The sequence below is a fragment of the Amblyomma maculatum genome, chromosome 2, assembly GCF_055883805.1.
Source record: "Amblyomma maculatum isolate TAMU_Amacu chromosome 2, ASM5588380v1, whole genome shotgun sequence".
NCBI classification, from domain to species: domain Eukaryota; kingdom Metazoa; phylum Arthropoda; class Arachnida; order Ixodida; family Ixodidae; genus Amblyomma; species Amblyomma maculatum.
In genome coordinates, this window is record NC_139345.1 from 99,007,288 (window position 1) to 99,078,373 (window position 71,086).

The following is a 71,086-nucleotide window of genomic DNA, read 5'->3' on the forward strand; positions in this document are numbered from 1 at the left end:
CTGACTTCTTCATGGAGCAGTACCCGCCCCAAAGAAAGGAGGGATCGTGCGATGGCCAGAGGGTCTCAAATTATTATAAATGAACACGTTGACACGGAAGTTTCACTGAAGTGAACTAGAATATTCTGCCGCTTCGGGCAACAGTATGCATGGTAAGTTGTCTCGGGTAGCGTCTCCAGTACTGTAGTAATTTCAAATTCCAGAGTTCGTAAATAAACGAAAGATAGAGCATTACATGCATGTTGTGATATGCTGACCGAGATATGCGTAACAAAAAAACCAACTGTGCGTGGGAAAAACAAATATCCACTCAAACCAAGAGTACCAATAACGGTAGTCAGTATGCAAGAATTCGCTGCATGGAACATATGTCTTCACACTTGCTAAAAAATTAATCCACGTCATCCCCGCAGTCAAACTTATTTGCTCTACTACGTTCAAAGGAGCAGGCAAACAGTGCCGCTTCCGCTGGCGCTATGAGAAGGCGCTCAACATCTGTCAGGCTCCTGACAGTCTTTTGCTCTTGCAAAGGAATCCCATCACCTGTGCATGAACTGCTTACATCTGACTGGTTGTGTGGTAGCTTCAATTGTTTTTGTTTTTTTCATGCAGCCTGTGCTCGTCATCATAGCAGTAAAGCTCGCCAACTTCAATAACTCTGATTCGGTGAAGTACTTTTTTGCCGAATGACTGGGTCTCATACCTCAAGATAAGCTTCTACAGGCCCCAGACCAAGGTGTATATTAAATAAATAAATGAACGTAATGCTAACACGCAATTGAACTGCCTAGGAAAGCATCCTACAGCAGCCATTCAACGTGTGTAATCTCACTTCGTCATGTGTGCGCTTCCGAGAGGGGGCGCCACGGTATGTCCTCGTGCCCAATACAGCGCTCAAAGCAAGCCACAATAAAACGCAGCCTCAAGTTTTCAAACTAGAAGCTCCTTCCATTTTCGGTAAGCGTAGCTTTGTTACTGGCAGGAACCTAAATCATGAGAGTTCATTTGGGCCGAGGCCTTCGAGTGATGTGGCTGAGCGACAATGGCAGGGAGGAGACCAGGCGACGAGGGATATGCGGCTGAGTGTCAACCAGTGCTTAATGTCTGGCTCCACAGGAGGGGGGGTCTATAGTGATTCGAACAATGGTGGAAAGGAAAATAAAGAGGGAAAGCGGCTGGTTGCTTGTTTTGCAAATCGTTTTATACACAGGGCAGAAATCTTTATTTTTCTCCATTTTTGGTTTTCGAAAACCTGTTACTGGTTCTTACTAAGACTCACTGCGAAACTGTTGAAACTGTAGCACACGTTGCAGCATACAAAATTGTACATAATGGAATGCTCTTTCCAAAAACATAAGTTAAAAGGCAAAAACTTTATTAGGGAACTCGCAAAAAAATCGGAAAATTGACATTTTTTTAGCGAGTTGATAAAAATAAGATAGAAAAAGGCACAATATCTACAGATGCATTATTAACAAAGATTTAGAACATACATTTTGAAGATCAATAACTATAAACTGGTTCTACAAGTACAGTACCTAGACTAACCACTGGGTGGCGCTAGGTGCACGAGAAACAATTCAAATGTGTCGAAATCGGTGATTTAAAGCATCGGTCACCGGTGACTGATTTGAACAGGTGTGGTAATGAAAGAGTTAATATGAGTGTCTTGCCTACACCACCACAAGACGTCGCATGTTTGACAGGCTTGGAATAGGCTTCGAAGCAATTTTTGCAGACAAGGCGCAGTTTCCATCCCATAGCCACAGTAACTTCACCCCGAGTACCTTAACAGCGGCGCTTTGTCACAGTAGTTAACAGCTGCGAACGGCTGTTAGTAGCGTATTCCCTTCCTATCAAGTCATCTTAAGAGGCTGAGGAGGTGGCTACTGCCTTAGCGATGGCCTCCACCTTGGCATAAAACATGTACAGCTACTCTAAATCCAAGGTTCATAATTTCAACAACAGATCAGTTTGACCCACACTCTCTCCCTAGTCCACTCTACCAATCTCCTATTCTGCCTGGTACACTTGATCTGGGTCTCTGTAAGCTCATCCTAACCCGGAAACGAGGTCACCCTTAAGTATCACGAGAATTAATTGACTGAGCTTTACCATTCCCCATTCTGTGGATGTTGGAAGAGCATATGGTTAAATTTCATGACACTACCATGAACTACCACTTAAAGGGACATTGACGACAATTTTTATGTTAGCAGAACCCAATAGTATGCTATTTCGTGACATTGCTGTCACCTGTCGGCAGCAAAAGATCATTTATTGATGAGATATCGTGATAAAAAGTTGAGCAGTTTTTTTTTCCCCCGCCAGTTGAATTCAAACAGTTCCACCCAACTATGTAGCTGAATTAAATGACACCGTTCATGATGTAATACAAACTCCATGATTGCTAGCCCACAACAAGCAGTATGGTCTAGCAGCAGCCGAAATGAAAGCATGAAAGCTATCGCCGGCCTTTGCGTAGTGCCGTCATCAAAATAGTTTCGCTTGCACCAGCCATGGATCCACAGCAACCGCTGGCCTGCACTTCAGCAGCCTCAACCCCAGGATCGTAGAATGGCTTTTGCGGGCTGAAGCGGCACAGGTGCGCGGCGAAACATGGACTTCCGAAGAGCTCTTAGCCGTTTTAGCTGCACATCGAAAACAAAACTATGCGAGCACGCCAGTGCAGGAACCTCACCAAAACTAAAAACAAGGGCACCTGTGGCACTGCCAAGCATGTTTCTCCTTGCCTTGTCCCATTTAGGTTGCCTTTTCGCCGTCGTCTCCAAGTGATAAAAGCATGTTATGTTGGAGACAAAACCTACTAGTACTCGATTCAAACACGCAGCATAATTAAAATTTGTCAGCCTCCGAGATTTATTTCGTGTCTTGTGACTTGCAGTTGCGAGCTTCGGCCGTTTCGGTCGTGGTGACGATACCTGTATCTCTATTCTTGCTCTTTTCTGCCTTACAAGAACTTTGTTTTCAGCAAGAGTGGTCTCTTTGTGATGAGGAACTGGTATTCTATCGATGCAAGCCTACTTCACTTTTCTGTTCAGTGTCCCTTTAAGTAGACTTCTCTATCCTCCAGCTCATATCTCCCTCACCAAACCCAAAAAAGCTACATGGAGGCAACTTGCAAACGAACTCCTCACCAACCCAATGATGTACGATCATATGTACTCTACCCTTTCTGCAAGTTAAGTGGCCAGTGTGCCACTCTATTGCCTATAAAGTACCCCCCTCTTGTATCTCAACCAATGGAAGGCCACATTGCTTAGCTCCGACTTGGACAAACAGATCAAGCCATGACAAGAGTGTCAGATGTCACCGGGCATGACTTATGGGCACTTTGTGGGGTCGTCAAGTGCGCTTCGTGATCCCCACGACAGTGGACTGCTTTTTGTTGGCAACAATGAGGTTTCTCCTCTTCCCACATGTTACTATTTCCAGCAAGACTGAACACACTACCACTCCTTTGATGACTACCCTTGCAGAGATACTACACCATCATTGAGTCCAACTGGAGTGCCACCTGAGGCTCTGCATTTATTGAAGGACATGCATCAAGTAACATTCATGGTGCATTGAAAGATGTAATTTAGATAACTTCAGGTCCTTTTTGCACAGCACTCACACTCCTATATGCAATTCTCAATGAAAACGAGTTCATTAACAGCTGGCGAGTCATTTATATCAACATTGTATTTATTTGTCCAAAACTAGGCACTAACAGTTAGAATTATGCAGACAGCCAGCAACAGCCCCGAAAAAAATAATCACAAGGTGAGTGCAGAAACTATCATAGTACGTAGAATCCATGGTGTTTCACAAAATTGATCTGTCACACTTCACAGCACAATTTGCCTTGTGGACATGTTTTGTGTACATCACAATTAAAAGCTGTTTGTGAAAAGATATCACGTTTTGAGGTGCTAGAACAAAACTTCCACTTCCCTCAGCCACTCCATTTGCTTATCGGTAATAGACTGGTGCTTCTGAGCATAATGTTTCATAATAAACACCTGACTGGAAAGAATACATGCTAACCATAGGCAGCAGGCGCAAAAAAGCTCTGCCATTTTTACTGAAGCTCCAGCCTGCATGCAGAGACCCTACTGGCCAAGAGCCCACCGTGGACAACCCATAACTTGACCTCTTATCATTCACAAGTATCCCTTTTAAAAGTGAATGCATTAACTACAGCTCTACCTCTTGGAACAAGTGCGCCCAAAAACTAGATGGCCTCACCTGATGTGCCCTTTTCTTCACTTCGGGATCCAAAGCCATAGGCTCACCATCTCTGTTTGAAGAGAAGAATTCCTCACTTTGTGATGACCGCATCGAAAAAGCAACTGAGAGGTAATGACTACTGCTTGCAACTGACAGTGAGTATCTGTGCTATGAAAACTTCTCTAGAAGAAAACATGCTTAGAAGCACAACAAAAACTGGCAAGATGGCCACATCTCTTCGACAGCATGGTACAAGTATTTGCAATCACTGAAGCAGCTTTCTTTTTTGTATGTGTGTGATAATATAGACACTTTTCCTCCACCTCTTGAAATGCGTAAAAAGTGAATACCAGTCAGATTATATTTCACATTTAAATAAGTGCAACTGCTGCAGCAAGCAGTGCATTATTGGCGACTTGCGCAAACTTGATGAAGTCCGAGAAATCTTTTATTCCAGTTTCTCTAAGCTCATCAAAGCCAAGTCTCCTATTTAGGACATTATCACATTTATGTATAAGATGAAAGCTGCCCAATAGCTCGGTACACTTTGGCCATTGCGAGCGCTATTACAGCTTTCTTTTCTACACAAAATGAATAGCCAATACTTTAATTTACCAAATCATACATAGTTTTCTCTCAAGAATGCAAATGCCACAATCATGAGCCCTTTTGCACCATGCATAGACTAGGTATAAATGGCAGGGGACTGTAAAAAGTACCTCATCAAAACTGAATCGAATATGACTAGTGCAGCTTTTCCGCTGAATCAACTATGAATAGAATAGAATGCTCTTTTTTTTTAATATTTGCTATTTCTGTGAATATTCATACAGCCCCGGCTGTGGCAGCTGCATTTCAATGGAGGCAAAATGCAAAAGGCTTCAGTACGCAGTGCACGTTAAAGATGCCTAGGTGGCCAATATTATTTCACAGCCCTCCACTATGGGCCCCTTCATAGTCTGAGTAGCTTTGGGACGTTGAACCTCACAAATCACATGAAAATGAATAATTGCATGAAAGGTGTTGGTGGCGCTGCAATATGCCATATTATATTGTCACGTGGTGGTGACAAGGCCGATGACAACAAATGAAGAGCCTGGGAGTTCACTGAAGAAACTCTTTAATGGGCTGACTTGCGCCTGTAAAAGAACTATTTGAATTGGCGGCGGCGATAGCAACAAACGTGCTCGTCGGTCATCGAACCAAGAATGCCCGTCGCATGCGCCAACGCTCCAATTTAAAGGTGGCAAGGATACATCGAGATAAAACCGCAGACAGTGACTAGCATAATCTAGAACATTGCAGAAACACGTGCGAATGGCAGGAATCTTCTAGATTTCTCTTGACACATCTTGCACGACAAAGAAAATGATATAGTAGCATCTCACGACAATGAGCATGAACAAAAGCAAAGGACAGAATCAATCGTAGTGCTAGAATCACTGTGATAAGGCCGCATGTCGGCGGCTGTCAAAAAAGAACAAATAAAGATTTGAATAGATTGCGGCAATATTTAGGCGTAACACTGGCCTCTGATCTCAGATGGGATTCTCATGTTAACAATGTCACATCAGCCACAATAAAGCAGTTATTAACAGATAGCTCGAACTAGCACCATCTGAAACAAAATTACTTGTGTATAAAAAATTTGTCAGGCCAGTTCTAAAATATTCAAATGTTGTTTGGTTTACTTTCACTAACAAGCTGATTTGGTTTACTTTCACTAACAAGCTGACTGGAATGCAGAGGAAGGCGGTCAGAACACAAGTTGACAGACTCACCAACAGAACTACTCAAGCACGCAAGACTGCTAACCCTTCAAAAGAGAGCAGAACTAGCGTGTCTTAATACCATGTACCAACTTATACACACTCAATTAAAAGTCGACACTTCAAGATACTTATCAATATCACAAACATGTCATAACCACATGCACACACTAAGCAAGTTTTCATTCCGTACTGATTCTTTCAAATATTCGTACTTTCTTTGTGCTATACATGAATGGAACACATAGTCCATCATTAAATTCTTTTAGCACACTTGTTGAAAATGAACTACTTACGTCTCAGTAATTATTGTGTTCTTGTTTGTTCCTCCCTTTCATGTTTCTCTTGTGGCATAACCATTTGTCTGTCTAGCTGTCACACATTTCTCATTCTGGTTTAACTGCTACCTATACATATTCTCTGATGTATAATTTGGTGTCATATTTTGTTATGTACTTTCATTATCATTGCTATAATTTTAGTCTCTGTACTTTTGAATGCCCTCCCTGTTATGATCCCTGAAGGGATTGACAGTATAAAATAATTAAGTAATTAATAAATAAATAAATAATTTTTATTACTGAGAGCGAATAAACTACAGCCGAACCTTGCTACATTGAAACTGATGGGAAGCACAAAAATTTTTGTTGAAGCGGAAATTGCGTTGTGAGGAAGCCTGCCCAAATACACTTTCGGGTTTGACTGCACACTACACAAGCATCACTTATTTCCCAAAAGAGTCAGCCATCTTTGTTTGCTTCCGTTCTTTAGGTAACAGTGCTATGATGCGATGCTCACATTCGATCAGCAGCTACGTCATGACGTCGTCGTCGTAGGCGCCAATAAAATTGAAAACGATGTCAAATGTGTCCATTACGTCCAGTGCAGGAGGTGGGGCCAATGCATCATGTGCATTATGCTCATCATCCGACAATGCATCGTTGTGGCGAATCTCAAGCTTCAAAATGGCAAAGTTCAAAATTGTTGACAGGGTGCTGTTGGAGATGCCAAATTCCGTTGCAATGCCCCCTTTTTTTCTGCCACTTTTATCCTCACTGATGATTCGAGCCTTCACCTTTCTCACCATGCTGCTGTCGAGCACACAAGGTACACAAGCAAAATGAAGGGCCGGGTGAATCAGGCCAATGCTGAGTCGTCGTGTGCCGCATTGTGCCTGTAATTGCATGATCTAGATTGAATACGGATTGGCTGTGGCTCCAGCTTCGCAAAGCAGACCTGTGCCTTGTTGCAAAGTGGTCAACCAAATCATCACCACCTAATAGTGGCCGCTGTTTGTTTACAGCTGCTGCTGTGGGGACACGTTTTTCGTGAAACTAAGTGGTGTAAATGTACAAAAAATTATAGACAGTCGGCATTATGCTTAATTAATCATAATATTGTCACGGGTTCTATCGCTTCCAAGCCCAGGTCACTCAACTAAAATTTCATTAAGGCGAGAACAAAACCCCAAAAATGGTTCGTTGTGGCGAGAAATTTATCGTATTGACTTTTATGGCTAGCTGACAGGGAATTGTGTTGAAGAGGCGTTCATTCTGGTGAGGTTCAGCTGTAGCGCCACATCCCAGGACATGAGAGCGGTGAGAGCTATGTTTTAGGCAAGGCGTCCTAGATTGGGCCTTAAGCAGAGTCATACAATCCTGAAGGCCATGTATGAGCATTGTCAAAGTCACGACGCAAAATGGACCATGTCACAGTGCTCGTAGTGAGCATCGCAGTGAGCCCCCTTTATGAAGGTTGCCAAAGAAACCTACAGCAGGCTTTATTCGATCTCTGTGCCAATTATTCTAAGAGTATTTAAATACCTGATATTGTTTCAAATAATTTTGAACATCCACTACAGTGCAGTCCACTTATAACGATATTGATAAAACCTGAAAATCCGATCGTTATAACGGATTATCGTTATATCTGGACCGGCAAAAAAAAAAAAAAAAAAAAAATGAGAAGAAAAAAAAGCACACCCACGTATTTTCCCATGCATGTATGCTTGCCTACTACTAACAATGAGTAAATTGGGTTGAACAATGCTAATCATTGTACAGAGCACTAAACACTTTATTACAGTATACATCAATAGCCATTAAATAACTTAAGTATACTTAAAGAAGTTGGAAATTCACGCTCGCTTGAGCAGCAGCTGAAGCTTGACAATCACTGTGAGCATAGTAGCGTGTACACTGGCGGCAGTCCTTTTTGCGTGCACGAAACCGATTAGCGGCTGAATGAACTGAAGGACATCCCCAGCCTTGATGATCGTTAAAATCGTACAGTGCGAATGTCTGTATTTTTTCACGAGGCTTCCAACCTTTAAATCCTGCCAAAAATCTCAATGAATCTGCCGTTTCATCTCGTGAGCTATCGCGTCGTCCATAAATATAGTACTCTATACCATCAATATAGTGCCTAGAATATTCTAGGCACTATACCATCAATGTGGTCACCGCCAAGTAACGTTGGTCGTCGCCATATTCCACGGACGCAGAATCGGTCATGGCGATGACGATACGGCAGCAGCAGCACAACTAGAGTGAACTAGAATATTCTAGTTCACTGTAGCACAACTACAGTAGCACAACCCTTTGCGTGGCTGCAATTGCGATGATGATAGTGCTCATTTTTTTCTGTTTTCGCCGCATATGTCAAGTTTTCACGTCATTGTCTTCTTAATATTTTATCTTTTATTGAATATGCAGTCAAATTTTCGCGGTAAACACCTATCGGGTGGCGATAAAGCTCCCATGCATGTATTGTTGTATCCGAGCTATTGTTGTATCCGATGTAGCGCCGATGATCGTTATATCTGGTTTATTTTTACATGGAGGCAATGGGAAAAATGATAGATCTCAAGAATTTGATCGTTATAAGCGATATATCGCTATATCTGTTATCGTTATAAGTGGACTGCACTGTATTTCATTCATTCAATGAATCAAACAGGGGAATATTCAATTCACTATTTGAAAATTTTCTAATAAACAGAGGTGACCAACTTGCACATGTTGTTAAACTACAAGCGATGCTGTAAAAAAAGACATCATTTTTGAGGTGCACATGCTTTTGTGTATCCAAAAGTTATTCTCCTACATAAGCTATTTAGAAAATTTCTGTATTTAGAGCACCTGAGACCTGTCTCAGAGCGTATGATATCATCTCAAAGACCCTCTTGACGTTTCAGCTTCAATATCTGCAACGGTAGTTTATTTTAAAACACCGAAATAACATGTAAAAATGGACTCTTCAACACTTAGTATAGTAAATTCACAACAGAAACTGCTTATTTGTTTACACAAACCACTTGGACACTAACATTGAAGTCACGGAGGTAGCATTCTGTTCAGACAACACATTCTCATGGAAATGTATGGCACTACTGCAAGCAAGCTATGTGAAGCAAGAAGATGTGCATGTCCAAGTGCTATGCAGCATTTAATGGCTTGTTGTGCTCCATTTTGTGTGTTTTGCTAGGAGGAAAGGGCAAGATTTTCATACAATTATTGCACCCTTGAACATTGCCCACTTCACTAAAGGATGCTTGAAATCCTTGTTTTTTGAGAGTAAATGGTTCATATCCAGTTTGTGAAGAGTTTACAATAATAGCCACCTTTATCACTTCGCAGCGTTTCAAGAAAACAAAACTCCTTGTACAGGAGAATTTTTGCATTTCATTTTTGACCTGCCCCTGACAATGGCAACAGTACCACTCCACTCAAATGTATAAACCTGGCTCTGCTGGCAACGTGAGCTTAGAGGACAGCTGACTCCAATGTTCTAGATAAAAATTTTCCTACAGACTACTTTTCTGTTTTGCAACCTTTATTCGCTGTATAATTCTATTTTCCAGATACAACTAACCAACAAGCCACAATAATAAACTGATGTTACTTTTGCTGTTAATGGCTTCACTGAGGTGACGCTAACTTATATAGAAAGTCGGCTGCATTTTCATGCAGCATGCCCTACTAATAGCAGAACAGAAGTTTTAAAACTGCATATTATAGCTGCAATTTGTGCACTTTATGCAGCGTAATATGTTCACATGGTTCTCTTCAGAGCACTACATGCACCTTCAATGCAAAAGGACGCAATATTAGCCCTTTACCCTTGTTTTATCGGTGACCAGCCGTCAACGATTAGGGTAGCATGCACTATGAGAAAACCAACGTAACAAATTATGAAAGAGGTGCATTACATATTCTTGAAAAAGAAAAGAAAAATCTCACTGCAGATTTTTCATTGCTCTCATTCAGCCATATTATGGAGTTATGAACTTTGCGAAGTTTTAGCACCCCTCCAACAGCATCATGCTATTCCAACAAGACAAGGTCGAACAGGTTGAGAAAATGAAACCACAATGTAAAAATTATGGGGGGACACTTAAGCTCCGCCTTTAACACTATGATGCAACAGCATTAAACAATCCCATATGCAGCTCCCTAGCAATCTCTGCTAGCTTACATGTAGTCTGTACTTGCTTAATTACCAAGCCTTTAATTTGTGCCTCTAATATCTCACACATTCCTATTAGCATAGACTCCTATGCTACCACGTTATCCAGCGATTGGTCACAGGTGACCACCCGACTCAGATGTAAATACCCGCCTTAACCAAGCCATACAAACATGCCTGTATGGCCTATGAGTAGCATGCCTTACTCAGCATCCAAGAGCCATGGAACGTTGATTCCTATCTCCCAACTTCATCATGTGGTCTCATTAAGTCACACAACCCATCAAAGAATCAGTGCTTGGCAATGTAACCTCCAATATACCACCTTCCAGAGGCATGCCAGTGATTTTTTGCCGACGACACCCCATTTTTCTGTAGAACAGTGCCTTTAATGCTTTCACTTTAATATACCATCATAAACTGTGATTGCATGTAAGTATATTTTGTTGCGATTCCAAATAAGGGTACATGGTACATTAAGGATGAAGAAAATACAATTAAAGTTTTGGCATTTTTATCCGTTTTGAACGTCTAGTAATGGAAGAGGAATAAAGAGGTTTTCAATGTAATTAGTCATAGCCTAATGCAAACTAAACTCTTGAAGAAGAATAATGAAGAGAACTGAATACCATGGGCCTAAGTTATATAACTCATGCATGTGATGAATGCTTCGGAGAGGTTTAAGGCCCATCCACGTAAGCGAGTTGGGAAGGGGATGTGAGTGGGTGTCACTTGGGACCCTTCATCTATGCTGATGCTGAAACTTGTAAGCACGATCCGCGGGTTGCTTTCCCAAATGGCCTCGTTTGGTACGAGATCTTGACTTTACCGGCAACGAGAAGCCCGATCTAGAACTATATGCTTTTGAACAACTTTCTGTGGCCAAGGCTACACAGAAAAGGGAATAAGATGGGTCTCTGTCCCTATGTTGTGGGAATGGCCTACTTCAATATTAAAAATTCTGCATCATCTCTCCAATCTGCCCCCTTCACTACAGCGTTCATTCAGTTCAGCTGCAGCCCTGGTTGGTTTACGACTCGTAGTTGCAAAGCAAGGGAATCTGTGACTGGCCTGGGACTGTTGCTTTCCAACCAAGACAGTCATTGAGAACCACAAATGTGAATGAGCCTTTAATCCTCCAGCAGACAGCTCAACATTTGCACAATAACAATTCGGGAGACATACCTTGCACCATGCGTCGTGTTAGCGTGCACCTGTTCTTTCTCTGTCATTTTTTTTTTTTTTTTCTGGTGATTGCAAGAAAATCCATCGCCAAAAACACAACTGCATATGCCACATCATGTGTGCCACCAGTTGTCACTGTCTCCTGCTGGAGACTTCGTGTGTCACCCCTCGTAACGTCGACATTAATGACGAAAGCCCACTCCGCTACAAAGACACACAGGTCACAACCACTATAGGAACACCACAGCACCTCCCAGTTATAACTTGTGTCAAGCACAATGTGGCCTACAGATTCTAGGGCTGGCCTCCTTTTGTTATGCTGACATATGACTATCAAAAAAGGCAACAAATTAAATGAAATGAAAAGGAGTGGCCCTTTTCCTGTGACCACTCAGCACTGCGCCACATGCTCACTCTACAAACCAGACACTAGTACCATGCAGACACACTTACTTGTATGCACGGACGATATCCTTATAATAATTAAGCAAGTGCGTGTGAGGAAGCAGGCCAACCATTGCTCCTATTAGTCCACCCGTGAGGCCAGCAATTCCATATACTGTCCGGCCCATTTCTCCTCGTAGCCACGCGGAAGCCATCGCGCTTGCAGCGTAATAAGCACCTACGAGAAAGACGATTTGAAAGAGCTCGTTTTGGGAGCTGTGCGAACTACAGATGCACAAAAAGCCGCGTAGAGGAACGAGAATGTGGAGAAGCTTTAATTTTCACAGGACGAAAACGTCAACCACAAACATAACCTGCATGAGAACTGCGAGCTGGCTGTCCACAAACTGTCCGCAAAGCAAGCAGTAACAAGCATGAAATAATTAGCGTAGTGCACAGGCAAGAGCTTCACTTTTGTGATGTGCTTAGTACCGGTTTCTCAAGCATTACAACATGCAACATCTAGTCTAGCAAGAGAACACGAGCTTGCTAAGAGATCCCTTGACGACTGCTGTGCTGTTTATTTGACACTCACGTTTTGCGAGCAAACTAATCGAGGGCAGGGTCTGAAATTAAGTCCAACTGAACCAAAGCTTGCAAAACCCCTCAAATACTGCAGTGTGTATGCAAACCATATACAGTACATACGTCCTGATACAAATGCGGTACCCGACCACCGACCCAGCCTGGCTCAAACGGTGGCTGCTCACGGCTTTGAAACCGGCTGCTGATAGGAAACCGAGTCAAGTCGGAGGCCAAGGCAGCTTTAATTTCATCTTCCTTTCTTTATCACCGTTGTGAAATGGCGGACAACATCGCAGCATCCAAGGCGAGAGAAAGACGCGTAAGCAACTGATTTTGTCTTGTTTTGATGAAGTCGTGTAACAAGAAGACACAAAAGGAGTTTAGCTCGTAAGAAGTTTTCCTCCGTAGTAAGCTTGTCGAAGCCCACTTCGCTGAAAATGTGTAGCGTTAAAACGGAAACGCTATATGAGGGGATGAGCAGTGATGGAACAGAGTTCGGCAATAGCGGGGACATTGAAACCACGCCAACCACGCTGCATTATGGGCAAGAAATGCACAGCTACTGCAAGACTCTGCCCCCAAAGGAAGTCAAGCCGCCAGCAAAGGAGACTGTCCGCTCAGACAGCGAGACTGACAGTTGCGTCGAAGACATGGGCTCCGAGCGTTCGGAAGAAGAAGAGATTGTGTACTGCATCTGTCGCACCAGCGATACCACTAGGTTCATGATCGGTTGCGACAACTGCAATGAGTGGTACCATGGCGACTGCATCAGCATAACCGAATCGTACGCCAAGAATATACTGAAGTTTTTCTGCCTCATATGCCGCGACCGGGATCCGACGCTCGAGATAAAGTTCAAGGAGCGAAAGGAAAAGTCTCATTCCTCGCACGAAGAGCACAAGAGTCGCAGCAAGCCCAGAGACGACGAAGCGTACTCTCCTACGAGGCATAAAGACAAGTCGCATCGTTCTAAAAAGAACAAGCGTCGGAAGTCCACGCGGCAGTGCGGGGAATGTACAGCTTGCTACATGACCGAGGATTGCGGTCGCTGCGACTTCTGTAAGGACATGAGGAAGTTCGGCGGACCGAACAAGATCAGGCAGAAGTGTCGCAAGCGGCAGTGTCTTAACTTCGGCCTCATACTGGGCAAAAAGCCCGTGTCGTCTCCAAAGCGGCCCAGGGCGAGTCACGACGACGACTACGACCCAGACCAAGACGTGGCCAACGATGCTTCCGATCTCCCGAACGACTACATGGACGATGACTACGAGCCGAAGCTTGTTAAACGTTCACCAAAAAAGCCCCGTCACAAGCGGAGCCCCACCAAGGGAGGAGACTCTAAGGCGCAATCAAAGCGCGCCCGCAAGGAGGAACACAAGCGGGAGCACCGAAGCGAGAAAGAGAAAAGCCGAAAGGACGACGACGTACCGAGGCAGTGCTATGGGCCGGGCTGTACTGCGGCGGCGCGCCCGGGCTCCAAGTACTGTAGCGATGATTGCGGCCTCAAGTTGGCCACGAATCGAATCTACGAGGTACTTCCACATCGCATTCAACAGTGGCAGTCGAGCATATGTCATGCGGACGAGCTGAACCGCCGCCAATTGGAGCAGGTTCGCAAGCAGCAAATGGATGCTCGAAATACACTCCAGCAGTTAGAAGCCAAGCGGTCTGAATTGGAGAAGCTCATTGAGCGAGCAAAGCAGACACCCCTGGCTGAAGATGAAGAAGCCACAGATGACTGTGAGGAAAGTGAACTGAGCACTTACTGTGTCACCTGTGGCCATGAAGTGAGTGCACGTGTGGCCATGCGTCATATGGAAAAGTGCTTCAACAAGTATGAGAGTCAGAGCTCGTATGGCTCTGTGTACAAGACTCGCATTGAAGGTGACAATGTGTTCTGTGACTTTTACAACCCACACCAGAAAACCTACTGCAAACGCCTTCGAATCCTCTGCCCGGAGCATTCAAAAGAACCTAAAGTGAGCGATGACGAAGTGTGCGGCTTTCCACTTGTGGTGAATGTGTTTGAACACACTGGTGAATACTGCAATGTGCCAAAGAAGAAGTGCTCAAAGCACTATTGCTGGGACAAATTTCGGCGGGCTGAGATCGACATGGAAATCGTGCGGCAGTGGTTAAAACTGGATGAGCTGTATGAGCAAGAACGCAATATTTGCATGTCGATGACAAGTAGAGGCGGTGTGCTGGGACTCATGCTGCACCAGACTGTTTCTCATGACACCCTGTATGAAATTCCTACTCAAGTTCAAACTTAACATCACCCAGACAAAGTTTTGTGTCTCCATGGCTTGCTTGAGCTTGTACTTGGATGAAATACATAACATTTTCAGTTGGATGCATTTTTTGTTCAGCTATGTTAGGTTATTTATGGGTTCAGTTACTTCCTTCTCTTACAGCTGCAAGAACTGAAAGTCTTGGAGCATGAAATCAACTGCTTGAAGAAAGATGCCGTAAGTTGCACGAAGGCTGCTTGAGTGTTGGAGTTTTTTCATGTTATGCTGTTGTTATTTGAGGTTGTTATTTTCAGAGTGTCTACAAGCAGCAGCCAAACAGCTACATTTTTTTCAAGTCGACTCTAGCAGATGTTGAACAGGAGACAAAGAGTTGAGTACCTGTTGAAGATTATGTATGCAGATGTGGAGAAAGCTTAGTGCTGATGTAACTACCTTTTTGTTTCAGGAAGCTTACAAGCTCTGCAGACTGAGCAGAAAACTGAAACATCAAAGAAGATCAGCAAGAATTGACCACACTTCATTTTTCAGGCTCATGGCCAGTTCTCTCCGAAATACATGAAAACAACAGCCACCAAAGAAGTTTCCTTTCATCCTTTTGTGAGACCTTTTGCAGGACAATGGGATGACACAGAATACCAAGAAGTCATTCCATTCCACTGCAGAAGACTATGAGCCAACAAGCCTAGCACAAAATTCTTACACAACATATCTCTGAGCCAATTTACCAAAATAGCTCATGATCATTATAATGCATGCAGAAATCATTAAAATTTGCAGGGGTAGATTTATGGTCAGCTTCTATATAGAGCAGTTAAGGGGGAGGGGGTGTCCCTTTTTCACAAGCAAAATGTTGCGGTAAGTTGTGTTTACATGTTTACAAATATCTTGGTGTGACATTAACAAGCAACTTAAGCTGGAACACGTACATCTCCAACAGTTGCTCGTCAGCATTTCGAAAACTTTGCTTGTTGCGCCATAAACTAAAGGATGCACCCCTCCAAGTTAAAAGGTTAGCATACGAAACCTTTATAAGGACTAAATTAGAGTATGCCTGTATTTTATGGGACCCATATACATTACCAACGTAAATGCACTAGAGTGAATCCAAAGAAAAGCTGTCTGATTCATGCTTTCGCAGTACAGTCGAACTGTCTGCACTAATGCAATCGAATTCAATACCCACCCTTCAGTCCCGGCGAAAATTTCTTAAAACTTTAATTTTTATTATTTAATCGTAAACTTGGAGTAAATCCTTCACCATACCTAATACTATCGAACACCAGACAAAACCGACACTCCCACCCTCTTTCTCTGACCCCGTACTTTGCCAAGACTAGCTTATTTCAACACTCTTTCTTTCCCCAGACCATTAATGATTGGAATAGCTTGCCAGCCTCCTGCCTACAGTCTCTTGACCTGATAAATGACCATGTTTAGCATAATTTCATCCTCTGCTATTATCATTTTTCATTTCCTGCTGTTTATGCTCTGTTTTGTTTGCATATTGATATTATATACTGATCACTGTAATAATTTGTTTTTAATCCACTCCTGCTTGGGCCTCACGGCCTGCAGTATGTAATAAATAAATAATTTCTATGGGTCGCCCTGTTTCGCGGTGTTTTAAAAATACTTCGCCTCGGTAATGAGATTTCATACTTTCACTATTTTTTTAGGATGTTCATGGTTCCTCTTTGCGGAATAACGACATCATAGGTGCCCCGTGAAATGAGAAAACTGCTTTGAAATTTTCCGGTTCCATGTATTCCTATTGGCGCTAACCCTGCTTTTCACCCCCAGTCGGCCCAGCCCAAAATTACTAGAACAAACTTCCCATCCCTCCATGCTGCCCAGCCTGGCGACAGAAAACGCCACTGCATCGTGCTTACGTCACAGATCGGTGTATGGCGTATGTAAACTGCCATTCAAAATTTTGGGAAGGGGAGGATATCGCCGGAGGCGGCCAAAATCCTCACCCAAAGAACAATAAATAGGAAAATTCAGTTGGTTTGGACACCCGCTCACGCTGCCGTCCGTGGTAACGAGGCGGCTCACGAGCTAGCCCGAGCTCTCTACTTCCGGGTAGCCGTCGAGCACCCCCAACACTGGGCATACGACGAGCGTCTGCAAAATTACGGGGAAATCATCGACCATTATAAATTGGGACGTAGACTGGTACCCCCGCCAGATGTTAGACTTAATAATAGAGAAGCTGTCGCGTGGAGGCGGCTACAAACTAATACGTTCATGAACCCGGTCTGGGCGTTTCACGCGCTACCATGACTTTAGGGACAATGATCTCTGCAAACACTGTGGGGCGAGAGGGACCCTCGACCACATAATTTGGGAGTGCCCACAATCTCCAGGGATAGGGCAAAATACTACAAGTAGAGAAGCCTGGGATACCCTGCTGCGAAGCGCGGACCCTGCGATCCAGCACCGCACCGTCCATCTGGCGGAAGAGGCCGCAAGAAGCCAAGGGCTACCTGCCAGCCTCTAATCCGCGGGCGCACGACTCCCCGTTTCCGATGGAATTAAAAGTTGTACAACCAACAACCAAATGGCGTATGTATGTTTTCTTCCTCCATGGGTGTGTTACACCGTGGTCCGGTGTGTCTCTCGAATTCAAAGGCCTCTGGTCCATGTCTGGCCTTTCTCGAACGCCGAAGTGGCCATAGAGTTAATACAAAGACTGATGGCGGCAATCACGCGGTCACCACTCGAATGCATTGGCTGAACGGGCAGCTTTCCCTCTATTAATTAACTCTATGGAAGTTAAGTCTTTGTATTAATTAACTCTATGGAAGTGGCTGAAGCCAGCAGCTTTCAAAAGCGAAACTCATGATGCATGTTTCGCGTGTATATGTGTGCAACTTTTATTTAAAAACAATGTTTTCTTTACTTGATAAGTTAAGTAAAACCTTCAAATTTTTTTATTAATATGCACTGACACATGCTGACACTATCTGACACTGCGTATAGCAAAAGGCCGGCGTTGCTGCGACCCGGTTGGAATAAGCTAGAAGCTTGGTGCAACCGGGTGAAAATAAGCAAACCGTTATTGCAACCCATGGATTGGCTTGGCTTTGTTTATTATTTTCGGATTGGGGTTTTTGCAGGAAAGCCAAAGGCATATCACGTGTCGTGTGTTTGTAAACGACGTTTGGAATGTGTGGTCGTGTGAATCGCGATTTTTGCGTCGTGCACATTTCGTGCCTCAGTGCTCATCTTGCAGTTTCTTCATAGATTACGGTAGTAACGACAGAGGCGATAGACGCAGTAGAGGCTTCGTGCATCCACGGAAGTTGAAAGAGTGCTCCTACCTGCGAACCCCGTCGGTCTCTCCGTTCATTCTGCAACAAATCATATTTGCGTGTTGCTTCACGAACAGGGCGTCTTGGATTTATTTTTGAAGCATGAATGGTGCACAGTGTGGCATACTAGAAACCAAAAGCGTATGTAAAAGGCCCCTGTATGGGGATCGTGATTTGGTTTGTGCTGCCATGGAAGAAGAATATTCTCAACGTGTAGGTGGCCTTGGCTTTCGTTTTGAAGGTTGCGGTGTTTATGTAATCACCGTATGTGATCGCTTGGCTGATTCCGGAAGGGTGTTTATGTGCTCTTTCTTTTGCAATGCCGGGCACTCCAGATAAAACGAGTCTTTTCGAAGCTGCGAGCAGTTTTCCCAAAACTGCCTTAGCGAAAGGACACTTCTATTTCGCGTTATTCACGAGGTGTGCGCGTTCGCGTAGTGTACAAGAGTGTGTAAAAAATATTTAGCATTCACCCGTTCCTACGTTCCCTAAATCGCACAGGGTATAGGCACTAAGATGGAGCCGAAATGGTGCCTTTCGCCTTCAATATATCCCAATATTACCTTCGAAAAAAATATCCAGCAGGTTCGGTACTCGATTTTCTTTTACCGCTTTTCCCAAGTTGCGTCGCCTGTGCGCACGCATTTTTCACGTTGCCCGCATTCTGCTGAAGCTGCCTGAATTGAACAAACCTCTATCCACTAGTTTGATCCAAGGCTTTCTGACCGACCGCTCGCGGTTTGTTACTGCTAATACCCAGTCCTCTTTTTCAAAGTTTTCTTTCAGCTATGTGTTCCACAAAGCACTGTCCCTTACTCTAACGATCTCCCTTCAGTAACTTCTACCATCCACATTTTAGTTGATGACTGTGTACTTTGCTGCTCTGTAACCAACTCGTCCGACGCTTCTGCCTTATATCTATATCTAATTCGCATAAAATAGTGATGTGCTATGTGGCCTCCGTCCCTGAGAAGCTTTAAACTGTTGATTTCTTCTCACCACTGCCAAAACAACACATCCTACTTACAAAATTAACACTAGTACTACTTTTTCAAAGAATTCGTTTAAGTGCCTTGGTGTTCACCTCACTAATGGCTTAACATTGTCTTGCCTTGTAAGCCATGTAACTAATTACTCTAATAGAACTGTTGGATACCTCTATCGTAACCTACCCATCGCTGGCACCTTCTTGTGTAAAATTACTAGATTACAAAATCCTTGTGTGATCACAACTTTAATATACCAATCATATAGTTGATCCACACTACTGTAACTTTAGTGAACCTTATGAGCCTGTTCAAAACCATGCCACCAGTTTCATTCCCTCGAATACTCCTTCAGCATCTCTGCCATGAAATCTCTGTTACAGTCTCTGTTCTCGTCACTGTACTTCATGCCCCTGCCTTTATCACAAGCTTTTCATACAAGACCTCATGGCAGTCGTCTCGGCTAACCTGTGTATAGAACACCTTGCACAGGTCATCGTAAAAGTGGCATTTCACCGAATGCCCGCACAACTACATTTCATGAGTCATTCTTCGCAAGCACTGTTCACAACTGCAATTATCCCTCATCAGCGATCCTGTAAACTTCAATACTGCCATCGAAGAACCTGTCTAATCATAGCCATGTATACCACTAGCCTGTCGCCATTTATCACTGTGCACAAGCCCATTCCTTCTGTAAAGTCTTGCATTAGGACCTCTGAGGTATCAATAAACACATAAATAAAAGCATGGTTAATAAAGATTCCTTACAATATGGGAACTGTGATTATGTTCGGCAGGAATATATATATATATGTAACTGGATCATGTTGAACGGTGTTAAGCTTGAGCTTGGCACAATTGTCTTTCCTGTGATATTAAACTTAGAAATTAGGATACTGAGTGATAACACTGACATGGTGGCTTGCCTTTTGAACTTAGAATGAACTTAGAATTTAGAATTTGATTGCAGTATTCCTTTCTTTGCATTCATCCTAAATGCAGGGGTGGAAGTGCTGCTTCATTCTGCTCCAGCCTGCTTTCCCTCCTCCAAAATTGCTCCAACTCGACTGCATCAATGTTCTGACATTAAATTTAGTGGAGCACGGTTTTGCCGCACAGTGGGCCATTACTGGTATTGACAGCAAGAACCGCAATCCGAGACAATTAAGTTAAGCGACTATGAGAAGCGCAGCTGGGCAATGGTCTGTTATGAGTTCTGTATACAGGGTATGTGGCTGGTGTAGTCAAAACAATGGCAGCACACCGGTAGCAGAGGTGTAATGCATCTCACCCGAGCCTAATACGTATAAAATTTTAATATTACTTTTAGTATGCAGCATAATGTTTGCTTATAAGCAAATTTGAGGAATTCGTTACAGAAAATGTTCTGTGCACTTGATATGGCACCTACTCCCGGCCTTTTGAATCGCCTGTGGTGAGGGAAATGAGATCAGCGAGTGAAGCAGGCGCACCAAACCACTACGAGGTAGCGAAGCACTGGAAGTGGTAGACGAATATGTGTACTTAGGACAGGTAGTAACCGCAGATCTAGATCATGAAAGGGAAATAACTAGAAGAATAAGATTGGGATGGAGTGGATTTGGTAAGTATTCTCAGATTATGACTAGTATCTTACCGGTATTGCTCAAGAGGAAGGTATACAGCAGTTGCATCTTACACTTACTCACCTATGGAGCTGAAACATGGAGGCTAACGAAAAGAGTTCTATTTAAGTTGAGGACAACACAGATGACTATGGAATGAAAAATGGTAGGTGTAACGTTAAAAAATAGGAAGCACATAGAGCGAGTTAGAGAAATAACTTGAGTTAATTACACTCTAGTGGAAATCAAGAAGATGAAATGGGCAGGGCATGTAATGCGTAGAGAGGACAACCGATGTTCGCTTAGGGTAATAAACGATTCTAAGGGAAGCAAATCGCCGCAGGGGACAGCAGAAAGTTAGGTGAGCGGATGAGGTTAAAAAGTTTGCAGGAGTAAAGTAGATGCAGCTAGCACAGGTAGAGGAGTATGGGAGAGGCCTTCACCCTGCAGTTGGTATAGTCTGGCCGATGATGACTACGAGCCATTGGAAACTTGTCCAGCTGCAACGAACTACACGATTTGTTTGTAGCGATTCTGCTGTGAATACAAGCAGGTGCTTCACCATCTAGCCTGTCATGCCTACGACAGACAAAAGCACACTTGGAACTCTTATGGAGGTGATGCCACTTAGGTGCCAGTCACTAAATGTGTTTTCAAAAGTGTTGGAAAGTCATACAGGGTCTATCGCCAGTGTGTTAAAACTAAGATAGCTCAAGCAATAATTTGAGCAGCCACAGAGAACCATAAAGTAATGAATTTGAAGGGGAAAAAGGCTATACTTAAAGTGCCACCTATCTTCCCTGAAGGCGTTACTGGCCAGTACCCAGAAATTTATAGGCACAGGCGCAGGATCAAAAAGAATATGCACAAGATAGAAAGCAGAAATGTACTGTTCATTGATGTGAACTTCAAACTAGTGGTAATACTTGAGCGCATCAAAGTTGTAAAGTCCACCTTTCAATCTTACAAAACAGTATAAATCTCTTAGTTAAACGATCTTCAATTATGAAGTGTAGAAGGCAGCATTCCATTTGCTGCTATTGAGCCCTTTGGCTGGTTTTGCTGTACAGGTGCTGCGGCTGCATGCCGTCCCGCGGCGTTTTTGCAGTACGGGTATTGCGCTAAACGCATAGCGTTTGAAATAGTTCGACACTGGAGGTGATTTTTTTTTTTTTTCCGGAATATTCGACAGTCAAAGAGTTAAGTGAGGAAGCTAGAATTCTATTATTAAAAGAGAGTCTAGAATCTTGCTCCAAGACAATGTGATTGCTCCGAAACTCTAGTTTTATTGCTTCAAAGCTGCTCCGAAGTTACTTTATTACTGGTCCCTGAGCTGTTCTAAAATGCTTGAGCCTGCTTCCACCTGTGTAAATATGATTACTTTCTTCCTCTGTACGGCGCTTCAACCAAGAAAAAGCTCGGTTATAATTTCTTTTCCGTGTTTTTTTTTGTTTGTGTGACTAAACTATTTAAACTAATATTCTGCCTTAAGGTCTGAACCAACTTAATAATCAGCGAAGCATATAAGCAGAAGGAGCGATCACTTTCACTTTGACATTAGATGTTGCAGAAAGTCAAGTTCATCATGGTTGACAGCAAAGTCTTATTCATTGTAATTTATGGCTGTATCAATACTTGTGCATGTTACTTTTGGAATGAGGTCTTTGAGATTGAGATAGATGTGGTCAGAGGTAGGGAGATGAACACAGCACTGACTGTCAACTGAGGTTTGTTGGAAAACAGAGGAATTTATGCACATTTTCATAACATGTGACTCAGCCGAAGTCAAAACGTCATATACATGTATACCAGTTTTCTCTCCTAACAAAGCATTGACAAAAAAAAAAAAAGTAACAATAAACAAGAAATCACAAAAATCCAAAACGCAAGTGAAGTAGTATACATCATGAGCAAGCACATGCCTCACCGCTAAACATTCGATGAAGACAAATGAAAAAGCCAGGTTGAGCTGTATATGGGCTTCTGTTGTCAAAATGTAAAGTATGAATGAGCAGGATTAAGTCGTGTCGTTAGCCTTAAAAACCACCAGATATAGAACCGAAAACTGCCATACAAGAAAAGATATAACATACTAAGCGTTTTGAGTAAGCCTACGCTACTTACAGGATCTCAAGTTCTTTTTCACTGAGCATTATCGAAGGTGCACTGACGCACAAGCCCTTTTTCTGCTTGATGACTCTTGCCTCCAGAATCTCTCTTGTAATCTGCTTGTTGCTTCTACCAATAATCTTTGTTTTGTGAAGCCCAGTGCTTAAAGTCTGGCTCAATCGGAGGGGGTCTGTAGTGATTCGAGCATTGGTGGAAAGGGAAATAAAGAGAGAAAGTGGCTGGTTGCCTGTTTTGCAAATCGTTTTATACAAAGGGGAGAAACCATTACTTTTCTCCATCTCTGGTTTTTATTAATACTCAATGTGAAACTGTTGAAACGGTAGAGAAAAAATCTTCCAATTACACCACTGACAAGAACAAAACAATGGTTACCTGGTTTGTATTCTTACAGTCCTCATGCTTGAATTCAAGCTTGTGGGGATCTCGGACCCCTCTTAAATATTATGGGGGGGGGGGGGGGGGGTCTCTGACACACCCCCTGGCTTTAAGCCCTGTAGAAGCCAGGGCATACAACCTGTGCACCTGCTGCAGTGCAAAGCAACGTTTCCTTCGCAGATGTTTCTTTTTTGCAAGTTTTTCATAGGTATAATTGTGTTCTCAGAGCCGTTCATTGAGGCATCTACCCATTTGTCCAATGTAACGTTTCCCACAGCCTAATGGGATCTCATACACCACACCTGTGCTGCAGGGTACAAATAAAGTCTGGTGTTCTATGCTGCATGCACGTCGCTGCACACCACAAGTTTGAGTGATCCTACAAAGCTTCGATAACTTTTCCGAAGCTGTAAAAACTACTTCGATATTTACTTTTTTGCCTATTCGTTTCAAATCATGCGATATGCTGTGCAGATAGGGTATTGCAACCAGATTTTGTTGTTGTATTCTGTCCACTGTGTTAGGCATAGCTTCATTGCTGTTTGTTTTCATTTTTTTATAGGTTCCTTCAGCAACTGAGATGACACCATGTTCCGGAGAGCCGGCTTTTTGCAACCTGTCAATTTGATGAATGAAGCTGCTTTCCAGGCATTTTCGAGATTATCTCATTCTTCTTTTGACTCCTCTTCCTTTCTTCTGTCACTAAATATCATGTCAAACGTAAAATGGGAACAAATTTTCTCACAATCCCGGCACATTTCATTTTCCTCACTTTTGTTTCCCGACCTGGTGGGCTTGACTAGTCTTGCATCAGCTGACGGACTGGTTGGCCTTGGTGACCCGTACTCAGGACATTCTCGGTGCCTAATACTCCGTGTCATTAAAGTTTCTTCCTCCTTCTCCCAGTGCATTTCTTTCTTTACCATTTCCACCTAAAGCATCTTGTCCCAACTATATCTCTCATTTGCATTAACCTAGAACACTGCTTTTCCTTTGCACCATTGCCATTCAGTCCCCCATTTATCTTGACTCTCCTCCTTTTAATTGGTGTACCTGGCTGGAGTCCTCCATGTCGAAGTGACAGATGGCCCTGGTTCTACAAGTTGCAAACCTCTTTGGCACTCATTTTTGTAGCCAAATAAAGTTTATTACTACTACTTCTACTAGGTCTTCAAGTACAGTTTAAAGAGTTGCGGAAAGGTCTACAGGGACCAGCATAGCTGAAAGCGAAACTTAAAAAACACAATTAGACCTTAAACGTGGGTCATTTTATTTTGCAGTTCATAACTTATATTTTGGATAGTTCCAAAGAAGCTCTGAATGGTCGCGTTTGATCGTGCTTCTCTACCTTAACATTTCTAACTGAAGGTATGAATGCATTCTAGAAAAGAAAGCAAAAGCCTTCAGGACTAGGCTTTTTTTGTGCTTCTAAGTGTTGCAATTTTTTAGAAAAATTTGGCATTGGCAGAACAGCCAAGTTGAGTATTAAATTTGGGTAAAATGAATTCTGCTTTAACCATACACTCTAAAATTGCCCAGTACTCTTGCTGAATTTTGGGGGTGCTATTAAAATCACTTGTTTTAACATTTCAAAAGCCTTTTTCTGTTTCTTCTTTGGCTGCATATACTGCAGCTAAGTCTCTTGATTTTAAGCGAGTATCTCAATTTTAAGGCACTTTTGATGACTCAGTACTCGCGCCTTTTCCTTTCTTAGAAATTTTTGCCTCAAATTCAAGTTATTTATTTCATACAAAGAGGAAGCAGCCACAGTTAAGCAATTACTGTAAGTGTCTTGATGAGCTGGCCCATCAGGTGATGAGGAATGCTTTGTATATACTGATTCACTAAATGAGAAGCATGGGCATGTTCAACTCAAATAAAATTAGCTACCTTTTCTTAATCTTCAAAAGGCATTTGATACAGTGACCCTTAAGATTTTAACTACCAAACTGAACTACTTAATTGTCTTCTGCTGTCCATTTATTGCTATTCTTATGAATTTTTGCATCAGATTAAACAACCAAATCAAACCTGGTGATAATGTATCAGTAAAGGGGGTTGTAAAGGGTGGGGTTTATTCCATCTCCCATACTTTTTTCCTTAATTTAATAGCACAAGACTCAAAATTTAAACTTCCACGAGTTTGTCCTTCTAGAATGAACAAATTATGTCACTAAGTGTTCTGACAATGCAATTTCAGTGAATAAGAATCTGTTGGCACCATGCAGGGGGTCATGTCGACGCCCTTGTCAGTATCTATATCAGTGTAAACTTTCCCAAAACATAATTCTGTTGGCGTATTTAACGCAAGAAATTTTTATGCGCGGGCTAAATTGAAACCACTGTGATGATCGAGCGCGTACCTGGCCATAACCTTCTCTATTTTTTCGACCTGGCTCTCTTATGAGCCCGTTTCATATGTGCGGGTATACCTTGCTCTCGAAGCTTGCCGTCCCTCCTGTGCGCTAAGAAGGAGCAAGTGACAACTTCGGAGCAGTACGCTGCCATCTACGCTACCTGCTCGGGTAGTTCCGGCCGTACACAGGCGAAACCGAAACTATACAGCGGGTGAGCGAAAATCGCCACGCTAGTCATGCATGCTGAATACGCGCCACGCACCGCCGCGGCTGTCACTCCTTTCATAATGTTCGGGAGCGCCCGGGAGGAATGGCTAGCGAAGCGATCGTACAACGTACACCCGTACATATATATGCCGCGCGTACTAAATTATCCTCGACCGAGAGGTTTTGTTTTCTGCCATACTCGGCCTAAATTCGTGAGCTAAAAGCGGGGACGATAATGGTGGTTCCAAAATTTAAAAGACTGATATAGATATTATAACTGCGACCTCAGCAAACCTATAGCTGTTAGTAAATGAGGCGCTAGGGCGCATGACTAGTTAAAAAGTATTGTCAGTTATATACCAGCGCCTGCTTAATTAATTGTTATCGCACCGCATACACGGGCACAATTAAAAGCCTCCAGCCAAACCAACACGTGAAACTGCATGTTAATTCTGCAATGCCCGCAGTCCCGGCATAGTTTCTTTTTTCACGACTCGCACCCGCAGCAGCGGAGGCTGCAACGAATTGCATGCCGCCCGTAAGCGTGTACGTGGCGTCGATCGGCATTGCAGTGCACCGTTGTGATCATTTAAGAGCCAACAGATCCCGTACGTCTTTGTTGGCCAGCGTGTATAAACGAACTGTCTGGCGACTCGAGCAGGGTAAGCCATGCTAATTCGACCAGGAGGCGACTTCGTGGCAGGAATTGCATGGTTGCGATTTTATAGGAAGTCGAGATTGAATTGCGATGTCCCAGTGGAAGCTAGGTGGAACGGGACTGCATGGCCGTGCCACAAAAACGTAGCAGCCGCGGGCAAAACCAAGCACCCAACAACGCAACAGTGTCTTCTCCCTCCCCCGCTGTGCTGGTGCAGTTGACGTACTCGACTTCTGTGTCCAAGGGTGTGGGATTCAATCCTGACTGGGGTGACTGCTTTTCAATGGGAGCGAATACTAACAAAGCGCCTGCGTGTACTGCGCGGTACGGTAAAAACCCAGCCAGATGGTAGAAATTCTCGGAGCCTTCCACTATATATACGGCGTATCTCACAGCCTGATCGAGTTGCTTCGGGACCTCATAAACCAAACCAAACCATCTTTTGCAGTGCAGTTTAATTCGTCCCCCACGTACCCACCTCGCATACACAGCATATGTATAACGCGACTCATTCGAACATTTGACCTCGAGAGCTATTATTCGAACTGAAGTGGAAGCGCGAATTTTCATGTGGCACTTGATCTCAGTGCGTGGTTATGCATATGTTTGTTGTGAACATAAAATATGGAAAAAGAAGTAAATTTTTTTACTATATATTTTGCGCGGCCGGATTTACAAGAAATGGTACATCCAGCAGCCAAATGACCGTGTTGTTTAAATTATTCCATGGTCGTCTCTAACAAATCCAATGCGTAAGACATGCATCAGAGTGCATCGCCGAACTTTCTTCCTCTGATGTGCTCTTTATTCGCTTCGCTGGTTACGCGACTGCCATAGGGCTGCGCTGTAAACTGAACTCGATAAAATATTTTAATTATGTGCTCAATTAGTAGAGCTGGGCTTACCTGCTTAGTACAATAATCAGCGAAAATTGATGTCCATTACTGGAAAGAGGGTTTGAATTCGTGCCGCGGAGGGCGTGGCGTCGCTGGGAGAATCGACGGCGACGATGCGCCGGCCGACAGCTTCCAGTCGATGACCAGATGCATAGCAGGCTCGGTCTGTAGAGGTGAGCACTGCACAAGTGCTGCCGATATTTTACGTCGCAGTCGACAAGGAAGAAGTGAAAGGGATGAAGTTGGCTTACGTTGCACTCTCTCCAGGCGTTTTAATTGAGCAGTGGCCCGTTCATGTCTGGTGTCAGCGCTGCATTTTCCTTTTTAGTATCAATCAAGCAGCTCGATCAGAACACTGTTAATTGTGCTTGAGGGAGTATGTATGACAAACTCTAAGTGACGACTAGATATATCAAATTTTCTTTATTAAAAATAGTAGTTGGCAGGGCTCTTACCTGCAGGTATACGTAAAGCCTGATAGCATCTGGTTTAAGCACCCTTCCATATATATTTCATGGAAATCAGGTTAAGCCTAGCTGAGTCCACTTAGAAAGGTACCCTCTCGCAAAACGTGGCTTGCCAGTGCGAAAGCACGAAGGTGCTGTATAGAAACTAGCAGATGTCGTCCTTGCATGATGGAAACTGGCAGCTTGAAATATGAAATCTATGTGTGCCAGGAGGAATTCTATGTAATATTAAGCATTGCAATACTTTGCTTGAAAGCATATGCTTTTTTTTTTGCTCATTAGTTTCATTCACAGTGCACATGGGGTGTCCACTCAGAGACATCTACTCTATTTTCCTTTTCCAAAAGCTTGCTTTGTCCCTGACAGAGTACTGCCAAATGTTTCACTTTTTTAGGCTAAGAAATTTCTCACTGCAAAATTGGAAAGTGTACCAAGCAATTAAGTAAGGCAACAATGCTATGCTTCAGAATACTCAGGCTACTAGAGGCATTAAGCTGAAGGTTTCATCATTAAAATCTTGTCAAACATGAGGATAGTCCGAAACTGAATTGATAAACTACTGAAGTTAATACTGCATTTATGGTTCCAAAAATGGCTGGGATCACACATGCATGCTGATGGTACAGTGTTGCAACTTTTGCTGCTATACGTACCTTAATACTATTTCTCAATCTTTTGGAACGCTTTCATATTGACAATGCTATTTTTTTAACTGCTGATTTTACTTACAATTACTGTGCCTAAAGGTTAAAGGTGTGGGAAAGGTTATACCAGAAACTGAAATACACCTAAATTGAGCAAATGCAACAAATATTTCGGGGGCACTTCTGCACCGCTGTTAAGGAAAACATGCCACAGCATTTACGACTCCTGTATCCTCATCCCTGTACATTTAGTTGGCTACTTGTTGACTCACCATCTTAGTTTGCGCTTTTATCACACATACCAATTTGTAAGTTTACTAATTATCACATGATGTGAATGAACTCGCAACTCACACATCTGACTTGGGATTCTGAAAGGCAATGAGTTTTTCTCATGCCAAAAGAGCTGCTCGAGTAGGCAGCTGGACCATACCATGGTCCCCACATCACCCAGACCAATCCATCCGGTCATACCATCTGCCAGTCATCCTTGTCGCTCAAAATGCCTTTTTTGGTAAATATGACCTTTTAATGCAATCACATTAAATTAGGTGAGGGCTTCGACTATTGTTACATGGTAAGAATTACTGCACACGCTTTTGTTTATGCCCTTTTAGTATGCTGCCTCACCATCCCAGTAGCATAGAGGCACAGCAATAGCGTATTGAGAGGGTATCCAAGGTTAGAATCTCATTGCTACAAGCATGTCACCTCGCTATTGAACACAATTCACTTTGAAGGGCCAAGATTACAATATTTTAGTAAAGTGATTAGCACTGCCAAATGTTTGAGCATTACATGAGGTGACAGTATGGGTTTAAGTATCCCACAGACAAGGACATTGCAATTAAGTTGCTGCTCATTAGCTAAATATTGAATTAAACCACTCTTCTGCAATTCAACAAACACCGCCCACTTTGCCTTTCCATCACCAGGCCCCGTCTGCAGTTCCAAGCATCTTCATTGGGCTTACCTCTAAATATTGTCTACGAAATATATCTGTGAACTTTTCTTACTTCACTGGTTTTGCAGATTATTTCCTGTCTCAAAAGGAATAACAGAAATACATGTGGCTCTATGACACATACAGTAAAATACCTACCTTTCTAGGTAGGCTACAAAAGGGAAGTAATGCAGGCAGTCTAAACATAAATGTGTGTGTCAACATGGTGTTTTGGCACTGGAGTGTTTATTACTCCAATCATGTGCGTTATTAATGAATGAAAAGGCACATAGGTAGGAATACTTTATTTTGACACAGAAGCTATGGCCAACGTGTGTAAGTGAAGTGCAGACTTGTGAGTACACTGTTGAGCCAGTAGCACAGGGAGCAGTCAACTTGGACCAGGGAATGCCATGCTTTGAAAGGTGGGCAGCTGTTGTGATCTCTCGACTAGCATCAGTCACGTGCAGGATCGGCTGTCATGGGGAGAAAAAACAAAAGTATGCAAGCTCAGAACAATAACAAAACACTCAGAGAAATTCAGAGACGTACTAAATTTAAATAAAAAGATAAAAGGCCTGCAGACTATGCAGCAGCTCATATATTCTAATAGTGGATTTGCATATGGTCACTACACCCTCAAAAAGAAAAAGCACAAATGCTGAATTCATGACTCGTCAAAGGAACCAGACCAAAAGAAAAGCGTGCACCATGTAGCATAGCTCAAGAATGAGAAAAGCCAAAACAGCAAAAAGGTTACCCTAAGTAAGGCCAGTACTAGTGCTCTCTGCATGCGTGCGACAATGTATCACTGCAGTGCACATGCACAGCAGAAATGGACACCGCGGGTGGTAAAGAATTGATATGAAGTTATCAACACTGGCCGCAGACATCAGAACAGACCGGTGATTGTGCTATGGTATAACGCAAGCGTGCGGACTTTGGTAGGTTGTGAAGCATATAAATAAACGTTGAGACATCTTGAAAACCATGTGTGCACATTTTCATTTGCTGCTGCATCCAAGAAGTTTCACTTGCACTGTTCATTAGACGACATGCGTTGCTCTCGAATTGTAGCGTTTGTCGACTACACAGCATGATTCCAGAATCGCGACTACTAATTCAGCTGTAGACTTTTCATTTTCTAAACTTGCGAAATCCTTCCTATGGGCTGTGAAAAAGAATGAGGAACTGTTCCACCCAAATGTAGTCGCTCGCACATGAAGCAGCCACAAGTCATTTTGTGCCAAACAGTAGTTTCCATACAAGTAACAAGAAGTTCTCAAGCTATGTGACAGGATCATAGCTATTTACTTTGAGGGTGGCCACAGCAAACAGGCAACAACCATAAGATGGCCAAATCCCTCACTGAACTGCAGCACCACAACAGTTGCTACAATGCCAGCATCATAAAACCTCTGGCTGTCTTTGATATACAGTCCTCATCACAAATACACCAGCTCATGTTGTTAAGGAGGCTGTCCATGAGCATCTTACTTCTCAAAGCAGCTGAAAGTATTGCAAACTGAGACCAACACTTGACTAAGTGCAGTAGCAGCACTACTAACATTCAGTGTGTTAATGGAGTATAGACACCCTGAAACAGATAAGACAAAAAATCAATTATAAATTATTTAGCGGTTGAAGATAAAAATCAGGTGATCTGTACAGAGTACTGTCTTGCATGTCGTTAACAAGCAAAATGCGACCAAGATTAGGTGCATATGCTCCTGTAAGATGAAGTACTGCACTCGCCTAGCCCAAGCAGTGCGAGTACCTCCAGTCAAAACGCTTTCAAGTGCCATCATCCATGAGATGGTTGCCCAATAGCAATCGGAATTTTCATAATGCTGCGTTCCTTATCTTCAGCCAGCATTTTTCACTCTTCCCAATGGATGCAACCCTCCCCAAAACTCCAAACTCAAGACATCAATTCAGTCATGCAGAACTGTCAATAATGACCTGAACCACAAACCAACTTGGAGAGGTAGAAGCAGGCTTGAGCACTTTGAAGCTATAAAACTGAAGTTTTGAAGCATTCAAATTGTTTTGGAGCACGTTTCTAAAGTCAAATGATTTTATTAGCTGAATATTTTATACCTGACATACCAAAATAACCTATTTGATTCCTTTTTATTCAAGGATCAATGCATTGCTGAAAATGCAAGACTAACAGCCAAAACATGTACAGATATTTAAAATAACACAAATGACCTTAGAAACAATTTGGAACAAACTAGCAGAAAATGCAATGCTTGTTTCCATACTTGATGCCCGAACGATAAGTTCGACTAAAAACATGACTATTTCAGCCTGAGAAATGTGGACTATACCACTATGATGTGCTCAAGCACCACTGGACTAGTTCGGAGTTCACATCAATAAGCAGCACATTTCCACTCCCTATCGTGTGCATATAATTTTTTTTATCCATGCCTGTTCTGATAAAATTTCCAAGGCACTGGTCAGTAATCCCTTCAGTGCGGATAGACTGCACTCAAGGGTAGCCCTTTCCCCCTTCAGATGCCCTACTCCATGGCCTTCTGTCAGTAGCTTCTCACGTTTTCGCTTGAGCGGCACCCGAGCTTAATTTTAACACGTTAATGATGGGCCCTGCATGCCTGCCCAACACTTGTGACATTTCTAATGATTGACACCTTCATGGTGTCACACCCATAATACTGAATGTTTTTGTCTGACGTATGTTTGACGAGCTTATTATTAACAAAGAGGTTCAATGAAATAGATCTACGACTGCCAGAAACGAGGCTCATGCTGGTCTGGCTCATGGGATTTAACGTCCCAAAGCAACACAGGCTATGAGAGGCTCATGCTCTTCTATTTAGCAGAAAAGGAAAAATATATAAAGGCTCTGTTACGACACAGGTATGCAAACCAACAGAATGAAATTGAGGAAGCATATAATTAACTAAGAAAAAAAAAATCTGCATTGGTGATGAACGGTAATTAGTAGTGTATCTACTGTCAAATGAAAAATAACTCATTGCAAACTAGAAAAACAAAAACAAGGAACATGCCACCGTTGAGGACCGCGACCTGCACATTATGCATCCCATGCTTTACAAACTACTAGCTACAATGATGGCTGTGCAATCTTTTACTTTCAAGCTATTTATGTTGCATGTATCCCAACATAGACAGCGTTCACAAGTGCTCAACTAAACCGCAGCAACAGACGTGGGAATGCCCTGTAAATACAGCAACAAGGTTAACAACTGGGCGAGTTGGTAATCATTAATTTTAAGCCAGCCAAAAGACTAGACACAGAGAAGCCAGCCTCATCTCGTTAGCTTCTATTCCCTGTCTCGTTTTTTGGCTGGTTTAAAATAAAATACAGCAAGTGCCAAGTAGAACATGATGTGGAGTGTGGTGTCTGAAGGGTTGTGTATGAACGAGCAGCGCCGGCGCGGCGCGCCACTGCTTGTAGTGTGCCCAACCTCCGACAGGCAGTGAGACTCACGGATTCGGGCAGTACAGCCAGTGTGACTCTTTAGTCTTCCCACGACAACTCTAAACTGTTAGAAATTCGCTGAAAAAGAATGTATTAGTTTAGGCTGTTTACAGTCTCCAAACACACCACGAAATATGTCAGCTGTATTGCATTTCGCTTCTGCTTAAGGGGGGACATGGCTCTTAAAATTATTTTCCAATTTTTGACCAAATTTGATAAAACCTGGAATTCTGATTCAGTTTCTTGCACTGATTTCAAACATGTAACCATTTTTCCAGCTGCCCAATCAGAATACCAGGTTTTATCAAATTTGTTGAAAAACGTAGGAAAAGTAGCTTGAAGAGCCATGTCCCCTTTAAAAGCAACCAGTTTGGCCATGATTTCAATTCGTGAAATCGCATTCAATTAGAATGAAAAAAAAAATTGTCATAGGACTTCTTGCGAGGATGCTTTAATATTTAGACACCGTGTGCAGCAAAATATAACTGATTAAAATCTCGAGGAAACGCAAAGTAGCCAATAGCGTGCGTAAGTAGCACGCCATGCCAAAACTGCCGTTCGTCAAGCGTAGGTACCACCTCCGTCAAAGAAAGAGAAAGCCAATGTTCTTCTCGATTTAATTTATCTGTGAACTGGAGGCGACGGCGGTAGACAAAAGACAAGAAGCTCAGGCGGCGTGCCCACCCTGTGGTGTGCGAGAGGTGCTGTTATATCATAGCTCACAACAGCACCGCTGCCAGGGCCGGCACGTGTTCTGGCTGCAATGCTCTTCACTGATTCTGCATGTAGAAGGTTCCCCCCCCCCCCCCCCCCCCCGCCCTCAATTTCCACTGTCGAGAAAGATGGCGCCGCTGCGGCAGCAAGACTGTATCTGTGGCTGAGGCGTCATGAGTGTTGAACACCAACCTTGAAAAAGATAGCACCTCACCAAGCGTTCGAATGTTGGCCTTTCCCAGTGGTTTGTATGAGGTTTCCAGTTCCTAGCCTCCAGTGGTATATAAAACTGACCATATGTGAAAGCGCCTTATCGCAGACCAGACTGCCTGTGCTCGCTGATAGCTGAAACAGCCTCATCTGGCGCTACTCTAATTTATTAGGCAAACTCCCCGCTGCACCACACCAGCGTAACCCGCACATGGCATTTTACGCTTTAAAACACGCAAGAGCGGTGTCTGACTGCTGCTCTTTAGTCACCGAGGGGAGTAATTTTATATATTTGTTTGTATCGTTCAATGTGGCCGGCGCGCGCCTAATTGTTTACGACACTGATTGATTATTTAAAAATTGCTCATTAAAGATTTATCTTATTTCATCGTAAAGGAGATTTCTAAACTCTATCAAGCCTTTGCGGCTATTTCAGTTATGAGACGTTCCAATCAACAGATTAAAATGAAAACCATACCCACATTTGGTTTTGAATTTTCTCATGTGGAGAAAAAAAAAAGTGTACATGATGCCAAAAAAACAACAAAAGGGCTGTGTCTCTGGAGCAATGGTCCTAAACCGGCTCAAAGTGTGAGGACGCCGTAGCAGAGGCGTCCGGATCACTTCGGCCACCTGGGATTCTTCAATGAAGCTGCCATCATCAAGTATATGCCTGCCATGCTTTCAGCTTCGACCAAAATGCCGTCTCCCAATTAGGATCAGACTAGGGTATCCCAGCTCAGTACTCGAGAGCTTTAATGACTAAGCCACCGCGGTGCCGTAATAAGTAAATAAATAAGCTAAGAAGACTAAACTTCTTTCTCGGAGCGTATCATGGTCATTTCATCCATTTCGCTGCAGCGACGCCGCGAATGTGTATTTTACTCCAACAAAGTGACTATAAAGGACATCGGCCCTCTGTGTACAAGCCCGAATCCGGCCCAGACCCGTACGTTTAAGCCCACCCCGAGTCCAGCAAAAATTTTCATGTGTCGGCCCAGACGGCCCGTGGGTTGAGCCGCACCCAGCTTTTGGGCCTGTCCATGCCCACGCAGTGTCGTGTGAAGCGCGTGCTACCTTCACCTGACGCTTCTACATAAGGTTTGACGATCTATTTTTTCGGTTCCTGGGGCTGCCTTTCAGTGGTTCGCTTTCTACTTTTCGATGTCTGAAAGGTAGGCAAGGCAGGCAGAGAATATAGTGGGGACCGCTTCCTTTGTTAGCAACGCTTTGCAGCATATGCCCATTTAACTCTGTCGTCCATGTTTTGGACACAAACCTGGGCTCAAAGTGCCCCTCACAAACAGTGGCAGTACAGCTCGGCCCTTTCTTGGCATGCCGGCCACCATAGCTGAAGTCGTTCGACATCTTTTCGCACCGAAGAAAGCTGACATTTTTCATTGCAGAATATGTAGCCTGTATTGCAGCGGTGAACAATGCACTTTTTTCCACATTACATTACATTACAACTTAGAATATACCATGATCGAAGAAAGGCGTGGAGCGGGGGCGTCAGCGAGAAAAACAAAATGCGCACCGATGCAAGTTGAGAACTGACTGGCAATCTTGCGGCGTCAGTTAAGTTTGCGGGCTTCGCCCAGAAGGAGATTCCGAAGGGGCGGCCAAGGTCAAGGGGCAGCTTGACGCGGGCTGATTTATGACGGTCACGCAGGCGACCGCTTCTCGGAAGTGAGCCCAGAACACACGGCAGCGGGCGACGCTGCCGGCTCTGTCCGTCCCGCGACGGAGGCAGAGCAGTGCAAGTGGAAGGCACAGCATAAGCGCAGTGGTTGTGGGTTCGGCGCTAACTGCTGTGTCTCCCGGTTCGAGTGGAGAGGGCGCGGAGGCCATAAATCCCGAAATGCGGTGTAACACGGGCCTGGGGAGAACGCGCTGTTGACATGTCTTCATGGGAAGACGCCTGTACGTCCCTTTGAATCCGCCGCCCGTGCGCAACCAACCAAGGGCAGGGATCGGAATGTTTGGGCCTGAGGTTTGCATGTGTGTGTTTATGTGTGTGTTTTCGGAAGTGTAACCGTCGACGCCGTTTGTCTTTGCGACTGCTTGGCACCTCTTGCGTGGGAGGATTTTGGAGAGGGAGAAATCGCAGATGTATGTGTTTGTGTGCGCAACCACTCGCCGCGTAGTGCATGCTTTGTGTTTGCATTACTTCACATGCATAGGAGAGGGGTATATGTGGCACAGCGAATGGCCAGCCCATTTTGAAGGACTGCATGTTATTGGCCACAGAGTGACTAGTCGTTGATTGGTTAACGGACTAGACTCGAATTTTGAGCACTAAGGAAGGAGCGTTGGGACAGTTGGGCTCGGAGGACGGTAGGGCTCAGACGAGGGCAGACGGTTTGTTCGAGGAGGGAGGCTAGGCTGACGGAGGTCTCAAGGGACTCCGGCCTAAAGTGTAGCAGAAGGCCAAGGTCTGATTCTGCTAGCCTCTGACCTCCGATCGTGCACCCAGTTGCAGTTAGCCCTCTATGTTGTGATATCACATCTGACGACGTTATTGTAAATAGTTTGTAAACAAGTGTAAATAAATGTGTGCAGTCGAGAAGGGAAGTCCTCATCTCCGCACCGCAATGTGTTGCTGAGCTACGGACGCAGCGGTGGTCACCAACACCACTCGGTACGAGCGAAGGCAGAAGAAACCAACCTGTGCAGGAATATCATTCGTTAAAGAAGGCAGCTTTGCCAGTTTTTCACAGCGAATTGAGAAGACAATATAGCGTGGTTTAATCTTCCATCTTGCGCAAACATTTGTTTGTTTTTGGAGCTAGTCTGGTTTTCGTAGTCTGAATCAACTGTTACATTGCACACTGTTTGCAATGCATTAATTGCAACTCGGAAAGAAAGGCTGCAAACTACAAGCTGGACACTGCAGCTGCAGGAATGCTTGCTTGTTTGATTCATTCATGCACTCTATGCAAACTGGGGACCTGTGCCCAAGCATGTTCCCCATGTAAAACAAATGACCAGTCGCGGTGGCACAGCAATTGTTTTGAAATTAAGTACAGGGCTCACCTTGTGGCGTTTGAGCATATGCTGTCTCCGCCTTTCATAGACCCATTTGTTCAGCCTCAGCAACCAGCAAGTACATGCTAGACTCCAAAACACATACCAGGAAGGTCCCTGCGTACCAAATATTAGACGTCAGCTTATAAGCGATCTTCACACACACAAAACAAATTGAATTTAAAACAAGTACATGTTGATGCACTTTAAGCACAAGGCGAAATCGCTTACCTCGCCGTAATCAGAAAGCGGCCCTGGATACATTTGACCGTGCGCAGTCATAAAATGAGGTATGAAATCATTACACCGCGTCATAGCAACGAGGGCCACACAAAATGATAGTATGTCGCACAAATGGTTAGTACGTCGTGGTGCATCGAAACAAAAGCTTCCCACACAGGCCTGTGTGATCCTCGCCTTTCCTGCTTCTACGCGTTGTTTTGTCATGTCCTAGTACCTCCTAAAGTCCCTCTATCAGCTCAGAGACGTTACAATCATTAACTATTCACCCAGACAGGTGCGGAAAGTTTACCAAAGTTTCCCGCCCTTTTCAAGCGCACGCAAGACTGATAGTCAGGCGTGCTTTACATGACTGAGATTTTCGTGCGGTTGGCCTAATAAACGGTATTTAACCGCATGTTCCTTAGTGTCGAACTGCGTTGAGCTTTCGATTGAAACCTTCGATAATACACCTTTGGGGCGTTCGGGCCCACTGCCGGCCAGGCAGGCTCAATGGTCAACAGAACATTCGGGCGCACGGACGTTGAAAACTAAATGTAGAACTCTAGACAGTGGGCAATGACTCAATACATGCATACTGAAGTATCTTAAGAATAGAAAAAATTGCTTACGTACCGTACAACACGAGAGCACACGGCTGACACGGCGACACAGCTCTCACGCCTCCCACCATGAAAGACGACGACCAGCCATTTTGCTACTAAAAGCAACACAAAACCCACAAAACAATAGCCGGATGTGACGTTTTTCTTAAACCGGATAAGACGTCATGGGTTGCAGCAAGCATTTTGCTCCTGCAACCCGGTTGCAGGAAGCATGCCGCTGCTGCAACCGGGTCGCAGCAGACGGCGCCATAGCAAAAAATGTAAGTGTTTAAGTCAATCCAAGCCAAGCTCAAGCTGCCTTTAAAATGGCCGGTGCGGCAAAGAAATTCCTCATTTACAGCGCTGCTGCGTGGGTTCGCGGATGTATGAGTGACCTGCCGCTCATCAAAGAATTGGTGAGCTTTGCTTTTGCTATTGAGTTTTGGAGACGTAGCGTGCGTTATTTAGCCAGTGTATTTATTCCTTAATAGAAGTATCATTAGCGTAAAAAACATTGCTGGCTCCCATTAGTGATCTTGATTACTTTGATCGCCGTGCCACGTGTTGGGAGTAATTTACTAAGCTGAATGCTTAGTCAATTAATCGTTGCGCAGAGCTGTTGGGGAGAACGTTGAGGTGGGGTCGATCATAAATTGTTTGCAGATTTTTTGAGCAGTGTGATCGATTGCAGCGGATTGGGCTGAGCGAGATTGAGCCGGTGTATTGTGTGCCGTGGTGCAGAGGGCTGCGTGATGACAGCATTACGTTCCTGAGCCATACTGATGATGGAATGTATTAGCTCTAACTGATGCTCTCACAATTTTAGTGTGCACATTTCCCCCCCCCCCCCCCCCCCCCCCCTTTCGATTTCTTACCCAGCGTATTTTCTTTTTCAGTCGCTCCCGTGAGGAACAACTGCGGGATGCCTGGCTCTATGTCCATCGCCTCATGGTGCCCATTTCAACGCCTCTGGCCCAGCAGGCTCATCACGGTATCTTTTCACCCTCTGTAGTAGCTTGAACAATTCCTTGATGACATATGCGGGAATCTCACTGATTGCAGTGATTGAAAGCAACCTTTTTCTGACTGCGTGTAAAATTGTAGATAAATATTTTCTCGTCGCTGTAAGCTTTAGCAAACCTTTCTTGTTCCAGGCTATCCCGTGCCCTCAGCGGCATCATGATGCTGGCTGAAAGTCTGTAAGTTTATTTTGTTTATCCATGGTTCTCGCCTGGAATTTTCGTGTGGCTCTTGCCTGCACACAATGTAAAGCGCTAACCGCATGAGGCGACGCCGCGCCGAGAGCCGCAAAAGCATTGCCGCTTTCATTTTTTTTAACTCGATGCGTTACGAAAAATTTCATTAGTCTTTTATCGTACTTCATGCTGTTTAGTGTTAGAAATTGAATATAGCCTAACTGTGCTCCCCCTGACCGAACGACGAGGCGGCGGTAACATAGCGCTGAAAACGCGCTTCTGTCGCCGAGTCCCTTCGCTCCGTGCATTCTCCGTGCGGTGTGCACCAACGACAACGGGAGGCGTTGGCGTTACGCGACGGATCGCCAGGGATTGTCGCCACATGCGGTTACCGCTTAAATGATGGAAAGATTGAACTCTCTATCCGATTACGCGTGAGGACAGTTGACATCTGATCACCCATGTTTTTTCATACAAAAATTCGACATGTGCAGTTGCTAGCCCTGCTGAGTCATTACTGTCTCATTTACAGTTCTGCTGGCCAACCAGGGTTTATGTGACAATGCCACAATTGCAGGTAATTAAATTCTTAATGCCTATTTTCAGTGCAATTTGTGTGTGTGTAATTTCAGTCTACCTTTGTTTCACAATTTTTGCCGTAACTACGATTTTGTTCTTTGTTTCAATTGCTTTCATTCTTTTGAGCCAGTATTCCACCTGCATGCAAAAGAAAATTGAAATGATGATTGTTTGTGAGGACAGTTGACATGACATCTGATCTTTGTGTTGTTTAATTTCATGCACAGTACCACTTTCTTTTCTAAAGTACATATCATTTACAGTGTGCTGGCGTACAGCATACAACACAGATGGCTGCACAGGTTACTTATTGGCACCATATGGGCCATGTTATGGTTTTTTTTTTCTTAAATTCGAATCCAAGCATGTGATAATAGCATAGTTCAGCAGATAATCTTTGACGAAAAACATTTCGCCCCTATATGACTGCCATAGGCTTTTCTTGAGGTGCAGTGTGTTATGCTATGTGCTAATGTTTGTTTCATTCATTCCAGCTTTCTGTTCTCATCTAGCAGCAGCACCGGTGTGAACTTCATGGCAGTAGGTAAGGTTTGGCTTTTAAAAAATTCACGCTGTGTAAATGATGCATCTTGTATTTGCTACTGCTGAAATGAAATGTAGAGAAACAATTCTCTGATTGCTCGTTATAGTGACATTTGACTCATTAGTCCTGCTTGTGTATAACATCGGCTTGCTATGCAGGTGCCTTGGACAGCTGATTCTGGCCCTCATCATGAGCTTTGCTCTATCTGACACCATATGGACGATGTCAAGGTGTGTGTGCGTGTTTTTGTTATGTTCTAATCCAAGGATGTGATGATAGCATAGTTCAGCAGATAATCTTTGACGAAAAACATTTCGCCCCTATCTGACTGCCATAGGCTTTTCTTGAGGTGCAGTGTGTTATGCTATGTGCTAATGCTTGTTTCATTCATTCCAGCTTTCTGTTCTCATCTAGCAGCAGCACCGGTGTGAACTTCATGGCAGTAGGTAAGGTTTGGCTTTTAAAAAATTCACGCTGTGTAAATGATGCATCTTGTATTTGCTACTGCTGAAATGAAATGTAGAGAAACAATTCTCTGATTGCTCGTTATAGTGACATTTGACTCATTAGTCCTGCTTGTGTATAACATTAGCTTGCTATGCAGGTGCCTTGGAAAGCTGATTCTGGCCCTCATCATGAGCTTTGCTCTATCTGACACCATATGGACGATGTCAAGGTGTGTGTGTGTTTTTGTTATCTGTTCTAATCCAAGGATGTGATGATAGCATAGTTCAGCAGATATTCTTTGACGACCCTTTCGCTCCTATCTGACTGCCATAGGCTTTTCTTGGGAGTACACTGTATTATGGCATGTGCTAATGCTTGTTTTATTCATTCCAGCTTTCTGCTGTTCTCATCTAGCAGCAGCACCAGTGTGAACGTCATGACAGTAGGTAAGAAAGTTTGGCTTTGAAAAGTCATGCTGTAAAAATGATGCATCTTGTAGTATTTGCTTCTTCTGAAATGAAATGTAGAAATAAAGTTTACTGATTGCTTGTTGGGGTAACATTAGACTTGTTAGTCCTGCTTGTGTATAACATCAACTTGCTATGCAGGTACCTTGGACAGCTGATTCTGGCCCTTAACATGAGCTTGGCTATATTTTATATATAATATATACTTTTTCACCTAGCCAGCTTATGCATTTGCAGTGAACATAATCTTTGCATTTTGGGCTCCCTGGGCGCTGCCATATTGCTGGACTGTCGTGCACCCCACGCAAGCACTGGATGGCGGCGAAAAGCAAGGCGCCAGCGTGCCGTGCGCGATCTCTGTGCATGTTACAAAACCCCGGGTGGTCGAAATTTTCAGAGCATCTCACAACCAGAGTTGCTTTGATATTTTTGATGAGTGGGGTTTGCTGCACTGAAATTAAAAGGTTATCAAGAAACTAGTTACCAAAAAAAATTTCATCAACCATGTAGAATTTCTGTATTCAGGGTTTTTCTTTGAGGTCATTTTTGCCTTTCTGGTCACTAATGCGCTGTGGTTTGTTACTGCACCTACATTAACTTTAGCTGTCGAGCATACGCTTAGTTTGGATGGTTACGTGTGTGGATTTCTAAATCTATTTTAGACAGGAATGCCGGAAAGTATAACTGTGGTAGCACATAAATCTGCAAATTCAAATGAAGAGTACAGTGCTCAAGCACTTGCATTTGATCTCAAGGACACTGGTTTGATCTGTCGTGACAGCCGCTTTTTATTAAAGCTCCAGTGTGTTGTGCAAATACCAAGCGCATGTTGAAAGAACCCAATATGGTTCAAATTTGCAGCCTTCCATTGTGGTGGCTCAGCCAGAGTTGCTTTGGGAAGTTTATTTCTTAGGAGAGCGCATTTAAAAGCACAAATCTTGTTTAGGTTTTGTGTGAGGATTCTTTTGTTGAGCTATGGAGATTTGTAAAATTGTTGCCTATGCTAGGCCATGGCTATGCAGCTTCTGAAGCTTTCAGCATAAAGCACATGAAAAAAATGTGTGACCAAAAATAACTGCAGCTGTAACTGTCGCATTTATTTTAAAGCCTTATCAGCTGAATAGTGTCATTGAATGCTTACTTAAGGGCTTGAATGTCTGTACATAACTGCAAAAAAGGAAGGCAGAGCTTCGAGATGTCTTCAGGATGTCAAGTTCGGTAACCAGCACACACATGCAGAGTGTGCACGGTACCTGTCTTGGGAGGTTTAGAAAAGCTTTTCATGCATGTCGCTCTGTCATGTCTAATAAAATGAGTGTGCACAGTTCTTGCTAGTGAACAGAGCAAAAATGGCAGTAATGATTTTCCCAAGTGAGATGCCCTACTTTGGAATGTGCATTTCTAGAGTATGCAAGAGTGCTTTACTCTAGATATATATATATATATATATATACAGCATGAACATGTGTTAAGGCTTGATTACTTAGGCTTATTCTGAAATTTTTTCAGTTCCTCCCTAGAGGACTAATGTTCAAAAATAGTAATTGAGGAGTGCATGTTCTTGAGATATTGGTCTGCTGTTATCTTGTATTTAACAGGTGTATCTTGGTTTAATTGCAGGTGTTTCCTGCTTCTGGCTGTACCTACCATGAGAGGTAATAGCACCAGTCATTCTGCTGTTTTATTTTCTGCTCTCTGTGATGATTACCCTCCAATACCTATAATTGTGATGACCTCACCAAGATCTCTGACACTTATTCCACCCCTGAAGTTTGTTTGTTTGTGTGCACTTTGTTAACTTCTGCCCTACTTTTTTTTTTTTTTCTTCTATTAGACTGCAGCATGGTGTGGAGTGCTGGAAAACCTGGTATGTTCATCATGTTAGCCTGTTTAGCTGTTCTGTCCTGTATGATGTTTTTATAAAAGAGTATTTGCTATGCTGACGAGCTTTGAAGAGAAACCTTTTATTCTGATATCGCAGTGTGGATGTAATGTGCTATCCTTTTAGACTTTTTAAGATTGTTTAGTGATTCCCTTTTTTTTTTCTTCTTCCTAGGTACACTTCATGAACTAGGGTCTGAATTGTAGGTATGTTGGCAGTTTTTAAGTTTCCTCTCTGTATTTCAAAGGGATGACATTTGTTGATAGGGACAACTGATTGCTGTGATTGCATCATATATGTTTTCTGATTGCCCTGAACATGTATCTTGTTATTGCTCTCAGCACTTCTGTGCTAACAACTGATCTTGCATTCCAGGTGTGCCGTACCTAGGAGCTCCTAGTGGACTTAACCAGTTCCTCCTTCCTCTCAAGGTTTATTTTTTTTGCAACTGCAAATAAAGTTTGCTAAGAAGTATGGTTTGGGTTATTTGGCACTGGCGCTCTAATAATGAGATCCATTGTTATCCAGGTATAGAACCAACTGAAAATTTGTTCCTTAGACCAGTTAGGATTTTCGCCTGGGCAGGGCGGCCGCGCACGGTCAAATGAAGGTTCAGGTACTTACCTCAGACCAGTTAGGATTTTCGCCTGGGCAGGGCGGCCGCGCACGGTCAAATGAAGGTTCGGGTACTTACCTCAACACTTTGGCCTTAAATTTTGTACCAAAATAAATACCAGGCTATGCAGTGTGCCTTTGAAAGCTGTAAGTAGATGTAGGGGCGACCTGACACGAGTGCATGGCAAACTGTGGGTGGAGCTTTTGTCAACCGCTACCGTTTTCGTTCAGAGCAAAAGAGGATCGGCGAAAATTCATGGCATATATCAGTTTTATATGTATAGCCTCACGACTGACGCATATGTATGGCAGATGTAAACTTTTTAATACATAAAGAACTTTTAATCAAGGAAAAGAGCGGCATATAAAATAATGGTCCTTCAAAGTTACACATTGTGCTGCATATTCATCAAAATGCGACCTGCGGCTAGAAAATTCAGTCTCGAAATCTTCCTGCACTGCTTGTGCACATAAGGAGTTGGCCTCTCGTTCCTGTCAGTCACTTTATTCGCATAATTGACAAGAAGGGTTCTGGGAAATTTTTCAAATATAATAAAAAAGCGGAATTAACGTGGCTGTTGTCAATTCCTTCCGGGCAACTCTGGTGAATTCTCAAGTGCTTTTTTTTTTTTTTTTTTTTTTGCTGGTCAGATCCCACTGGGTGATCGCCCGTTCGAAAGGGTACGACCATATCGCCATCGCCGTTGCTGATTGAATGATTGATTGAATGTCCTTTATTGAATGGGAAGGCTCATGGCCATGGATGGGGATAAAGGGGAGTAGACATAATCTTCATTGTTTATTTAGGTCGTCACTCGAATCACATTGCTCTAACCAGGCCACTAAGCGAGCCATACTTGGCAAATATCATCTGTGTGTTTGCATCAGTTTCTAGAAGGGAACGGTAGTTCAGGCGGTAGGGTTCGATCTCGGGGCGTCCAGTAGAAAAAGCAGGGCATTCCCAAAGTAAATGAGATATTCCGCCGCAGGTTAGAGTCGTACAGTGGGGGCACGTAATCATTTTCTCTTTATACTGACGCCAGCGGGCCATAATACGTGGCGTGTAAGCCGCATGGGCGATGAGCTTATTCAAAAAGACTTCTTGACTTCGGGTGAGGTGAGTTCTCGTAAAAGGTGGGTCTGGTGTGGCCACCTGCATGCGATGCTGACTGAGGCTACGAAGACTGGTCCGAGTATAGTGCATAAGGGCAAGAGAAGGGGTGAGTTGCCCGCCCAAGGTCGAATAAGGATGAAGCAAGGGGGGTGGGGAAGTAAATGTGGACATCCCACCTGCCAAGGCAGCCGCGGCGTGTGCCGCCGCATTGCCCCCTGATTCGTCCGAGTGACCTGGGGTCCAGTGAATAGCGACAGTTGTGGTCGCGCGTTGGTGGCGTTTAAGGAGGCGCTGTATAGCCGTAGCTGTTGCATCTTGTGAACCCGGAGTAGCGATTTCCTTGTAAGCTTCAAAGGAATCAGTAAGAATACGTAGTGACCCAGTTCCGGTGCAAGGCACTCCTGACAAGGCTCCCCAAATCGCGAGGAGTTCAGCGTGAAGAGGGGTACCCTGAGGTAGATGGCAGGCATAAGCGCCTGAAAGGGAAGGGTTGTCATCGCATACCCAGGCCATAGATGCGAATTCGCTTGTAATGGATGCGTCGGTGTATATGTCAGTCGTATAGGGGATTCGCTCTTGTCGGTGATGGGCAGCTAGGAGCTCCCGGGGAATGACAAAATCGCGGTTTATAGGTCGGCGATGGACGCGTGTGACTACTGGCATCTCCCAAGGGGGAAGTGATGCATATAGGGCTGGTGTTTTGTCGTTACGCTGTTCATCCCAGGCCAGCAGGCGACGCCCCTGGACAGTGTTCTCTAGACGTATTCGATGACGCGTCTGTGACTCGGTAACGATGGTAGTGAGCGGTGGAAGAGCGGCCAAACGCTCAAGTTCGGCTATAGGAGTGTGCTTAGGTAGACCGGTAATAGTGCGTAGTGTAGCGCGATGAAGGCGTTCGACCTTAGCGAAGTCAGTCTTCGACAGTTGGAGGACCGGTGTACCATAGAGGATTTTTCCGACCGCCGCTGCTCTGGCCATCGCACGGCAGGCATGCTGCCGCGCACCGCCGTGCCGGTTGGACAGGCGACGAATAGTATGTAGCAGTGCTGGCCAAAGGCGTTGTAACTGACGAACCCATTTCTGGGGGCTGTTGCAGCTTGATATGGGCAGGCCAAGAATGCGGATTTGCCCATTTGAGGAGGTGATGGTATTGCCTCCGATGTGAAGATGGATCTGCATACTGGGGTTGGTTTTATGTTTTCCGTCGATACTAATCAATTCTGTTTTATGTGGTGCGAGTTCGAGGCCAATTTTGGTTAGTGTATCTTCAAGACAAAGAAGGGCCGCCTGAAGTTCAGTCTCCATAGAATATTTGTCTACGTAATCCGCTGCCTCAGTCCAGACGGTAATATCATCGGCATATATAGCGAATCTTGCGCTTGTGCTGATTTCCAGATTCTCGGCGACGCGTGTCATGGCCAAGTTGAACAATATGGGTCCGAGAATAGAGCCCTGAGGTACACCCCTATCCAAGTAATAGGTTTTGGGCACCCATCCCGGAGCTTTGCCATGTAGCTGAATGGGTCTAGATGTCAAAAAATTGCGGATCCAGATTTGGGCACGATTACTAGGAAAGCGTTTGGCGAGTTCCTCCAGGATAACCTCATGGCGAACATTGTCAAAAGCTTTGTGTATATCGACAGCCAGGAGATAGTCAGGTAGCGTTTTACGATGAGCTCTATTCAGAACTCTTCGCAAAAGCCAAAGGCAGTCGTGCGTTCCAAGGTTAGGGCGGAAGCCGGCTTGAGCTGGATGAAATCCAGGACTGACGTATTCAATGTAGTGACTAATCCGGGTATGCAGCAGGCGCTCGATGAGTTTACAGAGATGTGAAGTCAGTGCAATTGGACGCAAATTACTAGGAAGTCGAGGGTTTTTGCCAGGTTTAGGGATAGGAAGAATAAGAGAAAGCTTGAGGTTATCCGGTACCGTTCCGGTCTCCCAATAAGAATTAATGATGTCGAGAAGGGCATCCTGGGCTGCCGAGTCGAGATTGCTAAGCTCCTGCCAACTCGGTCGTGCCCGGGTGTGGCGCGAGCTCGGCCTCTTCCGAGGGCTGCTTGCAGTTCTCCCTTTGAGAATGGGCGATCCAGGTCTGGATCAGGGTTTCCGACTGGGAAAATGGAAACTGCTGGTGGAGGCATTAGGCTGGCATGTGGGAAAAAGGTGCGTATAACTTCATCTTCAACATCAGCCGGGTTGCCATTGAGAAGGAGATCGGCGAGAGGTGGTGCCCCGCGTGCCTTGCCATTTAGGCCACGAAAGATGCGCCAAAGTTGTGATAGGCCCGGTACTTGTCCAAGACGGTCGCATGTAGAGTGCCAAGCCTCACTTTGCAGGTGAAGCTGGTATGCCCGGATAAGCTTGTATTGTCGTCGAAGAAGCACGATATCTTTGTGACGTTTTCCGCGTGTCCGAAAACGTTGCGTGAGGTGATCTGCGCGACGCCAAAGGTTAGCCAGGTGAGCATCCATGCCAACTGTGGAATCGTCACAGGGGATATATTCGAGAGCTTGAGTGCGGGCATCTCGGAGTACAGACAGAAAGGAGTCAATATCCGAGAAGGGGGTCGTAGTATTAGCACGAAGCTTGTCCCAGTTGAAAAACGAACGTGTTGTCCGAACGCGAAGACATTTACGATTGAGAGTGAGCAAGATGGGCAAGTTATCACTACCCCAAGAATTAGAAAGGACTTCCCAGCGCCGAAGAAGACGCGGTGATGAGAATGTAAGGTCCAGTGTAGTGTCTGCTTGAGAGGGATGGAGACCGATACGGGTCGGCACGTTAGGTTCGTTGCACAGGGTAAGAAGAGTTTGATCAAGGGCGTCATATAGGTGTTTACCACGTTGGTTAGGCTGAGATGAGCTCCAGGCTGCGTGATGTGCGTTGAAATCTCCGCCAATAAGAATAGGATAAGGGTGTGCTGCGTTTTCAAGGTCAGGGAGCCAGGAACAGGGTTCTGCCATGACGTTACCTGGCCGGAAATAGGCCGATGCTACGACGAAAGGTTTTTGGCCAGGGGGGAAGATTTTTACTGCAACAATCTCACGAGTGGAAGAGCAAAGGGATTGAAGCGAGAGCTGAGTGGAAGGACAATCGTTTCGGATTAAGACGGCCGCCTGTCCCTCTGAACGGCCGTTTTTATGTTGGATAGTAGGTGTTTGGTAAGTGCAGTAACCAGGAATTTTACAAGGACCGCGCGTTTCTTGAAGAAGTATGAAAAGAGGACGGCGCTGAGGCACAAATGTACGAAGGGTAGGACCGTTCTGATTGAAGCTTCTGCAGTTCCATTGAATCCCATGAGCCATAGTGCTCATGAAAGGGGCACAGATTTACGGCGCTTACTATCGTCTGTGAGTGTGGTACGTTGGAACTTCTCAAACATAGTCTGCAGATGGCTCTGCATGGAAGTGAGGGCAGCAGTAAGAGTTGCATTAACTTCCTTTCGCAGAGTTTCTTCCAGCTTCTGTGTCTCTTGCGCGCGTTCCTGTCGGATTAGCCCGAGCATGTGGGTATAGGCGGAATCAGACGCTGTGACCGGTTGCGGCCGGCGGGTAAGCGAACGGCTTTTGCGGTCCTTCTGTGAGCGGCTGCGTTGCGGAGTCTGGGAACGAGTTCGGGTGTCCATTGTTATCTTGTCCTTAGTTATCATCTCCCGGAGACGCTGATTTTCCTGGCGTAGTTCAGATATTTCTGCTCTGAGGCTCTCAATGACCTCGGCTAAACCTGGAGAAGAGGTCTTTTCAGCATATGATACATGTTTGGAGACAGTATGTGAGGATGTCACCTGATGCGTATTCGGATCATCCGACTCCTTAGGTGCCGATTTGTCAACAGGCTTTGCATAAGCTCGAGCCGGGCACTGGGCACTCAGGGCGATATGCGTGGAAGCGCCGCAGGCTACGCAATGAGGAAACTGCTTGCAGCCGGGGTCCTCAGGGTGCGGGTTCTTACCGCAATCCCGACAAACGGCGGGAAACGAGCAGTATTTGGCTACATGGCCGATGCGGTGACAGTTATAACATGCGACTGGGCGCGGGCGGTATTCACGGATTCGTGTAATCTCGTAGTCGAATACTAGCCGAGAAGGTAATGCGTCTGATGCGAAGGTCAGAAGTAGCAAATTTGTCTTGCCGAGCATGCGTATGTCTGTGATTTCAGCTGTCTCGCAGCGCAGATGTGCCATGATATAGTCCATCGTGAGGCCTTCTCTAATTCTGATCACACCTCGCGTGCTGCCAACCGCAGGCTGCTTCAGTGGGGACGTGTCCACATCGAACGCTTGGACAGAATCCCGCGTTCGCGCGATTAAACGGGTCAATGTACACAGCTTCTTGAAATGCTCAGCGTCCCTGACAGTTACGCGGATGCAGTTAGCAGCAGAATCAAAGCGGAGAATGGCCATATCCGAAAAATACTGAGACGGAGCGCTTTGCTCTATTGCGTTGGTAATAGCCTGTTTCGGGATGTTTGTGACATGCACTTTGTTAAGTGGCCTGATCAGAACAGTGAAATGAGGACGACTCACCCGTTCTGTGTGCAGACGTTGCGGGGACACTTGACGCTTGCGATAGGTTGAAGTCATGCTGCATCCTGTAGTTGTCTTAACCTGAGCAGGAGGGCTTGCAGAGACAGTCACAGCTGCGGCATCCATTTCCTCGTGCACTGTCGGCAATAGCGGGTAATCAACGCTCCCTGTAGCTTGTGGCGTTTGTGGCGTCGGAGGCACCGTTCGGCTGGATGCGAAGTACGGCGCCGCGTCCATCTGTTCATGTCCCGCCGGTAAGAGCGGGTAATCACAACTTCTCGTAACTTGGCTTGACTGTGGGGTTGTAGTCGGTGTAACCTGTGGCGTTTGTGGTGTCGGAGTCAGGGTTTGGCTGGATACGTAGTATGGCGCAGCATCCATCTGCTCGTGACCCGCCGGTAATGGCGGATAATCATTGAATGAGGATCTTGAATACTTCGAGAACATTGGTGTGTAGTAGGTGCACGGTAGCTCTTTCAAAAAAAGAATAAAAAAAAAACCTATAGGGCAACAATCATGGTTTCGGATAACGCGGTCCACCAGAATATTGTCCTCGTGGAAGAGTGGGCATGGGCCTGCTTATTTCGCTAGTTTCAAGAAGAAAAGCGCAAGCGTCACATCCGAAGTTGATTAAATTAACAAAATATCTAGCGACGTAAGGTAAACCGGAATATGTGACAGTGGGTAATGGGATGGTAGGAGATGCCATCACTTCCTCCAGTTCCTCAGTTACTGATTGCGGCACAGCAGAAATCATTTTTTTTTTGGCATCGACGCAAGGTACCACCGCACAACCGACACAGTGTGCACAAGATCGTTCCGTCGTACCGGCTTCGGTATGACAACGTTCTGAGAGCTCCCGCTCTGGACTCGAAGAACAGGGTGCTGCCGACGCTGTTGTCGTAGAGATGGTCCTGACCGATGCTGTGCTTGTGGATGGATGGATGGATGGATGGATGGATGGATGGATGGATGATGGATGGATGATAGTGGCTCTGCCCTTTGTATCGAACGGCAGCTTGCGCCGCCTAGCCAAAAAATTAAAAGAAATATATTTATCTCTTCCCCATTTTTAGCTTCTAATTCGCCCGTATCTGCCCCCCTCCCTTTTTTTTTCTCTCTTTATTCTCTTGACTTTTTCCACCAATCCTCTAACCTCTCTTTTGTTATCAGAACGCGTTCCTCATCCATTCGTCCATCTTCCCCAGCAAATCCCAGCGCTCTCTCCAGATCTGCCGCTTTTTCCGCGGGAAGAGCAGGACGAAGTTTTTGGCACCTTAGAACAACATGTTCCGTTGTTTCCTCCTCAGTTCCGCACGCCGCGCATAATATATCTACTTCCTGAAATTTTTTCCTGTACGTTTTTGTTCTGAGGGCCCCTGTCCTAGCCTCAAACAGCAATGAGCTCCCTCGTGAGTTGTCGAATAAACTTTCTTTCTTTATATCCTGTTTTCGAGTTCTATACATACCCAATGCTGATTTTCCTTGCATTCTTTCCTCCCACATTTTCCTTTCTGCCTCCTTTACCTGCTTTTCAATGCTGCTGTTTTGCTGCAGTGTATCTCCAAACTCTAGGTACTTAAATCTGAGCTTTCGGGTTCTGTTAGTCCATTTCGTATTCAGGCTTTTCATGAAGAGGTGCTTTACATTTTTGGTGCCCACCTTGATTCCTCCATTTCGGTTAGTCTCTGATCATATTTTAGTTTGCTAATTGCCTCTCTAACCTCAAATGATGCCCAGCCCATATCTCCCTGGACTCCTTCATTAGGTGTGTTGCCATGTGCTCCCAATGCCAATCTACCCACCTTTCTCTGTCTGATTTCAAGGCCTGACTGTACTTCTGATTTCATGCACAGGACTGCATTTCCAAAAGTGAGTCCTGGTACCATAACACCCTTCCATACCCCTCTAACAACCTCATACCTGTTATAATTCCAGAGGGCCCTGTGTTTCATAATATCCGAACTCCTTTTCCCTTTGTCTAACGTAATTCTTTCATGCTTTTCTAGGTAATTTTTTCCTTCATTGATCCATATGCCCAGGTATTTATAGCTCTCCACATGTTCAACCTTGGTGCCTTTTATTTCCAGCACGTCCCCCCTTTCATCATTAAATACCATTATTCCTGATTCTTCGCTGCTAAATTGCAGTCCCAGCTTTACGCCCTCTTCTCCACAGATCTTAAGTAGCTCCTGCAACCCATCCCTCTTATCTGCCAGCAGTACAATGTCATCCGCGTACATCAATCCTGGTAGAACTTGTGTTACTTTCTGTCCTCCCTGCATATAGCTTGCATCGAATCCCATATTACTTTCCTCCAGGCGCCTTTCCATTTGGCTCATGTATATCATGAAAAGCAGCGGTGACAGTGGGCACCCTTGCCTAAGCCCCCTCTTTATTTTTGCTGGTTTTGTTGTTTCCGTCTCCCATACTATCACTGCCTCATTATCTGCATACACTTCTTGTATGAACTGAACCAGGTTTTTATTCAGGCCATATTCCTTCAACTGGTCCCACAGTTTTTTCTGATCTACACTGTCGTATGCCCCTTTAATATCTGAAAACGCTATCCATAATGGTCTCTGACTTGCAGCTGCTGTTTCTATACACTGGGTAACCACAAATAAATTATCCTCTAGTCTTCTGTCCTTGCGGAAACCATTTTGTAGTTCTCCGAGGATATTCCCTCCTTCTGCCCATTCCTCCATCATTACTTTTACTAACTGCATTGCTATCCTGTATATAACTGATGTAACTGTGATTGGCCGATAGGACTTTATGTTATCTCTGCTTCCCTTGCCTTTGTATATTAGTCTCATCCTGCTTAATTTCCAATCTTTTGGTACTTGACCGCCCTTTATTGTTTGTTCAATCAACTGTCGCAATTTTGCTTTGCTTTTTTGTCCTAATCTGGTAATCAATCCCATGGGTATGCTATCTGGTCCTGTCGCTGTTCCCAAGGGGACCTTCCGTTCTATTCTTTCCCATTCTCTTGCTGTCATCTCCTTGTATTCTTGCTCCTCGTCCCTGTGGTCCTCATTATTCTCCATTTCTTCTGCGGCATTCACTTCCAGACTGGCAAAGGCTGTTTCTATTGTGCGCCTAACATATTCCTGTGCTTCCTCTCCCTCCACTCTTTTTCCTTCCTGTGTGATCAGTGAGTGTTGGGCCCCTTCCGTCCTTTTTGCTTGTAGCCTTATGTGGTTCCAAAACCTCTTTGCAGCATTTTTATCTTTTTTACTTATGTCCATCATCCACTGGACCCCAGCTTTTCCTATTTTGATTTGGATTAAGGTTGACGCCTCCCTTTTTCTCTCAAGGTACTCCTCCCATTTGGATTCTACTTCCCTTGGTGTGGCTCCCCTCTTCTTTGCTAATCTGTGCTCTCTGGATGCCTCTTGACGCCTCGTTATGGCTGCTTTAACTTCAGCATCCCACCAGCTTTTTGGTTTATATTTTCTCTTTCCTCTTCTAACCTTGCCCTTTTTTAGCTCTCTTTTAAATACTTCTACTAGGTCATCGTATGTCCATTCTCTATTTGGTTGTTGGTTTACTATGTCCTCAATGCGCTTTGACCCTTTTTCCAACTGCATATCATTGAGTTTCTGGTTGCTTTCACATACCTGCATTTTTGTTGCGGCTGCTGTCCCGCCAAATTGGAGTTTAATTCTTTTATGATCGCTTCCTAAGCTCTTCGCCCCTTCTTCATCAATTTCCATACCTACTAACCTGTCATACAGCTTGTGGGACATCAGACAATAGTCGATTGTGGAATGAGAGTTATTTCTTTCCCATGTTATTTTTCCCTCACACTTTATCTCTGAATTAACTATTGTGAGATCCTGGGTTTCACAAAATGTTCCTAACATTTTGCCTGTCAGGGTGGCCTTCTCTTCCATGCTTGCGCACCACAGTACGCTTTCAGCCTCGGCTACCCGTTCGCGCACCTCGGCAGCCCATTTGCCTGTCGAAAGGTATGGGGGAAAGAGAAAGATACAAGGTTCTCAATGCGGATTTTCAGAAAATAGCAAGGAGAGATAAGAATGCCTTCTTGAACATACAGTGTCAAGCAGTTGAGGACAACAGCCAATTAAGGAAGACAAGAGCTCTGTATAAGACAATCAAAGATATCAAAGGAAGCTTCTGTGCTAAGCTGGGCGTGATAAAGGACAAACGAGGCAAGGACCTCACTGAAGCCTCAGAGATAAAGAAGAGGTGGCAGGAATACACAGAAGAACTGTACAAGAAGGACCCGGATGTGCAAACCCAACATAGGACGGTTGTGATTACTGATCTCGAGCCGGGCATCCTGAAGAGTGAAGTTGAATGGGCCTTAGCCAGCCTTGCTAAGAACAAAGCTAGCGGAATTGATGGTATTCCAGCTGAGTTGCTTCAAAACCTCAACCACGACGCTGTTAACACACTGCATACATTATGTCAAAAGATTTGGACAACCCTGCAGTGGCCACAGGATTGGAGGAGGTCAGTTTACATCCCCATTCCAAAGAAAGGCAGTGCCAAAGATTGTTCCAACTACCGCACGATCGCGCTTATTTCGCATGCTAGCAAGGTGATGTTAAAAATCCTGAAAGGTAGGCTGCAGCAGTATGCGGATCGGGAGCTTCCGGACGTGAAAGCTGGGTTTCGCAAGGGCAGAGGAACTAGAGACCAAATTGCCAACCTTCGCTGGATCATGGAAAAAGCAAGAGAGTTCCAGAAACCCATTTACTTCTGCTTTATTGATTATGCGAAAGCGTTTGACTGCGTAGATCACAGCAGATTGTGGCAAGCTCTCCAAGAGATGGGAGTTCCAATTCACCTCATCTGTCTCCTCAGGAACCTTTATGAAGGGCAAGAGGCCACAGTCAGAACTGGGCATGGTCTTACTGATTGGTTTCCGATTGAGAAAGGGGTGAGGCAAGGCTGCATACTGTCGCCCTGCCTATTTAACCTATATGCAGAGTGCATCATGAGGAAGGCCGGTCTGGACGAGTCTTCAGCTGGAGTGAAAATCGCTGGAAAACGCATGAACAACCTTAGATATGCGGATGATACCACTTTAATGGCAGAAAGTGAATTGGATCTCAAGAGACTTCTGATGCGCGTACAAGAAGAGAGTGAGAAGTTTGGGCTTAAACTGAACATTAAAAAGACGAAGATCATGGCGTCTTGCCCTATCAAGTCCTGGAGCATCAACGGACAAGAAGTGGAAGCTGTGACAGATTTTCTGTTCTTGGGCGCCAAGATTACCTCGGAAGGAGACTGCAGCCATGAAATTAGGAGACGCCTGCTTCTGGGAAAGAGAGCAATGGTTAGCCTTGACCGCCTAGTAAAGAGCAGAGACATTAGTCTGCCAACCAAGATCCGTATAACCCGTGCTATGGTCTTTCCAGTTGTGATGTATGGATGCGAGAGTTGGACTGTGAAAAAGGCTGACCGCCGAAGAATTGACGCGTTTGAATTGTGGTGCTGGCGAAGACTCTTAAGAGTTCCTTGGACTGCCAGAAGATCAAATCAGTCGATAATGTCGACCATAAACCCTGACTGCTCATTGGAGGGTCAAATTCTAAAGTTAAAGCTCAGCTACTTTGGTCATCTGATGAGAAGAGAGGAGTCGCTGGAGAAAGATTTGATGTTGGGAAAGGTTGAGGGTCGCCGGAGAAGGGGTAGGCAGCGAACGCGATGGTTAGATGGCATTCTCGAGGCATTGCAGATGAAGCTATGTGATGTTAAGAAGATAGTGAGAGACCGGAAAGCGTGGCGTGATATGGTCCATAGGGTCACGAAGAGTCGGACACGACTGAACGCCTGAACTGAACTGTCTGCAGCGATGGGGTTCTTGAAAAACCCGAACCTCTTTTCTAGTTGGTAGATTCGGGCCGTCCAGCTCGTAGAGCCCCCGCCAACGGCGCGGCCGGCGCGGTCGGTTTGTACAGCGGGAAGCATCTCGGCTCCCATTTTCTGCGGTTTTAAGGCAATCGAATATCTTCAGAGCTACTTCCGAACACCAATACTGGCGAAAAGACACCGCTTGTTTGTGAATGGTGATGTTTAGAATGTGAACGGTGTCGACGTCACCGCGAAGTGCGCGCCGCTCGCGACGGAACAACCGCGCGCACAACGTTCAATTTCGCGCGAGTAAACGGAGCTTTTCTTTTTTTCTTTTGTAACAGTATAAATTGCCTGAATGATGAATTATGAATGGGAAATGTTGGCTGATGTAAACGGAGCTTTTTATTTACCTATTACGTTCACACCTCATACCCTGAAAATGTAGAGAGAACCTGAGAAGAAATTGATCGCCGTTTCGTTTTTCTTTTTTTTTTTTCGTTCTTGCTGTTTCATTACAGCAGCATAAAAATTTCCTCGCGGTTTCGCTTTACAGTTTACTACCATGACGAACACTTTTGTTAGTGGTGCACCTTTCGACAGTGCCGCGGAGGTCACAGGAAGGCAAATGCGGTTCCCGTTACTGATGTGGCGATGCAAGCATTGTGCGGTTGTAGAGTGCGCCATCAACGAAATCGGGCATGCATTTTGTACCTCCGTACCTCAAGCGTGGGGAAAACCGGCAGACAATGCTGGCACTCAACGACAAAGCTTCCGTAAATGAGGTCGTTAGAGTTAGGATTTTTTACTGTTGCTACAAATGATGGAACGGTCTAATCGTCTGGGACAATGAAATTATTGAGCAGCTTGAGCAGACGGTGCAAGAAATGTTTGGCACGGAACGATAGAATGAAGTTCCATGCTCCGCGTACACGGTATCACGGGCCTCCACACTCCGCCAGTTCGACTTTTTCAGCACCTTAAGAATAATTTACAGGTAAATATGCTTATCCAAATCTGCAATTGGAAGTTTTGAACCTATTTTGGCTTTAAGGTTCCGAATAGACACCGCATTAGAAATGCGGTTGATAGAGCCCACGAGCATTTTTTTTTTATTTCGTCTCCGATGAAATGCGGCAGAAATTCGATGCTGCGGCTGCGTGACTTTGTTGCTTTTCTGGACGTTAAGTCCTTTAAAAGGTCATTGACTCTGCACAGCATATACCAGTACACGCCGCGTAATTCCGTCTTCTCAACGGTAGGGTCCCGCAACTTCTTTCTCGTCACTGGTTGCCTTTGAGCGGGTTAAACGGCGATTGTTACTGAGAGGTATGTCTGAACGCAACCTAAAGGTAACATACACTCACTAAAGGCAGGAAATGATTATGTTTAAAATTATTAAATACTGTAAGCGTTGTAATTTTGTTGTTTCGAGGCTGTGTTCACGGCAGGTTTTGTGGCTATTAAGAATTAAAAACATCAGATGATGCAACCTAAAGGGAACACCCCTCCAGAAAGATATTAGTAGCTTATTTTAATGTTGTAATTTAAAAAACAAATTTGGAAAAACTCAGGATTCGAGCATACATTTTATTCGCTAAGTGCTCAGGTAAGCAATGTTAATCCATTGCGCCACTGAGGCAACGAGTACGACAGGCTTTAAATGTGCTCTTATTCATTTTTACAATATTTCCGCTATCTGTCGCCAGGTGACGCTGCTCAGAGGACCCTACCGTTGTAGAATGAAAAGAGGAAGCCACGGAGCTGGTGGAATAAGGAAATCAGGGAAGCTATTGAACAACGACGGGCTGCTTCAAGGGAACACCGAATGGCAAAGAAGGCACTGGTATCTCAGGAGGAAATCGACCAAAAATGGGAATCATATCGACAAAAGAAACTTCAAGTGCAGGCCCTCGTCCAAAGTAAAATAAGACAGTCCACCGATCGCTGGATGGCTGATATACACGATGCCTCTAGGGGCGGAGCAAGAAAATTCTGGAACCATATAAGCTGGCTAGGGAAGAACAATCAAAGAAAGCAGGATCGGATTCAAAATAACGAGGGAAATTGTTTAAAGGGAGATAACGCAGTGAACTACATTACATCAGTTATAGCCGAGTCATTTAAGAGCGACGATAGGGTAATCTCCGCAAATCAGGAAGCAACAGAAGGTAGCAGAATACAAAGCAGCTTAGAACTGACCAATCTAAACTGGAAAAAGGCAGAAAAAAATATTCCTAAAAACACATCTACATGAATAGGTGGAATTCCGATCAAGCTGATTAATGAACTCGGTCCAAAAAGTAAGGAAACGTTGTTAAAAGCTCTGGAAACAGTCATAACGAATAAGCAAATTCCGGACAGCTGGCGGCAGAGTAAAATGAATTTGATTTATAAAGGGAAAGGAGACAGGATGCACATGAAATCCTACAGGCCGATTACCATAACATCTGTTATGTACAGGTTAGCCATGCAGGCGGTGAAATTAAAGGTGCCAGCATGGGTTAAAAGTAACAAAATACTCGGAGAACTTCAGAACGGCTTTAGAAATGGTAGGCGCTTAGATGATAGCCTGTTCGTGCTTACCCAATGCATCGAAATATCTAGAGTGGAAAATAGACCTTTGTGTTTGGCCTTCCTGCACATAAACGGGGCGTACGACAACGTAAGCAGGGAACTCCTGTGGAACATATTAAAAGAAGAAGGTATCGGTTATGAGATAATAGAGTTCCTACAGGAAATATACCGGGATAACAAAGTAGAAATTACGTGGGAAGGGATAAGAAGTACGAAGGATGTCAAAGTATGCAAAGGATTAAGACAAGGCTGTCCTCTATCACCGGTGCTGTTCATGCTTTATATGATAAACCTGGAACGGAGGATACAAGATAGTAACCTAGGTTTTAACCTGTCATATAGATTAGGTGGAAAGGCGGTAGAGCAGCGCTTCCCCGGTTTGATGTATGCAGACGATATTGTGCTGCTAGCTGAGAGTCTGGAAGAATTGCAAACTCTAGTTAAGTATTGCGGAGACGAAGCGGACGCTCTAGGCTTCAGTTTCAGCGCCGTTAAGTCGGGTTTGATGATTTTCAACGGCTCAACTGATCAGGGTCTTAAAATACAAGGCCTTGAAATACCTAGAGTAGCAGAATATAAATATCTGGGGGTATGGGTAAACGAAGGATTGGCATACATTGGAAAGCATGAGCAATCGCTTAAGGCTAAAGGGCGAAGGAATGCCGGTATAATGAAGCATAAGGCATTGTGGGGATACAATAGGTATGAGGTTTTGAGGGGTATTTGGAAAGGAATTATGGTGCCCGGACTTACTTTCGGAAATGCGGTTTTGTGCCTAAAATCAGAGGTACAGTCGACATTAGAAACAAATCAGAGATCCGTTGGACGATTAGCACTAGGTGCCTACGGCAAAACTACAAATGAGGCGGTACAGGGAGATATGGGCTGGGCATCTTTCGAAGTACAGGAAGCTCAGAGTAAAATATTATATGAGGAACGCCTGAGGAAATTGGACAGTAACAGAGGGGCAGCTAAGGTATTTAAATACCTGTACCTAAAAAGCGTTGACTCACAATGGAGGAAAAGAACTAGGAAACTAACTAGTAAGTATGCTAGTAACAAGGACGGAGAAATAAAGAGCATTAAGCAACAGGTGAAAAACACAGAAGGTAAAAATTGGATAAATTCGATGGAAAAGAAACAGAGTGTGGAATTATACCGAAAGTGGAAAATGCAGATCAGGAAGGAAGATTTCTTTGATAACTCAAGAGGCAGTGCCTTACTTTTTGAAGCTAGATCAGGGTGCCTTAGAACACGCAGCTACAAAAAGGAATTTAACAATGGAGATGACGCATGTGCTGTATGTGGAAACTCCAGTGAAACAATTGACCATATTATACTCTAATGTAATGGTATCCATCCGGAAGTTGGTGCAGGCGCAATCACTGTTCCTGAAGCTCTGTGCTTTAGAGATAACAGTGGCCGGGTGAATAAACCGGCGGTGGAAACTAGCAAAAAACGACTGGAAGATTGGTGGCTTAAAAGCAGAGAAGTGACATAATGTTAGTAATGTAGGAACAAAATTTAATAGAATGGTGGTTTAGTTAACCATTCTAAATCAATAATTAAGATATAGGGAGAAAAATGAGCATGATAGCTACTGCTACCACCCCGTTTCAAAGGGGACGCTCCTATATTCCATCCATCCATCCAACCGTTGAGAGAACGGAATCACGCGCACTCGCCAGGTTTTACAGCGCGGAGCGCGTACTGAGGAGTGCCCCAGCCACTGTGCGGCTCCCCGAGTCAGAAGTTTATACCGTTTCCTCAGCTCAACAGGCAATAGTCTTATTTTAGCTCCTTGGCGTCTGTACGCCACTGGCCACATAATAAAACAAATTTCAGTTACATATTACTCTCTCACATCCACTATCCCTTCTTTCATCATTTTCCCCAGGTTTCTCGCCGCCCTTGCGCTTATTTTTATTCTTGTTTGCATCCGTAGTAGTCGAAGCATCGCACGAGATCACTGAAGCCACTAATTGAGTAAATCACATTTAATGGAATAACAAAACGCGAACGCGGAAGGAACACGTACAGCGGCCGCAACATACATGGCGTCTGCTTCTGCGCCTCCTCATTGTTAGCTTTCGTTGGCCGCCAGGTGGCGCCATATTACAGTAGGTAGCCATGCTAGTTTCCACCGGCGGTGGAAACTAGCAAAAAACGACTGGAAGATTGGTGGCTTAAAAGCAGAGAAGTGACATAATGTTAGTAATGTAGAAACAAAAATTTAATAACTAGAATGATGGTATAGTCCAATCTAAATCTAAATCAGTCTAAAACAATAATTAAGATATAGGGAGAAAAATGAGCATGATAGCTACTGCTACCACCCCGTTTCAAAGGGGACGCTCCTATATTCCATCCATCCATCCAACCGTTGAGAGAACGGAATCACGCGCACTCGCCAGGTTTTACAGCGCGGAGCGCGTACTGAGGAGTGCCCCAGCCACTGTGCGGCTCCCCGAGTCAGAAGTTTATACCGTTTCCTCAGCTCAACAGGCAATAGTCTTATTTTAGCTCCTTGGCGTCTGTACGCCACTGGCCACATAATAAAACAAATTTCAGTTACATATTACTCTCTCACATCCACTATCCCTTCTTTCATCATTTTCCCCAGGTTTCTCGCCGCCCTTGCGCTTATTTTTATTCTTGTTTGCATCCGTAGTAGTCGAAGCATCGCACGAGATCACTGAAGCCACTAATTGAGTAAATCACATTTAATGGAATAACAAAACGCGAACGCTGAAGGAACACGTACAGCGGCCGCAACATACATGGCGTCTGCTTCTACGCCTCCTCATTGTTAGCTTTCGTTGGCCGCCAGGTGGCGCCATATTACAGTAGGTAGCCATGCTAGTTTCCACCGGCGGTGGAAACTAGCAAAAAACGACTGGAAGATTGGTGGCTTAAAAGCAGAGAAGTGACATAATGTTAGTAATGTAGGAACAAAATTTAATAAATAGAATGATGGTTTAGTTAACCATTCTATATCAATAATTAAGATATAGGGAGAAACATGAGCATGATAGCTACTGCTATCACCCCGTTTCAAAGGGGACGCTCCTATATTCCATCCATTCCATCCATCCATATGTCTCGGCAAACTCGATTGCAGGTTGCCTAACGCTTCGACTGAAATACGGCCATGAGTAAAATTAAGAATGGCGCGCTATGAGTCACTTATGACTACTTTAGCTTTAGAAGTGGAGAGCAAATTAGCTGCTTCCTCCGCTGTAGTGATATTTGAAGTGCGTACGGAGCAGGAGGTAAATAGTCATGTTCTCATCTGTGGAAACCGCTGTTAAAGCAGTCCGAGTAGGATGGTCTGCCGCGTCTGTATAAAGTACGTCAAGTCGGCCAGCATATCGCTGCTGGAGTGACGCGGCCCGAGCTTCTCTGCGATGTTGATGAGTGGGAGAGTATTGATGTTGGCCCTGATAGCAGGTGGAAGATTGACCGCCGAGGACGACAGACGGAGGGGAGTGATGCGAAGTTTTAGGATAGAGCGGCCTGCGGAAGTTAGTGAGAGCCGTTGACGCTGGGCTAGGAGGGCCGCCTCAATGAACTCGTTAACTGTGTTTGAGACACCAAGGGCGAGGAGCTAGTCGTTGAGAGTAGAGAGAGGAAGACCAAGGACTTTTTTGACGCCGCTGCGGATAACGCAATCCAGGGGTTATGAGGGAGGAGGAGGACAAAACATTTATTTTCGCAAGGGCCCCCTGGGTCCCCGCACGACCCCACCGCACTCAGACGTTCATGTTCAATCTGTCCATGACGTCGGCAGCCCGGTGAACTTCGATCTTTTGCTTCGCCGGGTCCTTGGAGCGTAGTGTGGTCTCCCAGTCTCCGCAAGTCCGGAGTGGCACCGATCCGCCGGGGCTCCGGAGGAGACGCCGGGCAGATTAGTAGGATATGGGTCAGTGTCGCTTTAGGGGATGGGCAGAGGGGGCAGGTTGGCGGGATTAATTGATAGTGAGATAATAGGGAGGGAGTGGGGAGCGTCCTCGTTTGCAATCGTCGCCAGAGATGCTGTTCCCTGGTGGCAAGGGAGGAGTGTGGTGGTGGGTATTGTTGCCGTTTGGCGCGGAAGTGTGCGGTGAGCTCAGCGAAGGTACGCGTCGCTCCTTCAAGAAATCCTCCCCGAATTCCGCCTTTGCCCGGTTTCTTGACCCTCGGGCTGAGGAGTCGGCGGCCGACGTCATAGTGGAGGGCCGCAGAAATTTGAACCACCTAGGGTTCTTTAACGTGCACTGACAGAACACGAGTGCCTCGCCTTGCGCCTCCATCGCAAAACCGGCTGCCTCGGCTGGCATTCGATCCGCATCCTTGGGAGCAGTAGTCGAGTGGCCTGCGGGGCTCGAAGAAGGTACAATCGTCACCATGCTGCATAACGCTCGTGAGGTAACTTCGCACGGAAGCAGTTGCAGGAAGCTGAACAGAGGCCAGTGCTCACGCCCTTTCCATTTCTCGTGATGCGTGGCGAACAGAGAAACTGCCGAGCTGCGGCCGCTTTCACTCTGCACACCTCTAAAATCGGAAGCCAAATAAGGCCTTGGAGCCAGAGCGTGCTAGTATGTGCCGTAGGGCGCAGGCTGCGCGCTCACTGCGGGATTAATCAGCATTACCAGTAAAACCAGCGCCGCACGTGGAACATCATTTAAATATATGAACGTCTGCGAAAAAAGCTGGCGTCCATGTGAAAACTCGCTTGAGTATTGCCGCGAAACCTGCAAAACAGTATTTGTTGTTTTTTAACAGCCGCCGGCATACAGGCTTATCACTCTGATTCTGGACCGCGTATCAGTTCTGTAATCTTTGTTTGTTACTGCTCGATGTCGCGAGTCACACCTTTATCAGTTTTGTCGTAGCGCAAGACGCACCGAGATCTGTCTGGAAGGTTCCGGCCACTCGGGTGTCTTTCCACAATGTTCCAGCCCGTGCTGGTAGCTGTTTGCGACGTTATCTAGATTGTTCTGTGCAGCCTTTAAATTGAGCGTTGTTGTGCCGGTGGGGTTATCACACAGTAGCCCACCGTCAACAGGGTTGTGCCAAGGAGCTGGTAACGCAGCGCTCGTCACCCGTTTCGTGAACGAGGGCTGTCAGCTTCCTGGGCGGTAGCGATGAATCCGAGTCGGCGTTGGTGAGATGAAGAAAAGGCTTTATACACTATTTACATGTATTTACACAACAAGATCGGCTCTGGGGCCGAAAGCTAACATAGCCATACGCGACTGTTCTCGCGCAGCGACGGCCGGGGAGATTCCGCCGCGTCCGCACTGTCAGGGGCCGAACTGCTCCCGATGGACGCTCGTGACGAACTCACACTCGGAGTCTCGAACGGAAGCACTTGAGACTCCGTTGCCGAGAACCGTTGACGCTCAAAATGGTCCAATCCGACGGCAGCACTTTCGCAGGGCCAATGGGAGAGCTTGCTGCGCTCTCGCTTCAAATATGCCGCGGGGCGAGAAGGGGTTCACCGTCAGGGCCACGGCGCGCCGTGCTGTCTGGATGTTCAGCGCATGTTAAAACACGTCGCTTCTGTCCCTTTGGTACGGCTCGCCTCCAGTGCATTGGTGCTTTGCAGAGAAGTATCCAAAGTTTGTGAAGGAGGCGTTCGCCGAAGAAGTTTGGCGTCCGGCTGAATTTCTAGGCGGCTTTGGCCAGGCACAACAGCACCCCCGCCATCAGACAATGCGCCGGGAAGACGAGCTGCTCGCATGTGGCTCGGATGCCGGGCGCGCTCGTTCGCCAGGCTCCTCCAAGCTCACGTACAGTGTCCGGGCGCCAGGTAGCCTCACGTGCCTCGGGTTCCACTCGCCAGGTCAGGATCTCTGCCGACAGCCTTGTTGCCGGGGCACGCCGATCAACTTCGCCCGGGTCGCTCCGATGCCCTTGCCACTCGCCACTGGTAACGGTAGACTGTTCTGCGGCTTGCGAAACCGACCGACAACAGGCAACACCCAACACAAGCAAGTACCCTCGGTCACCCGTCAAACACCAGACAGAGGCAAAATTTCAAATTCAATTAGCTAAATTGTTGTCCCGTTTTTGCTCCCACTACAACAAGAGACAAGTGTATAGGATGCAGTACACAAGGTTCAAACAACAATTTTGCACATTAAAGATGCATTAAGTAGCAAGGAAAATTATTAATCAGTAATGGAAAAGTGTCTCCTTGAAATCACTTGGGCCGTAAAGCACAACTGAGGAAGCAAGGTGGTCATTCAATTTTGCCCCCGATCTGCCTTATAGCATTACCGTTGGCGACGAAATGCTCGTCGAAGGTAGCTATGTATCGAATGCATGACTCAAAGCATCCGAGTTCGCATTGTGCTGCTCTCTTCCGCAAGCGGCAGAATGCGTAGCATCATTCGGGCGGTTTGGCTCTCCCTCCGCTACAGCCTCGGCTGTCCATTTCTCTACGAGACCTTTCTTTCCACTTTATGCGTGAAAGAACGGACGTGCACAAGTTTCTCGCTTTGCTGAACGATCTGTCTCGTTCCTTACGCTTGCCGCACAAATCGTACATTTTCTCAGCACAGGTGCATTTGTGCCGCTGAGATCGCCGCTTCTTTTCCTTTCGCGATCGTTTGCGTTTTCTCACCTTTCGGTGACAGCATTCTTTCATGCACCTGCCTTTCCGCTCGTTTCGGCGGCTGCACTTGAATGTTTGCTTTCTTTCTTTCGGTGCCAGCTCTTTCAAGCTGCCGGTAACCGGAGCTAGTATGGCGCCGCCATCGTCGGAGTGCGGTGCCGCGCCTACATCGCGGCCAGCAGCGCATGACTCACTGCCAGTCGCGTCCGAACAAGGACAAGGCTCTCTCACGCCAGCCCCCAAGCTAGGCATATCCTCTGCAGGCTCGCCACTCAAGTTACACTGATCCGCCGGTGTGCAGCATCGCTCGGCGCTAACCGGCGCACGATCAAGGTCGTCTGATAGCTGGGGCGTTTCGGATCGCGTGAGGTCCATGTTCACACCAGGGTTGTTTTCGCCAATACAATTGAGCCCGTCAAGACAAGAACATGCATGGCTCCAGTCTAGTCGCTCGCTGTCGACTTTACAAGTGTGGCTCTCGACAGCGTCCGCGTCATGGGTCTGCCTTAGCTGTTCAACACTTGTGAGCTGCGCAATTTCCATGAGCGCAACTTCGTTTTTCTGTGTGTCATGATCTACGTCGACTCTGACATCGGAAATTGCCAATTTGTCGTCTCCTAGCCTGACTACATTTCCGCCACAGTTTACAACTTCTGCTTCTGAGTTGTCAGGCGGTTGATTTACTGCCAGTTCCCCACTCTCGATTGGTGGAATGCTTACAGCTACGTGGGAATGCGTGCAGGACGGTGTCACTGCGGATTTCTCGCCGATGGAGTCGGCTCCAACCGTCTCAGCTGCCAATGGTTCGACCAAGGTAACCCTAGACACTTCTGGTCGAGACTCGATCAGCTCGCTGCTGCGGTCGCTTTGCTTGGCCGCTTCCCCCAGCTGTGTCTCATTCTCTGGTGCAAGTACAATTTGCTCCGAGGCTTCCTGACTGTCTAGCCATTCGGTTATATCGGCTTTCAACTGATACGCCAAATCAAAGTGCGTTTTGGTACAGTTTTTCTCTCGTTGATACCTGTCCCTAAGTTCCATTGGTGACAGCCGATGTCTTTTCAGTAAAGATTCTTTCAGGTAATCGTAGCTTTTCAAGTCAACATCTATCACGCGCTTGATTTCTTCCGACGCCTCAGCGGAGAGAATAGCTACCAATTTTTGTGCCCAAGTATCTCGCTCGAAGCGCTTACTTTTGCAGACACGCTCGAAATCTTCCAAATACTTTGCCATATCCTCGGCGATGAGGAACGGTGGTGGACAGTCTCGCGGTATTGAACCGTTACAGTGAATGACATTAAAAGCTTTAATCTTTTCCACGCTCATTCTAAGCGCTGAAATCTCCAGCTGCATCAGTTGCCTTACGCGGGCGTCCTCTTTCTCGTGACGTTCACGATCCTCTTTCTCGTGACGTTCACGTTCCTCTTTCTCGTTTCTCTCTTGAATATCATCCCAGGCCTCTGCGGCTTCCTCAACCGTCACGTCCTCTGCCTGCATGATCTCAAGAATTTCCTTTTTTCTTTTTGTTGAGCCCAAATCGATGCCCAACTCATCACAAATTTGGAGAAGTTCTTTGACCTTGTAACTCTCCATCTTTTACCGGCCTCTTGTTGTTTGCCTTTTTAGAATAGTGTACTATACGTTCGCTATCTCGCTCCTAGCAAGAGATGCGCAAGCCTTTCTCACACTGATTCCCCTCTCAGCATCCCTTGGTTTTCAAAACACTTCCTGTAGGCTTGAAACACGCAAGGTTAACACAATGCTACGCTCAGCCTTTCTCTAAGCTACCCTGTGTGTTAGAGAAGTCTGGCGTTTGAGGGAAACTTCAGGTACTCACCGCGCCGAGGTGCCTGACGCCGGTCAATCCCGCAGCTGCCATCCAATGTTGTGCCAGTGGATCCCACAGCTGCCACCAATGTTGTGCCGGTGGGGTTATCACACAGTAGCCCACCGTCAACAGGGTTGTGCCAAGGAGCTGGTAACGCAGCGCTCGTCACCCGTTTCGTGAACGAGGGCTGTCAGCTTCCTGGGCGGTAGCGATGAATCCGAGTCGGCGTTGGTGAGATGAAGAAAAGGCTTTATACACTATTTACATGTATTTACACAACAAGATCGGCTCTGGGGCCGAAAGCTAACATAGCCATACGCGACTGTTCTCGCGCAGCGACGGCCGGGGAGATTCCGCCGCGTCCGCACTGTCAGGGGCCGAACTGCTCCCGATGGACGCTCGTGACGAACTCACACTCGGAGTCTCGAACGGAAGCACTTGAGACTCCGTTGCCGAGAACCGTTGACGCTCAAAATGGTCCAATCCGACGGCAGCACTTTCGCAGGGCCAATGGGAGAGCTTGCTGCGCTCTCGCTTCAAATATGCCGCGGGGCGAGAAGGGGTTCACCGTCAGGGCCACGGCGCGCCGTGCTGTCTGGATGTTCAGCGCATGTTAAAACACGTCGCTTCTGTCCCTTTGGTACGGCTCGCCTCCAGTGCATTGGTGCTTTGCAGAGAAGTATCCAAAGTTTGTGAAGGAGGCGTTCGCCGAAGAAGTTTGGCGTCCGGCTGAATTTCTAGGCGGCTTTGGCCAGGCACAACAGCGTTGCCGAGTGTGACGGGCATTCTTTGTTCGACGATCGACGAGCACGTTTGTTTCTATCGCCGCCGCCGAGTTGCTTAGTTCTTTTGCGGGCGCAAGTCAGCCCAAATAAAGAGTTTCTTTAGTGCAATTATCGACCCCTTCATTTGTGTCGTCGACCTCGTCACTACTACGTGACATCTGGTGGAGGTGCTGCCTTTGATCCTTCAAGCGAAGACCCAAGCCGTGTTCCTGACGCCCTGGAATACCAGCCTACAGGTCACCGAGCCAGCCGCCGACTTCAAGGCCTACAACCCGAACACGGTCTGCTGCCTGACCCCATTCGATCTCAGAAGGCATCGACGCTGACAATGGCCCAGCCTACAGCACCGGTTGTTTTCGTTCAACCCCGTGAGCCCCCCTGCTTCCATGGACGACCGGATGAAGATGCAGAAGACTGGGTGGACCTTTTCGACCGTGTGGCAGAATTCAATGGCTGGAACGACGCCACGAAACTCAGGCAAGTCTACTTCGTTCTTCAAGGACATGCCCGAGTTTGGTTCGAAAATCATGAGGCAGCTATGAAGGACTGGGACATTTTTAAGGAAGCGTTTTTGACTGCCTTTTCAAGCGTCGTCCGAAAAGAAAGAGCCTAGGACCTCCTTCAGTCAAGACTTCAACTTCCTAACGAGCCTGTGCTGGCGTACATTGAAGAGATGAAGCGCCTCTTTCGCCGCGCTAACCCTAACATGACTGAAGCTGAGAAAGTCAAATTTTTAATGCGAGGCGTCAAAGAATCGCTTTTTGCAAATCTTGTCCGAAATCCGCCAACAACAGTGGCGGAATTTGAAACGGAAGCGTCTGCCATCGAGAAGACGTTGTACACCCGGATGCGCCACTACGAGCGACCACTTCAACCAGACTACTCATGCCACTACCCCAGCGCATCTGCAAGCGGAGAGAACCTTCGGGACATCAACCGGGAGATCGTGCGAGAAGAGCTCCGCAGAATGCAGCCATCATCGCAACAACCCCAGGTGGCGACGCTCGGGGACGTCGTCCGTGAAGAAGTCCAGCAGGCGCTGGACGTTCCTCGAGCGACGGCTGCGACTGTTCCAGCACAAGAGGCAACAGCGATGAACTACGCTGGGGCATTACGTCGCCCTCCGCCCCGACGTGATGACTTTCCGAGCCCTCGCCGCAACCGTCCTGTTCCTGAAAACCGCCCCTTGGCCCCCGCCCGCCAAGCCTACCAACGACCCCCAAACCCCAGGAAGTGCGACGCCTGGAGGACTGCAAACAACCGGCCATTATGCTTCCACTGCGGTGAGGCCGGCACTGCCCGTACCGACGAATCGGTCTCCGCGGATTTGCAGTCGACGCTCCACGACCACGCCCTGGTGAACGACCGCAAGAAATCGACAACTATCTGCGTCGCGGTGAGATTGCGCCACCAAGCCGTCGATTCAGGTCTCCATCGCCGTACAGGGCCCGCTTTGCGTCGCCAGGACGTAACTATGACGATAGTGTGCGCGGAAGGTCCCCAAGCCCCCGTAGGGGAAACTAAAGGCAGCAACCTTTGGAGGTGAGGTTGCTCAACGGCGAAAAGACGAAGATCCTCCGCCGCCGACGACCACTAACGACGACGCAGCCGTTTCACCGCCGCTCCACACGACGTCATCGACGACAACACGACCAAAGTGCAAGCAGACACCGCCGCCCAGCGAAGTAACAACGGTATGCCCCGGCCATGACCTGAAGAAACGACGCAGCCGAGATCGGACACTAAGGCCCACGTGCAATGCGAGGACGCGAACAAGTGACCTTGAAGTTGATATCGACGGTCGCTGAGTCACTGCCCTAGTAGACACCGGAGCTGACTATTCAGTCATTAGTGGACCGTTAGCCTCTCAGCTCAGAAAAGTTACCACCGCTTGGAATGGCCCGCTGATTCGCACCGCAGGTGGCAACCTGATTACTCCATCGGGACGATGCACTGCAAGAATAACCGTAAATGGGCGTACTTACCCCACCAGCTTTGTGATCTTGCAGCAGTGCTCCCGCGACGTGATTTTAGGTATAGACTTCCTAAATGAACATAGGGCTATCATCGACCTGCGATCCAAGCTCATCAAGCTCTCTGCAGACAAAGCCATTCCTGCTACGACGACGTCGATGCAACACATCGCTCTAAACGTCCTCGATGAAGAATTGACCGTCCCGCCCCGATCAAGCATCGCAGTCTGCGTAGGTAGCGCAAACATTGAAACCGCTGAAGGCATCGTCGAAGGAAATATCCAATTGCTCTTAGAACGAGGTGTCGGCATCGCAAGAGGCATCGCGAAATTCCGGAGAGGTCAAGCTCAGGTGCTGGTAACAAACTTCACCGAAGAATACCGGCATCTCAACAAGGGCACGACGATCGCTTTTCTCGACGAATTAGCCGACCTCAAAGATGTATTCTCCCTCCACGACCAAACGCTGGAAGACGCACCGGACCTATTCCGTCAGCCCACATTTAACATCAACCCGGCATTGACCCACAACAGGAAAGACCAGATTCCCAGTCTGCTTCGAAGCTACGGGGAGTGCTTCTCATCGTCATCGAAGGTACGACAAACACCACTGGCCAAGCATCGCATAATAACGGACGAACACGCCCGACCTCTGCGCCAAAGCCCTTATCGTGTATCGCCGCGAGAACGCCAGGCCATTCGCGATCAAGTTGAGGAAATGCTGCGTGATGACGTAATCCAGCCATCGAACAGCCCCTGGGCGGCACCAGTCGTTTTGGTCAAGAAGAAAGACAGCACACTTCGCTTCTGCGTTGATTATCGCCGCTTGAATAGCATAACGAAGAAGGATGTCTACCCGCTTCCCCGCATCGACGACACTCTCGACCGGCTCTGCAATGCAAGGTACTTTTCATCGATGGACCTGAAGAGCGGATATTGGCAAATTGAGGTCGACGAAAGAGATCGCGAAAAGACCGCATTCATCACACCGGACGGCCTTTATGAGTTCAAGGTGATGCCATTTGGGCTCTGCTCCGCACCAGCCACGTTTCAACGAGTAATGGACACAGTCCTGGCAGGTTTGAAGTGGCAAATTTGTTTGGTGTATTTGGACGACGTTGTTGTCTTCTCGTCAAACTTTGAAGACCACCTAAAACGACTACAGACAGTGCTGGAAGCCATCAAGTCATCGGGACTAACGCTAAAAGCAGAGAAGTGTCACTTCGCCTACGAAGAACTCCGGTTCCTAGGTCACATCGTTAGCAAGGACGGTATTCGCCCAGACCCGGAGAAAACAGCTGCAATCGCACAATTCCCACCGCCTGCCGACAAGAAAGCTGTGCGCCGATTCCTTGGGCTGTGCGCTTATTATCGACGATTTGTCAGAAACTTTTCGCGGATCGCCGAACCGTTGACGCTGCTTACAAAGGCTGACGTACCTTTTAAATGGGAGGCGCCGCAAGGAGAAGCCTTCGACGAACTTAAGCGCCGCCTGCAATGCCCTCCTGTACTTGGCCACTTTGATGAAAACGCCGAGACCGAAATTCACACCGACGCGAGCAGTGTGGGCCTAGGCGCCGTTCTTGTCCAGAAGAGTGCCGGACAGGAGAAAGTAATCGCCTACGCTAGCAGATCCCTCACAAAAGCCGAAGTCAATTACTCGACGACCGAGAAGGAGTGCCTTGCAATCATCTGGGCCACTTCTAAGTTTCGTCCATACCTATACGGCCGACCATTCAAGGTGGTAAGCGACCATCACGCGCTCTGCTGGCTGGCTAATTTGAAAGATCCTTCCGGCCGCCTTGCCAGATGGAGCCTACGACTTCAAGAATTTGACATGACTGTAATCTATAAGTCGGGCCGGAAGCATTCAGACGCAGACTGCTTATCCCGCGCTCCGGTCGATACTCCCCCGAAGGACGATGACGACGACGCCTTTTTGGGACCGGTAAGCGCCAGCAGTTTCGCAGAACAACAGCGATCAGACCCTGAGCTGAAAGCGCTAGCCGATTACTTGGAAGGAAAGACCGCTTCCCCTCCTGGTGTGTTCAGACGACATTTATCATCCTTCACGTTAAGCAATGGCCTCCTCGTGAAGAAGAACTTCGCACCTAACAAAATCGCGCAGCTTCTCGTAGTGCCTAAAACCCTTCGGCAAGAAATTCTGCAGGCGTTGCACGATGAGCCAACAGCAGGCCACCTCGGATTTGCGCGCACGTTGCGTCGAATCCAGGAGAAGTATTACTGGCCGCGACTGCCTGCCGAAGTTGCCCACTACGTGAAGACGTGTCGTGAGTGCCAACGACGCAAGACGCCGCCGAACAGACCAGCAGGACTACTAAACCCGATTCCGCCCCCAATCCTGCCCTTTCAACAAATTGGGATGGATCTCCTCGGCCCCTTTCCATCTTCG

The 71,086-nt window shown here is 45.8% G+C and overlaps 3 protein-coding genes, 3 long non-coding RNA genes and 1 other non-coding gene across 8 annotated transcripts in view; 5 read left to right on the forward strand and 2 right to left on the reverse strand.

Annotated features, from left to right (window-relative positions):
- Positions 1-12,833, reverse strand: part of LOC146199363 (transmembrane protein 177) — a 14,538-nt gene extending 1,705 nt beyond the window's left edge. Inside the window, exons 1-3 of one of the 2 annotated variants that reach the window (XM_084594823.1) lie at positions 12,750-12,833; positions 12,111-12,279; positions 4,255-4,306 (exon numbers count right to left, since the gene is read on the reverse strand). In XM_084594823.1, the coding sequence (XP_084450949.1) occupies positions 4,255-4,306; positions 12,111-12,256 (198 nt within the window). In that variant the 5' untranslated portion in view covers positions 12,257-12,279; positions 12,750-12,833. Of the gene's footprint in view, positions 1-4,254; positions 4,307-12,110; positions 12,280-12,636 lie in introns of both variants that reach the window. The other variant, XM_084594821.1, reaches the window with a different exon arrangement.
- Positions 12,834-12,835: 2 nt separating this feature from the next.
- Positions 12,836-15,460, forward strand: LOC146199364 (uncharacterized). Its single transcript, XM_084594824.1, has 4 exons — positions 12,836-12,945; positions 15,044-15,097; positions 15,175-15,250; positions 15,327-15,460. Exons 1-4 carry the CDS (start codon positions 12,904-12,906, stop codon positions 15,389-15,391), a joined length of 237 nt encoding a protein of 78 aa, XP_084450950.1. The 5' UTR covers positions 12,836-12,903; the 3' UTR covers positions 15,392-15,460.
- On the forward strand, positions 12,945-14,982 carry LOC146199365 (CXXC-type zinc finger protein 1-like). The gene has a single exon (XM_084594820.1). The coding sequence runs from the start codon at positions 13,064-13,066 to the stop codon at positions 14,900-14,902; it is 1,839 nt and encodes a 612-aa protein (XP_084450946.1). The 5' UTR covers positions 12,945-13,063; the 3' UTR covers positions 14,903-14,982.
- Positions 15,461-17,979: 2,519 nt separating the features above from the next.
- LOC146199366 (uncharacterized) lies at positions 17,980-24,193 on the forward strand. The gene is made up of 2 exons (XR_014705066.1): positions 17,980-18,408; positions 23,856-24,193. It is a non-coding gene; the product is annotated as an uncharacterized LOC146199366 (long non-coding RNA).
- A 5,562-nt stretch (positions 24,194-29,755) lies between these two features.
- LOC146199367 (uncharacterized) lies at positions 29,756-37,948 on the reverse strand. The gene is made up of 3 exons (XR_014705067.1): positions 37,744-37,948; positions 36,898-37,005; positions 29,756-29,941 (listed from the first exon to the last, which is right to left on the reverse strand). It is a non-coding gene; the product is annotated as an uncharacterized LOC146199367 (long non-coding RNA).
- Positions 37,949-38,026: 78 nt separating this feature from the next.
- Positions 38,027-43,298, forward strand: LOC146199368 (uncharacterized). Its single transcript, XR_014705068.1, has 13 exons — positions 38,027-38,128; positions 38,609-38,703; positions 38,867-38,911; positions 39,441-39,485; positions 39,982-40,031; positions 40,190-40,261; positions 40,428-40,477; positions 40,636-40,707; positions 40,872-40,924; positions 42,566-42,600; positions 42,780-42,812; positions 43,002-43,033; positions 43,203-43,298. It is a non-coding gene; the product is annotated as an uncharacterized LOC146199368 (long non-coding RNA).
- On the forward strand, positions 40,294-40,367 carry LOC146199369 (small nucleolar RNA snR60/Z15/Z230/Z193/J17). The gene has a single exon (XR_014705368.1). It is a non-coding gene; the product is annotated as a small nucleolar RNA snR60/Z15/Z230/Z193/J17 (small nucleolar RNA).
- Positions 43,299-71,086: the final 27,788 nt, after the last annotated feature.

Coding starts and splice junctions, on each gene's coding strand:
- LOC146199364 (XM_084594824.1), top strand. CDS start 12,904: ATGGCGGACAACATCGCAGCATCCAAGGCGAGAGAAAGACGC. Junction 12,946..15,043: donor CCAAGGCGAGAGAAAGACGC/GTAAGCAACTGA, acceptor CTTCTCTTACAG/CTGCAAGAACTGAAAGTCTT. Junction 15,251..15,326: donor TGTTGAACAGGAGACAAAGA/GTTGAGTACCTG, acceptor TTTTTGTTTCAG/GAAGCTTACAAGCTCTGCAG.
- LOC146199365 (XM_084594820.1), top strand. CDS start 13,064: ATGTGTAGCGTTAAAACGGAAACGCTATATGAGGGGATGAGCAGTGAT.